This window comes from Maniola jurtina, chromosome 11 (genome assembly GCF_905333055.1).
Source record: "Maniola jurtina chromosome 11, ilManJurt1.1, whole genome shotgun sequence".
Taxonomy (NCBI): domain Eukaryota; kingdom Metazoa; phylum Arthropoda; class Insecta; order Lepidoptera; family Nymphalidae; genus Maniola; species Maniola jurtina.
The window spans coordinates 5213755-5285843 of NC_060039.1; the positions used below are offsets into that span (position 1 = coordinate 5213755).

The following is a 72089-nucleotide window of genomic DNA, read 5'->3' on the forward strand; positions in this document are numbered from 1 at the left end:
CATGGATTTACCTTTTACTGAGAAGACTTTTACTGAGTAATAATAATTATTAGATATCTGAATGACACATGAAATAATCCTCAGAATTAATTTATGTCCCTTTATTATATGACGGAAAAAAAGAAGCTTTATAGAAGCGTTTCTAATATTTCAAGCATATAAATCTTATCGTATGGTTTCAGAATAAGGGTAGCACACTCCAAGATTCGCCTTCGTCCAAGCGTTCGATTGAATACGTGCTTTCCTTACATTATTACGATTTTCTTGAAATCGCCGTGCTGTTTATCCAAGCATTTACTACTTTGAATTCATATTTTATAATTTCGATGGCGGATCAAAAGATAATTATTTTTATCTTTATATGAATACTAGTATTTGCTCGGTTCGCGAGCTGCTAAAGCAGCTCGCGTGACGTGGTTAGGTTTTACTTTATTATATTAAACCGAATTTATTTATGAAGATACGCAATTCACCCCGAAAACCCCATGAAACGGCACCCATATCAATTTTTTTCTTAAAAAATGCATGTCCGCCATCTTGGATTTCAAATTAAATGTCGTTATCACAATCAGCACCCTGGGAAAACCCTGAAAACGATATCCATATCGATTTTTGGTGAAAAGTGTAAGTCCGCCATCTTGGATTTTAAAATGAATGTCAGTATTAAAATCAGCACCCTGGAAACCCCTGCAAACAACATCCATATCAATTTTTGTAAAAATGGGGTAGTTGAGGATAATAATTTAGTAGGGTGCGTGGGTGCGCGGACCACTAAAGTGGTCCGCGAGCAAGCAGAGTGTTTATTTTTAGTAAAAAGTATAAGTCCGCCATTTGGGATTTGAAAATGAATGTCATCATCATAATCAGCGCTCTGGAAAACCCTGAAATCGACACCCATATCAATTTTTTTCTTAAAAAGTGCATGTCCGCCATCTTGGATTTCAAAATAAATGTCGTTATCAAAATCAGCGCCCTGGAAAACTCTGAAAACGACATCCATATCATTTTTTGTAAAAACGGGGTAGTTGAGGTTAATAAAGTAGGGTGCGTGGGTGCGCGGACCACTAAAGTGGTCCGCGAGCATGCAGAGTTTGTTCCACCGAGTAGACCTTCGGACCCTGATTATCTTTTGCCCAGAAACCACTCTTCTATCTTTTATAGCCTCCGAGATAGACAACGACGAAATTTGTACGGCGGCCATCTTGTTTTTCCAAAATTTTCCACTTTTTTTATTAATCGTTTACTACTTTCTTCAAAGGTTGCGAGTTTCAACGAAATCGGTTGGAAAACAAAAGAGTTGCAAAAATCACGTCGGTCGCCATCTTGTTTTTCTGAAATGTCATAATTTTTCCCTACTCGCCTCCCCCACCCGAACACATCTCCCCTACATTATCGTATCGTTTTCCGTCTCTTTCTAGGAGAATGAGACATTCAATATTCGCCATACAAAATGTATGGGAAAATAAATTCCGCCATTTTGAATTTTTTTTCTATTCATCGAGTAGACCTTCGGATCCTGATCCTCTTTTGCCAAGAAACCGCACCTCCATCTTTTATACCCTCCGAGCTGGACGCCGGCGAAATTTGTATGGCAGCCATCTTTTCTTCGCCATTTTGAATTTTTTTTCAGCTTTTTGGCAATTGGATGATGTCATGAATGACATTTGGTCGAGCACCCCCCACCTATCTTCAATACCTTGAGCGGACCCTTCACCCGTCTCCGACATCCTCGATCATCAGCTATTTCCAAATTTTTCCTCGATTTTTTTTTTGTTTTCTATACGAAACCATCAGTGAAAAAAAATAATTTCATACAAAATTTTACAGGAGGAGTTTTTGGGGAAAATCTCGAAAATCTCCCCAAATGTGGCAACACTGTTTACATATTTCGATACTGCCGGTTGAGTCACACAATCGATTCATACATGTCGACTTTCCAAAATGTTGCCAACTGCCTCAAAAACGTGATCAAAATTTCGGAAAATTTGAAGAAAATACAAAATGGCCACCAACTCGTTTCACAGAAAGATTTTACACTGTTTCATAATTTTCCTATTAACTACAGGATATACCGCTCCCGATGACGTTTCAATCTCTCATCTCGCTCGCACCCACGCGAAAGGGGATACCGTGAAAAAGACCGTGTCGAAAATCACTTTTTCTTTGATAAATTCCAGTGTTGCCAGTCTCCGGCGACAAAAATACCGAAATGTCATTTGTATGATCAAAACACATAATCGCTCATACTCGGATTTTGCGAAAAGTCCGTATTTCGATTTTTTTCAATTTCCCGAAAATCTTGAAATTTCCCCAAAAAATGGGGTAATTTTTTTCCTCCAATCTATACCTCGAGCCTATACGTACAATCGCTTCATAGAAGCCGAATCGCTCCGATGTTGTCAACCTTGGGATATTTAACTTTAAAAATTGCGTTTTTTCGTACCTCTAACATAATGGCCGCCACGACAGCCGCCATCTTGAATTTTTAAAAACTACCCCCATTCCGTCAAAATTAAGGATAATCGTGGGCGAAACCAGAAAAAAATTATAAGTTTCAATTTCCCGTTTCGGATCTGTGGCGCCGCGGTTAGGGATCGAAAAATGAAAATTTTGAAAACGCTCCAGCTCGGCCGCCATTTTGTTTTTCCAATTTTTTCTACCTTTTCTATTAACCGTTTACTACTTTCCTAAATAGTTGCGAGTTTAAACAAAATCGGTTGGAAAACAACGGAGCTGCAAAAATCACGTCGGCCGCCATCTTGTTTTTCTGAAATGTCATAATTTTTCCCCAGAGGGTTCCCGAAACCAAACACAACTCCCCCACATCATTATATCATTTTCCGTCTCCTTCTAGGAGAACAATTATGTCAATGAGTCAGTCAGTCAGTGAGTGGTAATCGAGCTATATATAGTATAACTAGTTTTTGCTCAGTGCGCGAGCTGCTAAAGCAGCTCACGTGACGTGGTAAGGTTAACTTTATTATATAAAACCAAATTGATTTATTAAGATACATAATTCACCCCGAAAAACCCCATAAAGTGACAGGCATTTCTATTTTTTGTAGAAAATGTAAGTCCGCCATCTTGGATTTGAAAATAAATGTCATTATCAAAATCAGCACCCTGGAAAACCCTGAAAACGATATCCATATTATTTTTTTGTAAATTAGGATAATAATTTAGTAGGGTGCGTGGGTGCGCGGACCACTAAAGTGGTCCGCGAGCATGCAGAGTTTGTTTCACCGAGTAGACCTTCGGACCCTGATCATCTTTTGCCAAGAAACCACTCTTCCATCTTTTATAGCCTCCGAGATAGACATCGACGAAATTTATACGGCGGCCATCTTGTTTTTCCAAAATTTTCCACTTTTCCTATTAATCGTTTACTACATTCTTCAAAGATTGCGAGTTTCAACGAAATCGGTTGGAAAACAAAAGAGTTGCAAAAATCACGTCGGCCGCCATCTTGTTTTTCTGAAATATCATAATTTTTCCCTACTCATATCGTGCACCCGAACATATCTCCCGAACATCATCGTATCGTTTATTGTTTCTTTCTAGGAGAATAAAACATAAAATATTCGCCATACAAAATGTATGGAAAAATAAATTCCGCCATTTTGAATTTTTTTTCTATTCATCGAGTAGACCTTTGGATTCTGATCCTCTTTTGTCAAGAAACCACACTTCCATCTTTTATACCCTCCGAGCTGGACGCCGGCAAAATTTGTATGGCGGCCATCTTTTTTTCGCCATTTTGAATTTTTTTTCAGCTTTTTGGCAATTGGATGACGTCATGAATGACATTTGGTCGAGCACCCCCCACCTATCTTCAATACCTTGAGCGGACCCTTCACCCGTCTCCGACATCCTCAATCATCAGCTATTTCCAAATTTTTCCTCGATTTTTTTTTTGTTTTCTATACGAAACCATCAGTGGAAAAAAAAAATTTCATACAAAATTTTACAGGAGGAGTTTTTGGGGAGAATCTCGAAAATCTCCCCAAATGTGGAAACACTGTTTACATATTTTGATACTGCTGGTTGAGTCACACAATCGATTGATATATGTCGACTTTCCAAAATGTTGCCAACTGCCTCAAAAACGTGGTCAAAATTTCGAAAAATAAAAAAAAATACAAAATGGCCGCCAACTCGTTTCACAGAAAGATTTTACACGGTTTCATAATTTTCCTATTAACTACAGGATATACCGCTCCCGATGACGTTTCAATCTTTCCTCTCGCTCGCACCCACGCGAAAGGGGATACCGTGAAAAAGACCATGCCAAAAATCACTTTTTCTTTGATAAATTCCAGTGTTGCCAGTCTTCGGTGACAAAAATACCCAAATGTCATTTGTACGAGCAAAACACATAATCGCTCATACTCGGATTTTGCTAAAAGTGCGTATTTCGATTTTTTACAGTTTCCCGAAAATCTTGAAATTTCCCGAAAAATGGGGTAATTTTTTTCCTCCAATCTATACCTCGAGCCTATACGTACAATCGCTACATAGAAGCCGAATCGCTCCGATGTTGCCAACTTTCAGATATTTAACTTTTAAAATTGCGTTTTTTCGTACCTCTAACAAAACGGCCGCCACGACAGCCGCCATCTTGAATTTTTAAAAATCACTCCCGTTCTGTCAAAATACAGGATAATCGTGGGCGAAATCAAAAAAAATAATTATCCTCGATTACCCCGTCTCGGATCTGCGGCGCCGCGGTTCGGGGTCGAAAAATGAAAATTTTGAAAATGCTCCAGCTCGGCCGCCATTTTGTTTTTCCAATTTTTTCCACTTTTTTTATTTATCGTTTACTACTTTCTTCAAAGATTGCAAAACTCAACGAAATCGGTTGGAAAACAACGGAGCTGCAAAAATCATCTCGGCCGCCATCTTGTTTTTCTGAAATGTCATAATTTTTCCCCAGAGGGTTCCCGAAACCGAACACAATTCCCCTACATCATTATATCATTTTCCGTCTCTTTCTAGGAGAACAATTATGTCAATGAGTCAGTCAGTGAGTCAGTGGTAATCGAGCTATATATAGTATAACTAGTTTTTGCTCGGTGCGCGAGCTGCTAAAGCAGCTCACGTGACGTGGTAAGGTTAACTTTATTATATAAAACCAAATTGATTTATTAAGATACATAATTCACCCCGAAAACCCCCATAAAATGACAGGCATTTCTATCTTTTGTAGAAAATGTAAGTCCGCCATCTTGGATTTGAAAATAAATGTCATTATCAAAATCAGCACCCTGGAAAACCCTGAAAACGATATCCATATTATTTTTTTGTAAATTAGGATAATAATTTAGTAGGGTGCGTGGGTGCGCGGACCACTAAAGTGGTCCGCGAGCATGCAGAGTTTGTTCCACCGAGTAGACCTTCGGATCCTAATCATCTTTGGCCAAGAAACCACTCTTCCATCTTTTATATTCTCCGAGATAGACACCGACGAAATTTGTACGGCGGCCATCTTGTTTTTCCAAAATTTTCCACTTTTTCTATTAATCGTTTACTACATTCTTCAAAGATTGCGAGTTTCAACGAAATCGGTTGGAAAACAAAAGAGTTGCAAAAATCATATAGGCCGCCATCTTGTTTTTCTGAAATGTCATAATTTTTCCCTACTCATATTGCGCACCAAAACATATCTCCCCTACATTATCGTATCGTTATCCGTCTCTTTCTAGGAGAATGAGGCATTCAATATTCGCCATACAAAATGTATGGAAAAATAAATTCCGCCATTTTGATTTTTTTTTCTATTCATCGAGTAAACCTTTGGATCCTGATCCTCTTTTGCCAAGAAACCGCACCTCCATCTTTTATACCCTCCGAGCTGGACGCCGGCGAAATTTGTATGGCGGCCATCTTTTCTTCGCCATTTTGAATTTTTTTTCAGCTTTTTGGCAATTGGATGATGTCATGAATGACATTTGGTCGAGCACCCCCCACCTATCTTCAATACCTTGAGCGGACCCTTCACCCGTCTCCGACATCCTCGATCATCAGCTATTTCCAAATTTTTCCTCGATTTTTTTTTTGTTTTCTATACGAAACCATCAGTGGAAAAAAAAATTTCATACAAAATTTTACAGGAGGAGTTTTTGGGGAGAATCTCGAAAATCTCCCCAAATGTGGCAACACTGTTTACATATTTCGATACTGCTGGTTGAGTCACACAATCGATTCATACATACTGACTTTCCAAAATGTTGCCAACTGCCTCAAAAACGTGGTCAAAATTTCGAAAAATAAAAAAAAATACAAAATGGCCGCCAACTCGTTTCACAGAAAGATTTTACACGGTTTCATAATTTTCCTATTAACTACAGGATATACCGCGCCCGATGACGTTTCAATCTTTCCTCTCGCTCGCACCCACGCGAAAGGGGATACCGTGAAAAAGACCGTGTCGAAAATCACTTTTACTTTGATAAATTCCAGTGTTGCCAGTCTCCGGCAACAAAAATACCCAAATGTCATTTGTACGAGCAAAACACGTAATCGCTCATACTCGGATTTTTCAAAAAGCCCGTATTTCGATTTTTTACAATTTCCCGAAAATCTTGAAATTTCCCTGAAAAATGGGGTAATTTTTTTCCTCCAATCTATACCTCGAGCCTATACGTACAATCGCTTCATAGAAGCCGAATCGCTCCGATGTTGCCAACTTTGAGATATTCAACTTTTAAAATTGCGTTTTTTCATACCTCTAACATAACGGCCGCCATGACAGCCGCCATCTTGAATTTTTAAAAATCACTCCCATTCTGTCAAAATACAGGATAATTGTGGGCGAAACACGAAAAAATAATTATCCTCGACTACCCCGTCTCGGATCTGTGGCGCCGCGGTTCGGGGTCGAAAAATCAAAATTTTCAAAACGCTGCGGCTCGGCCGCCATCTTGTTTTTCCAATTTTTTCTACATTTTCTATTAACCGTTTACTACTTTCTTCAAAGTTTGCAAAATTCAACGAAATCGGTTGGAAAACAACGGAGGTGCAAAAATCACATCGGCCGCCATCTTGTTTTTCTGAAATGTCATAATTTTTCCCCAGAGGGTTCCCGAATCCAAACACAACTCCCCTACATCATTATATCATTTTCCGTCTCTTTCTAGGAGAACAATTATGTCAATGAGTCAGTCAGTGAGTGGTAATCGAGCTATATATAGTATAACTAGTGTTTTGCTCGGTGCGCGAGCTGCTAAAGCAGCTCACGTGACGTGGTAAGGTTAACTTTTATTATATAAAACCAAATTGATTTATTAAGATAATTCACCCCGAAAAACCCCATAAAATGACAGGCATTTCTATTTTTTGTAGAAAATGTAAGTCCGCCATCTTGGATTTGAAAATAAATGTCATTATCAAAATCAGCACCCTGGAAACCCTGAAAACGATGTCCATATTATTTTTTGTAAATTAGGATAATAATTTAGTAGGGTGCGTGGGTGCGCGGACCACTAAAGTGGTCCGCGAGCATGCAGCGTTTGTTCCACCGAGTAGACCTTCGGACTCTGATCATCTTTTGCCAAGAAACCACTCTTCCATCTTTTATAGCCTCCGAGATAGACACCGACGAAATTTGTACGGCGGCCATTTTGTTTTTCCAAAATTTTCCACTTTTTCTATTAATCGTTTAGTACATTCTTCAAAGATTGCGAGTTTCAACGAAATCGGTTGGAAAACAAAAGAGTTGCAAAAATCACGTCGGTCGCCATCTTGTTTTTCTGAAATTTCATAATTTTCCCCTACTCATATCGCGCATCCGAACATATCTCCCAAACATCAATGTATCGTTTTCCGTCTCTTTCTAGGAGAATGAGACATTCATAATCGCCATAAAAAATGTATGGAAAAATAAATTCCGCCATTTTGAATTTTTTTTCTATTCATCGAGTAGACCTTCGGATCTTGATTCTCTTTTGCCACGAAACCACACTTCCATCTTTTATACCCTCCGAGCTGGACACCGGTGAAATTTGTATGGCGGCCATCTTTTCTTCGCCATTTTGAATTTTTTTCCAGCTTTTTGGCAATTGGATGACCACACAACGACACCCATATCAATTTTTTTCTTAAAAAGTGCATGTCCGCCATCTTGGATTTCAAAATAAATGTCGTTATCAAAATCAGCACGCCGGAAAACTCTGAAAACGACATCCATATCATTTTTTGTAAAAACGGGGTAGTTGAGGTTAATAAAGTAGGGTGCTTGGGTGCGCGGACCACTAAAGTGGTCCGCGAGCATGCAGAGTTTGTTCCACCGAGTAGACTTTCGGATCCTGATCATCTTTTGCCGAGAAACCAGTCTTCCATCTTTTATACCTTCCGAGATAGACACCGACGAAGTTTGTGTGGCGGCCATCTTGTTTTTCCAAATTTTTCCACTATTTCCATTAATCGTTTACTACTTTCTTCCAAGATTGCGAGTTTCAACGAAATCGGTCGAAAAACAATAGAGTTGCAAAAATCATATAGGCCGCCATCTTGTTTTTCTGAAATATCATAATTTTCCCCTACTCATATCGCGCATCCGAACATATCTCCCATACATCAATGTATCGTTTTCTGTCTCTTTCTAGGAGAATGAGGCATTCAATATTCGCCATACAAAATGTATGGAAAAAAAAATTCCGCCATTTTGGATTTTTTTTCTATTCATCGAGTAGACCTTCGGATCCTGATCATCTCTTGCCAAGAAACCTCACTTCCATCTTTTATACCCTCCGAGCTGGACACCAGCGAAATTTGTATGGCGGCCATCTTTTCTTCGCCATTTTGAATTTTTTTTCAGCTTTTTGGCAATTGGATGACGTCATGAATGACATTTGCTCGAGCACCCCCCGCCTATCTTCAATACCTTAAGCGGGCCCTCCACCCGTCTCCGAAACCCTCAATCATCAGCTCTCTCCATAATTTTGGCTTACTAACTTTTTGTTTTCTATACGACACCATCAGTGAAAAAAAAAATTTTCACACAAAATTTTACAGGAGTTTCTTAGTTGAAAATCTCGAAAATCTCCCCAAAACTGGCAACACCGACTGCATATCTCTATACTTCCAGCCGAGATACACAATCGATTCATACATATTGACTTTCCAAAATGTTGCCAACTGCCTCAAAAACTTGATCAAAATTTCGAAAAGTTAAAAAAAATACAAAATGGCCGCCAGCTCGTTTCACAGAAAGATTTTACACGGTTTCATAATTTTCCTATTAACTACAGGATATGCCGCTCCCGATGACGTTTCAATCTTGCCTCTCGCTCGCACCCACGCGACAGGGGATACCGTGAAAAAGACCGTGTCGAAAATCACTTTTTCTTTGATAAATTCCAGTGTTGCCAGTCTCCGGCGACAAAAATACTCAAATGTCATTTGTATGATCAAAACACATAATCGCTCATACTCGGATTTTGCGAAAAGTCCGTATTTCGATTTTTTACAGTTTCCCGAAAATCTTGAAAATTCCCGAAAAATGGGGTAATTTTTTTCCTCCAATCTATACCTCGAGCCCATACGTACAATCGCTACATAGAAGCCGAATCACTCCGATGTTGCCAACTTTCAGATATTTAACTTTTAAAATTGCGTTTTTTCGTACCTCTAACATAATGGCCGCCACGACAGCCGCCATCTTGAATTTTTAAAAATCACTCCCGTTCTGTCAAAATAAAGGATAATCGTTGACGAAACCAGAAAAAAATAATTATTATCGATTTCCCGTTTCGGATCTGTGGCGCCGCGGTTCGGGGTCGAAAAATCAAAATTTTGAAAACGCTACGGTTCGGCCGCCATCTTGTTTTTTCAATTTTTTCGACATTTCCCATTAATCGTTTACTATTTTCTTCAAAGATTGCAAAATTCAACGAAATCGGTTGGAAAACAACGGAGCTGCAAAAATCACGTCGGCCGCCATCTTGTTTTTCCGAAAAGTCATAATTTTTCCCCAGAAGGTTCCCGAATCCGAACACATCTCCCCTACATCACTATATCATTTTCCTTCTCTTTCTAGGAGAACAATTATGTCAATGAGTCAGTGGTAATTGAGCTATATATAGTATAACTAGTGTTTTGCTCGGTGCGCGAGCTGCTAAAGCAGCTCGCGTGACGTGGTTGGGTTAACTTTATTATACTAAACAAAATTTATTTATTAAGATACACGATTCACCCCAAAAAACCCACAAAACGACACCCATATCGATTTTTTTCTTAAAAAATGCATGTCCGCCATCTTGGATTAAAAAATAAATGTCGTTATCAAAATCAGCACCCTGGAAAACTCTGAAAACGACATCCATATCATTTTTTGTAAAAACGGGATAGTTGAGGTTAATAAAGTAGGGTGCGTGGGTGCGCGGACCACTAAAGTGGTCCGCGAGCATGCAGTGTTGGTTCCACCGAGTAGACCTTCGGACCCTGATCATCTTTTGCCAAGAAACCACTCTTCCATCTTTTATATCCTCCGAGATAGACACCGACGAAATTTTGTACGGCGGCCATCTTGTTTTTCCAAAATTTTCCACCTTTTCTATTAATCGTTTACTACATTCTTCAAAGATTGTGAGTTTCAACGAAATCGGTTGGAAAACAAAAGAGTTGCGAAAATCATATAGGCCGCCATCTTGTTTTTCTGAAATGTCATAATTTTTCCCTACTCGCCCCCCCCCACCCGAACACATCTCTCCTACATTATTGTATCGTTTTTCGTCTCTTTCTAGGAGAATGAGACATCCAATATTCGCCGTACAAAATGTATGGAAAAAAAAATTCCGCCATTTTGGATTTTTTTTCTATTCATCGAGTAGACCTTCGGATCCTGATCATCTCTTGCCAAGAAACCTCACTTCCATCTTTTATACCCTCCGAGCTGGACACCGGCGAAATTTGTATGGCGGCCATCTTTTTTTCGCCATTTTGAATTTTTTTCCAGCTTTTTGGCAATTGGATGACGTCATGAATGACATTTGCTCGAGCACCCCCCACCTATCTTCAATACCTTAAGCGGGCCCTCCACCCGTCTCCGAAACCCTCAATCATCAGCTCTCTCCATAATTTTGGCTTACTAACTTTTTGTTTTCTATTCGACACCATCAGTGAAAAAAAAATTTTTCATACAAAATTTTACAGGAGTTTCTTAGTTGAAAATCTCGAAAATCTCCCCAAAAGTGGCAACACCGGTTGCATATCTCCATACTACCAGCCGAGATACACAATCGATTCATACATGTTAACTTTCCAAAATGTTGCCAACTGCCTCAAAAACGTGATCAAAATTTCGAAAAATTAAAAAAAATACAAAATGGCCGCCAACTCATTTTGCAGAAATAAATTACATCGTTGTACAACTTTCCCATTAACTACAGGATATACCGCTCCCGATGACGTTTCAATCTCTCATCTCGCTCGCACCCACGCGAAATGATCGTCCCTAAAAAAAGACAATGTCGAAAATCACTTTTGCTTCGATAAATTCCAGTGTTGCCAGTCTCCGGTGACAAAAGTACCTAAATGTCATTTGTACGAGAAGAACACGTAATCGCTCATACTCGGATTTTGCGAAAAGTCCGTATTTCGATTTTTTACATTTTCCCGAAAATCTTGAAATTTCCCCGGAAAATGGGGTAATTTTTTTCCTCCAATCTATACCTCGAGCCTATACGTACAATCTCTTGATAGAAGCCGAATCGCTCCGATGTTGCCAACTTTGAGATATTTAACTTTTAAAATTGCGTTTTTTCGTACCTCGAACAAAACAGCCGCCATGACAGCCGCCATCTTGAATTTTTAAAAATCACTCCCGTTCTGTCAAAATACAGGATAATCGTGGGCGAAATCAGAAAAAATAATTATCCTCGATTACCCCGTTTCGGATCTGTGGCGCCGCGGTTCGGGGTCGAAAAATCAAAAATTTTAAAACGCTACTGCTCGGCCGCCATCTTGTTTTTCCAATTTTTTCTACATTTTTTGTTAACCGTTTAATACATTCTTTAATAGTTGCGAGTTTGAACGGAATCCCTTAAAAAACAAAGGAGCTGCAAAAATCTCCTCGGCCGCCATCTTGTTTTTCTGAAATGTCATAATTTTTCCCCAGAGGACTCCCGAATCCGAACACAACTCCCCTACATCACTATATCATTTTCCGTCTCCTTCTAGGAGAACAATTATGTCAATGAGTCAGTCAGTGAGTGAGTGGTAATCGAGCTATATATAGTATAATATAATAACTAGTGTTTTGCTCGGTGCGCGAGCTGCTAAAGCAGCTCGCGTGACGTGGTTGGGTTAACTTTATTAAACTGAACCAAATTTATTTATTAAGATATTCACCACGAAAACCCATAAAACGACACCCATATCAATTTTTTTCTTAAAAAGTGCATGTCCGCCATCTTGGATTTCAAAATAAATGTCGTTATCAAAATCAGCGCCCTGGAAAACTCTGAAAACGACATCCATATCATTTTTTGTAAAAATGGGGTGGTTGAGGTTAATAAAGTAGGGTGCGTGGGTGCGCGGACCACTAAAGTGGTCCGCGAGCATGCAGAGTTTGTTCCACCGAGTAGACCTTCGGACCCTGATCATCTTTTGCCAAGAAACCCCTCTTCCATCTTTTATAGCCTCCGAGATAGACACCGACGAATTTTGTACGGCGGCCATCTTGTTTTTCCAAAATTTTCCACTTTTTCTTTTAATCGTTTACTACATTCTTCAAAGATTGCGAGTTTCAACGAAATCGGTTGGAAAACAAAAGAGTTGCAAAAATCATATTGGCCGCCATCTTGTTTTTCTGAAATGTCATAATTTTTCCCTACTCATATCGCGCATCCAAACATATCTCCCATACATCAATGTATCGTTTTCTGTCTCTTTCTAGGAGAATGAGACATTCAATATTCGCCATACAAAATGTATGGAAAATTAAATTCCGCCATTTTGAATTTTTTTTCTGTTCATCGAGTAGACCTTCGGATCCTGATCCTCTTTTGCTAAGAAACCACACTTCCATCTTTGATACCCTCCGAGCTGGAGACCGGCAAAATTTGTATGGCGGCCATTTTTTCTTCGCCATTTTGAATTTTTTTTCAGCTTTTTGGCAATTGGATGACGTCATGAATGACATTTGGTCGAGCACCCCCCACCTATCTTCAATACCTTGAGCGGACCCTTCACCCGTCTCCGACATCCTCGATCATCAGCTATTTCCAAATTTTTCCTCGATTTTTTTTTTGTTTTCTATACGAAACCATCAGTGAAAAAAAATAATTTCATACAAAATTTTACAGGAGGAGTTTTTGGGGAAAATCTCGAAAATTTCCCCAAATGTGGCAACACTGTTTACATATTTCGATACTGCTGGTTGAGTCACACACTCGATTCACACATGTCGACTTTCCAAAATGTTGCCAATTGCCTCAAAAACGTGATCAAAATTTCGAAAAATGAAAAAAAATACAAAATGGCCGCCAACTCGTTTCACAGAAAGATTTTACACGGTTTCATAATTTTCCTATAAACTACAGGATATACCGCGCCCGATGACGTTTCAATCTTTCCTCTCGCTCGCACCCACACGAAAGGGGATACCGTGAAAAAGACCGTGTCGAAAATCACTTTTAATTTGATTTATTCCAGTGTTGCCAGTCTTCGGTGACAAAAATACCCAAATGTCATTTGTACGAGCAAAACACGTAATCACTCATACTCGGATTTTGCTAAAAGTGCGTATTTCGATTTTTTACAATTTCCCGAAAATCTTGAAATTTCCCTAAAAATGGGGTAATTTTTTCCCACCGATCTATACCTCGAGTCTATACGTACAACCGCTTCATAGAAGCCGAATCGCTCCGATGTTGCTAACTTTGAGATATTTAACTTTTAAAATTGCGTTTTTTCGTACCTCGAACAAAACGGCCGCCATGACAGCCGCCATCTTGAATTTTTAAAAACCACTCCCGTTTTGTCAAAATACAGGATAATCGTGGGCGAAACCAGAAAAAATAATTATCCTCGATTACCCCGTTTCGGATCTGTGGCGCCACGGTTCGGGGTCGAAAAATCAAAATTTTGAAAACGCTACGGTTCGGCCGCCATCTTGTTTTTTCAATTTTTTCGACATTTCCCATTAATCGTTTACTATTTTCTTCGAAGATTGCAAAATTCAACGAAATCGGTTGGAAAACAACGGAGCTGCAAAAATCACCTCGGCCGCCATCTTGTTTTTCCGAAATGTCATAATTTTTCCCCAGAGGGTTCCCGAAACCGAACACAACTCCCCTACATCATTATATCATTTTCCTTCTCTTTCTAGGAGAACAATTATGTCAATGAGTCAGTGAGTCAGTGAGTGGTAATTGAGCTATATATAGTATATATAATAACTAGTTTTTGCTCGGTGCGCGAGCTGCTAAAGCAGCTCGCGTGACGTGGTAATGTTTAGCTTTATTGTATTAAACCGAATCGAGTTATTAAGATTCACCGCGAAAACACCTTAAAACGACACCCTTATCGATTTTTTTCTTAAAAAATGCATGTCCGCCATCTTGGATTTCAAAATAAATGTCGTAATCAAAATGACCACCCTGGAAAACTCTGAAAACGACATCCATATCATTTTTTGTAAAAACGGGGTAGTAGAGGTCAATAAAGTAGGGTGCGTGGGTGCGCGGACCACTAAAGTGGTCCGCGAGCATGCAGAGTTTGTTCCACCGAGTAGACCTTCGGACCCTGATCATCTTTTGCCAAGAAACCACTCTTCCATCTTTTATATCCTCCGAGATAGACACCGACGAAATTTGTACGGCGGCCATCTTGTTTTTCCAAAATTTTCCACTTTTTCTATTAATCGTTCGGTACTTTCTTCAAAGATTGTGAGTTTCAACGAAATCGGTTGGAAAACAAAAGAGTTACAAAAATCATATAGTCCGCCATCTTGTTTTTTTGAAATGTCATAATTTTTCCCGACTCCCATCCCGCACCCGAACATAGCTTCCAAACATCATCGTATCGTTTCTTGTCTCTTTCTAGGAGAATGAGGCATTCAATATTCGCCATACAAAATGTATGGAAAATTAAATTCCGCCATTTTGAATTTTTTTTCTATTCATCGAGTAAACCTTTGGATCCTGATCCTCTTTTGCCAAGAAACTGCACCTCCATCTTTTATACCCTCCGAGCTGGACGCCGGCGAAATTTGTATGGCGGCCATCTTTTTTTCGCCATTTTGAATTTTTTTTCAGCTTTTTGGCAATTGGATGACGTCGTGAATGACATTTGCTCGAGCACCCCCCACCTATCTTCAATACCTTAAGCGGACCCTTCACCCGTCTCCGAAATCCTCAATCATCAGCTGTCTCCATAATTTTGGCTTACTAACTTTTTGTTTTCTATACGACACCATCAGTGAAAAAAAAATTTTTCATACAAAATTTTACAGGAGTTTCTTAGTTGAAAATCTCGAAAATCTCCCCAAAAGTGGCAACACCGGTTGCATATTTTTATACTGCCAGCCGAGATACACAATCGATTCATACATATTGACTTTCCAAAATGTTGCCAACTGCCTCAAAAACGTGATCAAAATTTCGAAAAATGAAAAAAAATACAAAATGGCCACCAACTCGTTTCACAGAAAGATTTTATACGGTTTCATAATTTTCCTATAAACTACAGGATATACCGCTCCCGATGACGTTTCAATCTTTCCTCTCGCTCGCACCCACGCGAAAGGGGATACCGTGAAAAAGACCGTGTCGAAAATCACTTTTACTTTGATAAATTCCAGTGTTGCCAGTCTCCGGTGACAAAAATACCCAAATGTCATTTGTACGAGCAAAACACGTAATCGCTCATACTCGGATTTTGCAAAAAGTCCGTATTTCGATTTTTTACAATTTCCCGAAAATCTTGAAATTTCCCTAAAAATAGGGTAATTTTTTTCCTCCAATCTATACCTCGAGCTTATACGTACAATCGCTTCATGGAAACCAAAACGGTCCGATGTTGCCAACTTTGAGATATTTAACTTTTAAAATTGCGTTTTTTCGTACCTCTAACATAATGGCCGCCACGACAGCCGCCATCTTGAATTTTTAAAAATCACTCTCATTTTGTCAAAATAGAGGATAATCGTGGGCGAAACCAAAAAAAAATATTATCCTCGATTACCCCGTCTCGGATCTGTGGCGCCGCGGTTCGGGGTCGAAAAATCAAAATTTTCAAAACGCTGCGGCTCGGCCGCCATCTTGTTGTTCCAATTTTTTCCACATTTTCTGTTAATCGTTTACTACTTTCTTCAAAGTTTGCAAAATTCAACGAAATCGGTTGGAAAACAACGGAGCTGCAAAAATCACGTCGGCCGCCATCTTGTTTTTCTGAAATGTCATAATTTTTCCCCAGAGGGTTCCCGAATCCGAACACATCTTCCCTACATCATTATATCATTTTCCGTCTCTTTCTAGGAGAACAATTATGTCAATGAGTGAGTGAGTCAGTGAGTGGTAATTGAGCTATATATAGTATAATACCTACTTCATGTAAAAAAAAAAACGTGAAGTAGAATCAGTAAATGAACTCCTTTACCATTTATCTTTCACGGACATTTATCTTTCACGGGCATGGATTTTTTTTTTGAGAAAAGGAAAGGACCATCCCTCCACGTCGGTTTAAGTTTATAAAAATCCTACGGAGTTCTTTGCAAGCAATCTATCCTGGAATACCTTTCGAGCCTTGAAAAGGTAACAGACAGATACCCTACACAGATACACTTTCGCATTTATAATGATTTGGTATGGATTTACTGTTTTTTTTTTTAAAGAATGTTGGTCATCCTATTCATGACTAATACTCCCCCTTTCCCCTCCAATTAAGCGTAAGGAGTGGGTACGACAATATTATAGTGCAACGGGTGGGGTTTGAACCGCCGACCTTTCGGAATTCAGTCCGCTCCTCAACCGTTGAGCTATCGAGGAATTAAGTACCTATATTACAATCTGAAACATGTAGTAGCTAAGGTTAGGTACTATTTATCGCTAATACCATTTCCTTCCATAACGAGTGCATAATCAAATGACGTCACAAAATTGGGGGCCGAACACAATTAGTAGACGAGACACGAAAGTGAATGAGGTTAATTCTTAAGCGAATTGCGAGGGAAATTGCGCCCTACTTCCTTGCGAATTGCTTGATTGGGCACTGGGACGATTAGCGAATTGACGACCTGCTGATTTACGTTTTTCTGATAAGATCGTTGCGTATCGATGATTTAAAGACTAATTGAAACACGGATATTGTTTTTTTTTTCAATTTTATGTAATGTAAAGGCTAGTACAGATTAGTTCAGAATATATGTTTAAAATAATAATTTATAGTGATGTTTTAAAGCCCCCATCCTTTTATCGAGGTGGTATAGAGTTAGTGAGTGAATAGGTTACTTAATCTATCTATTTTACTCAACTAAAAGAAGAGTCTGCTGCAGACAATAATGATAGGTAAAATAGTTGGAAAGGGGGGGGGGGGGGGGGGGGGGGGGAAGAAGTCAGTCATGGATGAGGAGAAGTTTGAACAATTGACTGCTGACCTTCAATAATGGAGACGCTTATAAAGAAGAATTAGAAACCTTGAAATAAAACACCCTACATATTATTTAACAATAAAAACGAAAGGGAAACAATTGTGCTAGGGCGGCCTTTTATCCAAGTTGCAGTTATCTGTCACTATCATACATATATCATACAGTTATCTATTTATCAGTACCTTGCTTCATTTATTCATTCATTAATTCAGTTCCATTCATGTATATCATGAGTAGTATTAATAAATACTAATAACATGAAGTTCCGTCAGGACATTGCAATGTACTCGTATTACATATTTTATATTTAGTCCTTTACAGATATTAGTTTACTCGTACGCGGAGCGATATGCTTCCTCGTTTCTAATACGCACTGCTAGAATGTGGAATGTCTTCCGGCATCCATTGTCCCCGTTAGCTATATTATTGCTACCATCAAGAGCAAAAAGGCAAAAAAAAGTAGCAATTATTTCTATGCTTAGTTTTCCTTACCAAACTACTTACCTACTCTTTTGATTTTGATGATTGTGGTGTTCTTAGCTTTATGACCTTATATCAAATCCATTATGGCGTATATGACAATCTTAACTTCGACAACAAAAACAAAATAAACTTTAAATGAGTGGATCGAATTTGGTACCTATTAAATGAAAGCTCTCTTTATGTAGATTATTGATTTATGAATCTACACAAGGAATATGTATTATATTGTTTTCAATGATTAATAACTTATCCGCCATCGAATTTGAATTAACAATTTATGTACACAGAAAAGTTACAATATTATGTTTATGTCCGCAATGATTTATTATATTATAATAAATTATTATTATTAATTATGATAATAATTATTATTATCTTTAAAATCACCAGGTCCACCCATTCAGGCTAGATTCCTACAATATCGATGGCTTGCGTTGTCTGTTAGTAAATCATTCAAAGTACGTCCTGTTTTATATGTATAGGTAATATTATTATAGGTATTTAATTGTATAACCTTATTTTAATAAAAAAATAACTAGTAAGTTGTCTAAAGTACAATAATAATATGTTTTAGGTTAATATTTTATTTGGTAGGTATAATATTTTCTGATATTATACTTAACTCCGGCGAGATGAAGGAAAATTCAAGTAATAATTAAGTACGGGCATAACAGAAACTGGTAAATCCACAGATGACGCATACGATCATCGGATCGACTATATAGTGTAGGGTTAGCAAATAAAGAAAAAAAATTAAACAACTAGTCAAATGCGAGTTAGAGCACTGATAATGTAGGATTTCGTAGACATGCTAATTAAATAATTTCGAATGAGCCAAATATCGATTTTATTAAACTACCTTCAGTAAATATAGGTACCTATTAATAATTGTATATTATTTCTGACAGTTAAGATCAATTTTTAAAAATTACCTTACAGTAAGTACTGAATTACGATAAGAATATACCTACTTATATTTTAAACTTAATGATATTGTACATTATCTATTACTTTATAATAACGATTATAAAGTCTTGATTACGTAAATCTATTGTTAACCTAAGTAAAAAACAAATTAATCACTGATTAAAAAATAGTTGAATGAAGAAGTTTTGTAATTTAATAAAAGCTTAATGTATTAATATGCAAACTGTACTGGCTAACATGCTATCTATATACATATAAATATACTTTAGTGACCTTTAAGATCCAGTATAGCAAAGCGGACGGACAAGTGAAGTGATCTCGTCATTCGGCAAATTACGTTTTTAGCATCTAGTCGTCACAAGTTTTTAGTGATGCTCAATTTTTTATAGTGCTTAATAGATTATTTTGTTATAGTTGAACCAAAAGTGACAAAGAAACTGTTGAAATGAAGGGATTAACTCTGTTTTTTAGTTTAGCAGTTCTGTGGAGGAGCGCATGTATGTAATTATGTTTATTTTTTAAACAAATATTTTTAAGTTTATCAAAGTTCAAGGTCGTAACTTAAGAGTAAAATCCGTCTCAAACGTATGTACCTACCTACAGAAAGTAAACAAGTGGCTTTGTATCTAAAATATACCTACCTGCCTAGTTTATTGGGTTGTTATTTGTTTATTACCTAGTAGGCAATTAAGTAGATATTTTTTGATTCGGAAGCGATATAGTGATGTTCACCTACCCACATTGATTGATGCTTTATGTCATAGACCTATAAATACTCGGCTTTATGTATAACAAATTTGATATTAGAGATCAATCAGTCATAACAATATAATTATGTTTTTTTTAATCCTTTATTTATAGGCTTTTACAATAATTTGGTTTATAAACAAAGTTTCATCAAATCGAAAGCGTGTTAGTTTGTTAGTTTGTCCTTATAAATTCATCAAAATCAAATTCTTTGCCCGGCATGTCATATTTTCGTTTAATGGTAATATATATATCTAAAAAAAATTCGCAAGTCCTAACTTGAACAAAAATTAGAATGAATAATGTACGATTGAATGTGTGAACAGACAGACGGACAATACTTTTACATAAGATTGGATAAGATTGATGAAATAAATCCAGGATGCCAGCTATTTCAGTACCTTTTTTTTGTTAAGCCAATTCAGCGGTGAACCGTGAAAGATAACAGACAAACAGACATACTTTCCCATTTAGAATAATACTAGATGATCTTCGCGTCTTCGCCCACGTGGGTTTGAAATCCTGGAAATTCTTGGATTTTCCGGGACAAAAAGTAACCTATACAAGTTCCCATGAATTCGTTTCCGTGGATTAAGGTTTTTTTAAAATCCTGTGGGAAATCTTTGATTTTCTGGGACAACAAGACGTAGCTTATGTCATTCTGCGGGATACAAGCTATTTCTGTATATATAGCATATTTTGGCATTCATGATATTAGTATGGGTAAAGAGTCAATCAAATATATGTATTACGGCTAGTGCAATGCAGTGCAAGCTGGTGAACAAAACGGTGTAATTGCACGTACAAAAATTTTACAGGGGCTGCTTTGCAGTTATACCATTTTGATCGAAATCACGAATTTTGGCCTTGGTTTTAGCCATTGTTTTGACGTTTTGTTAAGAAATGAGTTCATTCATATCTGTATTCAGTGATTGAAACCATGAACTCAAGACTTAATTATAATGCACTTTTAGGCCGTTTTGCTTTAAAATGAGTTCAGATTTCTCAGTGGGCGACATCCAGTTAAAAAAAAGATATTTTGATTAAAATATGTGTAATTACACCGTATTGTTGAACAGTTCTAGATAAATAATCATGATGGCTCGTTTAGTTTCAGAGTCGTGCATAACTCCACTGAAGAGACAAAGCGATTGCGTTTCGATCTACGACTGCCCCCAGCTTCTCACGCCTTTCGAGCAGAGGCCTCTACCGAATCACGTGATCAACTTCCTCAGACAGTCGCAGTGTGGCTTCGAAGGATACATACCAAGAGTGTGCTGTGGCCCCATACCGCCTGCACCGGGTGGACAAACACCAGTATGTGACTTTGTAATTTTTAGAGTTCAATACCTCAAAAAGGAAAACGGAACCCTTATAGGGTCACTTCGTTGTCTGTCTGTCGTGTCTGTCAAGAATACCTATAGGGTACTTCCCGTTGACATAGAATCATGAAAGACAGGTAGGTAGGTCTTATAGCACAAGTAAAGACTTCCACTTGGCCGGTTTTTTAAGGTTGCGTGGTAAACAAGGGACTCTTGTATTTTCACAATTCCCGTCTGTCTGTCCGTGCATCGGTCCACCTGCGGCTTATTTCAGTGTCTATTAATACTTACTAGAAAGCTGTTGGCTCGGGTATACAATATACATATTAATCATGCGGACAAAAGGGGTTTAGAATATCTTTTCTACACCTAAAAGGGGTAAATTTTTTAGGTTCAATATCGCAAGAGGAAAAAGGAACCTTTGTAAGATCACTTCCTTGTCTATTTATATGTCTGTCTGTCGTGTTTGTCAAGACGCGTCAAGGGTATCAAAATCTATATATATATAGATAGCTTGTACCCTAATTTAACACAGGCTACTTTTTATTCCCGAAAATCAAAGAGTTCCCACGGGTCTAAAATACCTATATCCACGTGGACGGAGTCGCGGGTATCATCTATAGTTAAATAATGGTTATTTTTTCTTAACCTGTACCGTTTTTTGTTGTAGACAAAACCTCCTGGAGGTACATCACTGCCCAGACCTATTGAAGGAGAAGATCCTGTATATGAAGAAGATTCTTACCCAGAATCTCGAGACAAGTGTGGCTTGGAAACCGGCGCCGACCGTATCTACGGCGGTCAGTTTACGGAGCTCGATGAGTTCCCATGGATGGCTCTATTGGGATACCGACCACGTAAGATGATTAATTATTATTATTTATTTATAGTGTGAAAAAGTAAGAGATACACACACATTATACAGATAGAGAGAATATAGGAAAATACAAATCGCATTTAAAAAATTAAATACATGAAAAAGCTGCTTACTTTTTAACAAGTGTAAATTAAAAATTTATAACACCCCTGACAAGTGAAGGTTACAGTAACTAGAAAAGCAATTTTCTTGGATTATAGCTAAGAACACTCTCGATCAAGCCACATTTCAAGCAAAAAAAGATAAATTAAGATCGGTTCATTAGCTTAGGAGCTACGATGCCACAGACAGATACACACGTCAAACATATAACACCCCTATTTTTGGGTCGGGGGTTAAAAACAAGCGTGATCGACTTTTTTAAAAACAACCTAACGTAGTGCATTGCATACAAATGTAGTTAATTCTCATTTAAATATCACCCAATCGAACTCAATGAAATTTTGTAGACACATTCGAGAATCAAATATCTAGTTCCGTAAAAATATTTAGTTTAAAAGCTACATGGGCTCATAGATTTACATAATCTTGTAACATTGAAACTATTTTTTTACGAAACTGTGGCAAACGTGTTTACAAAATTGTTATTGAATTTTATTGGATACTAGCCGATGCCCGCGACTTCGTTCGCGTGGATGTAGTTTTTTAAAAATCCCGTTGGAACTCTTTGATTTTCCGGGATAAAAAGTAGCCTATGTGCTAATCCAGAGAATAATCTATCTCCATTCTAAATTTCAGCCCAATCCGTCCAGTAGTTTTAGCGTGAAGGAGTAACAAACATACACACACACACACACACACACATACAAACTTTCGCCTTTATAATATTAAGTGTGATCAGTCAGATGACAATCGCACTACATTTGATGCAATGCGCTTGAGAGCGCTTGAGGTAGCAAAACGCTGGAAATGTCTTAGGTTTGGGGTGTTTTTTTTTTTGGTTTGTTTGTGCTCTCACATACTTGGGGTGTCATAGAACTATGTCACGAATTCAGATTCTAATAAGAGAAGATGCTTTAAAGCTTACAGTGTAAGCCAATGTGGCATTGACATAGGATAATAATTAATCTAAATAATATGGAATTACATTAGTTTACAGTACTCAGTATTGTATTGGGTCTAATATACACGTCTAACTCCCAGTTGCAAAACATTAAGGTACCTATACCCACCTCCATGGTTAAGCTTAAAAGCATAGCTTGTCCACCAGCTAATGGCGGTCTCAAAGGGTTTTTCGGTGCTGATGCTGAAAAGCCAGCACTTTAAAACTCAATGATCCTTCAAACTACGATGTGACAGGTTATTTTTTCTTCATTTTAATGTAATATTTGATTTAATTCAGGCAATAATGGACCATTGACGTACCAATGCGGTGGAGTGCTGATCAATCATCGTTACATCCTCTCGGCTGCCCACTGCGTTGTCGGAGAAATTGAAAAAGCTGTCGGAAAACTGTAAGTGAAACCTTTTACGTTATTAAACTGAAAATTTTCAAACTTTTGTAAAATATCAGACATGGTTTTTGTAGGTCCCCTCAAACTAAGCGTTAACTTTGTGGCTAGAAGGGGATATGAGAATAGTTTAGCAAAAAGCTGGTTATATAACATTTTGTTCGACAAGAGGTTGTTTTTGTGACCTTTGTTGCATAGGTACTCGTGAATAGATCAACTTTAAAGATGGCAACCAATATTTGTTAAGTTCTTTGAATATAGATACGTACTTTCATTTTATTGAATCAAAATTTATCTAATTAACTCAGATGGATTATTATTGTCAGCAAACAATAATTTAATTAACTTTTTGTTATGTAAATTGATCCTTTACGGATTAATTGATCTAAATATAGAATAAGAAGTCAAGTGCAGTGTGATTTTGAGCACTAATTTTTGGCCAAAAAAATTGTAGGGCAAAAATAAGAATAAAGTCCAATCAGTATTATTGTTACACTGCAGACTTGCATACAACTATACCTTTTATAGCTGTTAATGTTAAAATTTATGTTATTATATGCAGAACATCAGCTCGTTTGGGAGAATACGATACACAGACAGACATAGATTGCGCAGAGCCCAACGACTGCGCTGATCCCCCGCAAGAAATCTTGGTGCATTCCTCGTATCCCAACCCTGGATTCTCTGATAGAAACAAGAACAGACAGGACGATATTGCAGTGATAAGACTCGCTAGAAGGGCTGCTTACACAAGTGAGTAATAATATTAAAAGCCTAAAACACACACACAGAAAGCGCGCGTACGCGTGTGCGTTTTGTGATACAAGGAACTATTTGAAATAGGTATGTCAAAATGAAGCGCGTGACATTGAAGTCGCGCAATGGTAAGTGTGCGGCTATAACATTGTTTTGCATTGTAAGTGCTCATAATTCGAAAAATGCGCCCACCTTGCGAGCACTTACCTTGCTGAGCGACCTAATTGCTCAGCACCAAAGATTAGATATATTTAATAGAAAGAAAGAAAGAAAGAAAGAAAATGCATTTATTTGTTGTAATATACATAAGTATCTCTGAATTTAGCAAACTGTGTAAATATTGTAACCTCTGACTCAGTATACGATTTGGCGCTGCTGTTAGGATACTGAGGTATTATCATCGATGGGTATTATGTAATAAATCAATAAAAATCAATAATAGATACTTACCTATAAATCCACGTACGGTTCTGTCCCATTGGGGGGACATAGGATCTAAAAACATTAATGTCCATTATGCTTTTGAAATGCAAAAGTTTCGTCTCCATTGGTCATGCCCGTTTCGGTCATTAAAACGATTTTTAACGATAGATAGATTGTCCAAAATAATAATACACCAATCATCGTCAACCGATGATTATCGGTTGACGGATGGTGACTGTTTATCAACTACTGAAAATAGGTTCTTTGTAGAGATATTCGAAAATAGGTCTTGAGCCGCCTGAATCCAGCGGCTCTCTGCGACTCGTCTGATGTCGTCTGTCCACCCGTGTGGCTACCAATACTGGGTGTTCCAGTGTGAGGTTGCCTTTCCAGCACCTAGGGACCTCAACCTCTATCGGATTTTAGAACTATATACCCTGCCCTTTGCCACTTTAACATCGCAACGAGTTGAGCTCTGTCAGTTACTCTGGTTCTCCTACGGATCTCCTCATTTCGGATAGTAAAAACGTCTTTTACTTTTGTTGCAGCTTATGTTCAACCAATCTGCCTAATAGACAACAGGATCCGACTGAGTGCCGGCGATGACGTATTTGTAGCTGGCTGGGGAAAAACCCTGGAAGGTACGTTTCCTGGATATTGATTTTGCACCTCACTTAATATTATTCTACGAAGCTTGTGAAGGTATCTATTACCTACTTAATAATACAGAAAAACCAGGACAGCGAGGAAAATTATCTTACGTTGAAAAGTTCAGTTGACTTTGTGTTTCTAAGGATCCGGATGAATAGAAACAAAGGGAAAGATGGTGTTTCAATTTTTGATCTGACAGACAGACAGACAGACAGCTAGACATACTTTTGATGTATAATAATGTTATAAATCAATACAATGATTTACATAATATAATACCCATTATACAAACAAAACAAAAGGTTACGAGAACATAAAATTGAAATATAATACAAAAATGTTATGTTTTTTTTATAATGATGTTCGAGTTATCTGTAGTAGTTGTTGCAATATTTTATACGTAATTTCCGCGTACGACCTACCATGTTACCTTGACTTTGATTACGTGTATATGTTTGAATTTTTCCTTAGTAACCAACAAAATATAAAGCATGATTTGAGTTACTTATGTAAATGTATTTACCTAGTCCTGTTTTTTTATATTTTAATCGAAAACGATATATAATAATATTAAACATTATAAAGAGCGGTATAGCTATTGCGAAATTTGTTGATCCGCCCCTTAAATAACCTGGTATCTACTGCTGAAGGGAATTGTTCCATTTATTCTATGCTCGTGTTTTTGAAAATTTCCCATTCTGTTGCAGGAAAGAGCAGTCCAATCAAGCTCAAGCTCAATGTGCCAATCTTCACGAAATCTGAATGTGTGTCAAAGTACAGAACTCTCGGAGCAGATTTGACGGACAACCAGCTGTGCGCTGGTGGAGTGTTCGCCCAGGATGCTTGTAGAGGAGATTCAGGGGGTCCGCTGATGAGGAAGACTCCTTCAGGAACTTGGGAAACTGTGGCCGTTGTCTCCTTTGGATATGGCTGCGGAAGGGATGGCTGGCCAGGCGTTTACACGTCCGTATCTCATTATATTGATTGGATAAGAGACGTGATGGCATCATCTAATGTATAGACAAGGTTTAGGTTACAATTGTAATTCTAGGATTTTTACTATTGCCATAATTTACGTTGCCAGTTTGTCTTAAAAATTAATTACTTACAAACTTCCCTCATTCCGAAGTAGTTTTTTTTAAAAATCTAGTATCTAGTTCTAATATATGTATTAGTGCGATACCAGATACGCAAAAAACTTACTGAGAACGGAAGATATTATTATGAAATTCCCATCAGGGTTTTTACAACTATTTGGGAAGACCATCTTAACACAATTGTGAGAGATTAAATATATTTATGTGTGATAATAGTGAAAATGTAAATAATATTATGATTTAAGATACTCTCAGTGTTTGTTAAAAAAATAGACTGGAATAAAATATGCATTTTCTATGATTCTTTGTTTCATTTTAATTATGATACACTCAAACACTATCATAGGACAAGAATGTAAATGTAGGAATCTAGAGTCTGGCTAATGAAAGATGACACTCGGCGCTTTTCCAAACCTTTTAGTGGGCAACCCTAAAACGTCGATCGACGTCACCCATTTCTTATGTAGGACAATTTAATTAGCCAGACGAGAGAGAAAAAAAAAAAAGACAATTTAATTTTGATACTTGGTTTAAATTCGTAAAAGATATTAATACTAATTATGTTTTCTAAAACCATGTCTCTTATTAGCACATAGCTTTTATTATATTACGATTGTAAGCGATACGATATCACATCATTGGTTATGATTTGTGATTTTAACACAAAAATGTTTTCTTTAACAAGAAAACTGGAAGATGTATCAGGGACGTCAAAGTGTCTGGGAATCGAACCCCCAACCCCTGGATGAGTTTTTAAAAACTTAGAGGTTTGTAAAACCGGATATGTGTGAAAACATTTCTATACTGTAAATTAACATTAAAAAAATTAAATAATTGCAAGTATCAAATTGAGCTACTCAAATTTTTTCACTATAATTTTGGGGATGCCCTCCGATTTTTTTTAAAATTTGCCGGGCGATTTCAATCTCATCTTTCATTAGCCAGACTCTAGCGACTGTATGCATAATATGAATGTAAGATAGGTATATTTTTCTTTCACTGTTTCTTTCAATAAAGTTACATCCTTATAAAATTAACTTACCTATTAATTAACTTACATATTAATTAACATCCTTATAAAACGGACTTAACTAAATGGTAGGTGATATAAATTCAAGCGATACCACATGGGACTTGGAATCCATCTGAAGTCCCCATACCCCATACAGAGATATTCAATTAGTCGAAGCGTATCATTTGCATAGGTGTCACTGGCAATCAAATTAAGTGGATCACCGACAATTCTATGCGCATAATTAAATCATTTACCCTTTCGAACGTATATGGGTGTCTAAATTTTATTTGTTTTCGAGACCCTTTTTGATGGTATCGGTTCTTTGGAAAATTACTCTTTTGTTTTGGTAGGGCTTGCTAGTACTTGCTTAGAGGTACGAGATACGAGAAAAGACGACCAAGTGGACCAACCCACAAATCATAAAAACTATAGAATTAGCTTCAAAGGTACACTTTTTCAGAGTGATATCGGCATTTTGTATGTTTTAATATTGCTAATTTAATACAAGTCTCTACTCATTTGTTCATGTACCTATCAATCACATAAAAGGACATACTCAAAAGAGAACTTATCTTTACTGTATATAGATTTCTTCCAGTACATTTTGGTGTCGTGAGTATAAATGAATAAATTTTCATTAAATAAGAAACTGTCGCAGTCGATATAGCTCAGTTAAAAAAATTCCGTAACAAAGTTGGGAAAAAACATGTAGTAAATCACAACTGCGAATACATTCATTCATTTCACCCGGGAGATAACAAATACGAAAAGGGGAGTTTCAATCGGAATCTAAAAATTACGGCAGTTTAAAAGTAGGCGGCATTTACATAAAACTACTATATCCGATATGATATACACTCCACGCGGCCCATTTGTTTGTTTTATGCGAAAAATATCGCTCGCATATTTATATAGGTATACGCATAGGTTGGACTAATTTGGAAGTCGATTTTATTGTTATTCAATTTTTATCGCACTATTCAATTAAGGGCAGATTTTTCAATTTTCAAATAATGAACAGAGCAATAGTTATTGTTTTGACAGTTTTTGCATTGGAAATCGTGAAACTTTTAGGTATTATGTGATTGAAAAACCAGGCCAGATGTGATATTTGAATTGACAAAAGGTAATTGAATCATCACATTTACATAAATATTTCTACTTTTTGGACCCTGTTCGAAATGTGGACTCCAAGAATCCCAATGCCATTCAAAGGGCTCGCCCCTTCCAATGGCATTGGGATTCGGGAAAGCTCTGAAAGAGAAAAGGTATAGTACAGGAAGTTGTCTTGGCGGTAAATGCACAAACTTGTGTTTTGGACGGGTTTAATTGCACTCGGTTTTGTGAACCCTATTTCGACTATTTTACCTAGGCAAGTTTCTATAATTTAGACACAAGTTTGCCTCTACAATCTTCCAGCACTGCGTGAGAAAGCTGTGCATAACCTTTGTAGAGGGCGTTACCCATACTGTCATCGGTATAGCAATGGATGTTGCTGTCATGCAATATGTCATTGATATGCAGGATGAACATTGTGGGTGATAACACTGAGCCCTGTGGGACGCCAGCAATAGTGGGCTTCAGAGCAAAAACCATCGATAGCGACTTTGATGCCGCATCCATAAAGAAAACTGGCTACCCAATTACACAGTTTCTCGGTAGTCCGTAGGATACAGATGATAGCTTCGTCGTGGTTTAGGTGCAGGTAAAGTATTTTATTTTGGTATTTATTGGAAGATATTTGTGTAAATATTATTGTGTAGCACTTGTACTAACCATTTTATAAATCTAGTACCATGGGACCTATTCCACGTATTTATGCACCTTACTCACAACCTGCACGGGGAAGCTGGAAGAAATCTCTTTTTAGAGATAAGCATTTCCTTTGTACATAGCTTAATTTATCATAACTTTGTAACTACAATTTTGGTACATGAAAAATAAATAAATAAAATCTTAAAGGAATAAAAAGTAACTGATTGGCATCCATCAAACAACCCATCTCTGTGAACAGCAAGTTTTTAGCTGTCCTGTAAAGTTGCTATTTAGAACTTTAGGTAGGTAGTGTTGGACCTTAAGGGGCAAGCGACGGGTCTGCCCGCGAAATTCAAATTTTATTTGATTTCTCGCAATTTGTAAACTAATACGACAAAGTAGGCTTATGGCATTCTAGTTGCGACAATGGCAGTATCATTTCCACGTGTTTATATAAAAATCTTTACTTGATAAGGTCCAGTTTAAGAAATTAGCTCTAGTATCGACTAATTTGTGAGTTACAGTCGATACTAGAGCTAATTTCTTAAACTGGACCCTTTCAAGTAAAGATTTTTATATAAATAGGTGGGGATGATACTGTTACTGTCGCAAATATAATGCCATAAGCGTACTTCGTCGTATTAGTTAACAAAATTTTGAAAAACCAAATAAAATTTTAATTTCGCGGGCAGACCCGTCGCATCCACCTTAAATTCAAATTCAAATTCAATGATTTATTCAATAAAATGTAGGTATAATATGTTGAAATAATGTCTGATGAGCCTTATACATTTTACCACTATAACTGGTGTTTGAATATTTCCTTAAATTAAATTAAATTAAATACAAATAAAAGTCAAGACTAAAATATTAAGTAAAGAAAGACATACATAGACTTTACACAAGCAAAGTATAAAATAATAGTTAAATAAAGATAAAAAATGTCAACATTATAAAAACCATATAAAAACAAATCAATTATTATTAACAACTCAAAATATTCTTGTCTGTTAGGTAGTGCTTAATGTCAAAATATATTTTGTTTTTTACACATATTTTAAACATATTTTAAATTATATTTAAAATATGTTTAAAAGCGTATAAGCATATTTTAAGCGTCAAAATCTTAAAATGTAGACCTTAGAATAACAAACCTGAATATTTAGGTTTGAAAAAAAAACTGAATCTTCTCAAACAGATCGGTCATTGTGGGAAATTGATTACGTCTTATGATTGTTGATAAGTCTATGTGGAAAATTATTGTTATCTATAGGGCATAGTTGAGGTCAAATGATACCTACTATATTTATCATAATATCCGGAATTGTGTTCTTGCTAAACAAGTTTTCGTCATTATTTTTAATTATAAATTGCACTCAAATGTTGGTAACACACTAAAAGTGGTGATAGTCTCTTTAAATAAAGACAAAAAAGTGGTGATCAGGCTTCAATCCAGGATTCGGGATTCAATCCCGGGCATGCAACTCTAACCTTTCAAGGGATTAACTATCACGTGCTTTAACGGTGAAGGAAACATCGTGATGGAACCTGTATGTCCGAGAGTTCTCCATTATGTTCTCAAAAATGTGTGCGAAATCTATCTATCCGCGATTGGCCAGCGTGGTAGACTATGGCCAAATCTTCTCAATTTGAGAGGAGACTCGTGCTCCGTTGTAAGATGGCGATAGGTTGGTGAAGACGATGATACCACAGTAAAATGAAATGAAATGATTAAATATTGTAAAAACGAAGTATTTTATTGTCATTTATAAAAAAGTAATGGCTATGTCGGCTACTCTAGTAGATTCATGATGTCTTCTTCAAAATCGCTCATAGCCTAAATACCAAAGTCTTCAAACAAAGCCAAGCGGTTTAAACCCCATCCGTAGCACTATTGTCATACCCACTCCTGGCACAATCTTTACGCTTAATTGGAGGGCATTAAAAAAAAAGCGGCACTAAGTCATTATCCTTCAGTCATTATAAAGGTCAATAGGAACAACATATAAAATTTATTTATAACTAGTTTATTTATAAAGTGGCATGTCAAATGCTTGTTAAGTTTCAATATAGATAATTTACACGCGACGTTGTCTGTCAATCGTGCAAACACCGCTATTGTATCGTAAGAATCGCGATATTTATCATGCAACATATAAAATCCTCTCAATAAACAACAGGCGCCATTTGAATTTAAGTTTTACATTTGAAAATAATGGAATGTGTTATGTTTTTCGTGTTTTTAGTAGTCGTATTGTGTTCAAATGTTTCCTATGCCCAACTCGAAGATGTAAGTAGTATTGGTTTGGTAGGTATATCGTTGCATGTATACTTAACTACACTAATAATTTTATTATTATAAGGAGGCAAAGTTTGTCAGCTTGGGTGTAGGAGGTAATCTCACAAACTACTCTTTCCATTTCAAAAATTCTTTCACTGATAGATAGCTACATTATTCCCAAATGCCCTCACTAGTCACTACCCATATTATAAATGCGGAAGTGTGTTTGTTTGTCCTTCAATCGAGCCACAAGGAGCAACGGATCGGTTTAATTTTTCCATGGATATAGTTAAAGACCTGGAGAGTGACAAAGGCTAGGTACTTTTTATTCCAGAAAATCAAAGAGTTCCCACGGAGTTTGATGACCTCCCTGGCGCAGTGGTAAGCCGTGTGGTCTTATTAGTGGGAGGTCCCGGGTTCGATTCCTGGCAGGGATTTGGAAATTTATCATATCTAAATTTCTGGTCTAGTCTGGTGGGAGGCTTCGGCCGTGGCTAGTTAGCACCCTACCGCAAAGCCGTGTCGTCAAACGATTTAGCGTTCCGGTACGATGCCGTGTAGAACCGAACCGAAGTGGGTTTGGATTTAGTAAAAACTGCCTTACCCCTTCCAGGTTGTCCCGCTTTTATCTTAGACTGCATCATCACTTACCATCAGGTGAGATTGCAGTCAAGGGCTAACTTGTAACTGAGCAAAAAATAAAAAATCTCCGTATTTTCTTTACAGGAATGCTACTTTGCTATGTTTAACAAAGGAACCGAACCATGCAGTGATTTTGAAAATGAGAGGTTAATCTGTAGTTTAGATATCGAAATTGTTCCTAAAAGCGATGACGAGGATGGCGGTATTATGCTCACTGGTGAGATGGACATAAAGGAAGACCTCGGCGAGGAATATGAGGTTAATTAACAACTTCAATTATATTAAAGTTACCAATTAGGCGTCCACTTAACATGCCTCCTATGAAATTTAAAAATGTTAATGGTTATAACGTAGGCACTCAAGAATTTGGAATTTGCACCTTATCTACCTCTTGTGTTTAGATTTATAAGTATATGGGTAATGGGTATTCCATATGAATTGATATAGTTGAGCTTTCAAATAAAAATCCAAATACCTACCCTAATAACAATATTCATGGATACTGCTATCGTACAACTGTTATTCGTAGATATTACGCGTGACGGATTTTCATGCAATATTTTTCATCCCTATTTAACTTCCGGTCTTTTAGTTTCAGTCCAAGAAGACTTCTCCTCAGGCCTCTCTGACATTTTCGTAGAGAGAAGCTAGGTATACCTAGTTTTAACTTATTGTTCACAGATAGAGTTGAACGTGTGGAAGGAGGTAGGGAGCACAAAAGAGTACATGTATAGTATAGAAGGTAATCTTTGTGACAGTCTAAAAATGAACAATACTCCTTGGAAACCCTTTGTGGAGGCTCTTCAAACGACTGATTGTCCTGTTCTAAAGGTAATCACATCACACTAATATTATAAAGGTGAAAGTTTGTGTGTCTGTGTGTGTGTATGTTTGTTACTTCTTCACGCAAAAACTACTAAACGGATTTGGCTGAAATTTGGAGTGGAGATAGATAATATCCTGGATTAGCACATAGGCTACTTTTTATTCCGGAAAATCAAAGAGTTCCCACGGGACTTCGAAAAACCTAAATCCACGCGAGCGAAGTCGCGGACATTGGCTAGTTTCAAATAAAATTTAAAAAGGGTTTTGAAATAGTCTACCACGCTGGCCAAATGCAGATTGGCAGACTTCACACACCTTTGAGAACATGGAGAACTCTCAGGCATGCAAGTTTTCTCACGATGTTTTCCTTCACTGTTAAAATAAGTGATATTTAATTACTTAAAACACACCTTACTCAAAACAATTTATTGAGTACCACACATAAATATTATTTTATGCTAGAAAAAGCTACAAGAAAGCGATATCGCTTTGAATGCGCTAATTTTTATAATTCACAGGGAGTTTACAAGGTGGATAAATTGAGGATGTCTCTTGACTTTGCCAAACCTTTTATGAAATCGGAATTTTGCGGCAATTACGTGGTAGACATGTCTATGAGGCAGATAAGTGACAAGATGTCGTGTTATGAGATCGGCCTTGAAATCGAAGAGGGATCTTGCTAGTAATATAATCGGAGTTGTGTTACAAATAAAAACTATGTTGCGAGTTTTGCTGATTTTATTTTATTTCCCATAGCCTAATATCTATACAAATACTAATAAATGAAATTGAAGTGACTGTCTGTTTGAACGGGCTAATATTGGGAATGGCTGAATCTATTTTGATGGGACTTTCACAGACAAGTAGAGAAATTAACCAAGGAGTAACATAAGCTACTTTTTTAACCGACTTTCAAAAAGGCTATGCACTGATATCTCCGAGATTTCTGAACCGATTTGCGTAATTTTTTTTAGTCGATAGAGAAACTCTGCGACATTGTTCCATAAAAAATATGGATTCCAACTCCTCAATCCTGATGCTGCAGGGGATCTGACCAATCCACACGGATGAAGCTGAGGGCATCATGTAGTTTGACATAATCGTCGATTCAGGGTCAAACCGAGAGTTCCCTCACTCTGGTTCACTCTGACCCAGGGTCCTCTGAATAGGAGGCTGAGGTCTTCACTATACTAGGCTACCTATCGCCAAACAAGTAGGTAAGAGGAAAGTAGATAGGTAGGTACACTATTTCCCAAATTGAGAAACCATGTCACGGACAGCTCTCGAAATGTCGAAAGAAACATCAGAGCGGGCACTCGGAAAGGTTTGTCCTTTGACAAATTGGGAATTGGTGTTTACAAAGATTTGAGTAGGGGCCATAGACATACTGGACTTTATAGACACGCTTAAGTAAAATAAATAAAAATAAAAAAAGCTTTTTATTTCTTCTCTAATACAATATTATGAACTTAAAATGCTAGACGTTAAAATAAATATTTGTATTATTAAAATTAATTACGATACTTATTTATTTTATGAAGAACCCTTTTCAGGTCAGGGCCTCCTTCAGCGAAACCCACTTCGCCGTCTTTGGCTTTGAGCATCCAGTTTGGTCCCGCCACTGTTTTTAATCATCGTCACAACGATAATGCGGCCTCCCTCTACCACGTGTGCCTTTTACACGACACTTTACTTTTTTATAGATACGCTAAATCCGAAAATATTTACAGGAAGGCAGGCTCATTTAAAATTTACATTGGTTGATAGCAAAATCATTCGACAGTTGCCATGCTATAAGCGTCATGCATTAGGCTGCGATTACACCAGTAAGTGTTACTCACGTAAGTAGCTTACATAATTAATTGACAACCAGTTTACTACTTACAATAGTGTTGACATTAATAAATTTGTCGTAATCATGTAAGCTACTTACTTTCGTAAAAATTAGGTGTATATTTAGAGAGCATTCATTCATACATCGTCTGTAGGGCTCTCCGTATACAGCGTATCGATGAGGTATCGACGGAATTGTGGCCCCATTGTGCCTAAAGATCTTTGTATCGTTCCGCTCTCGCTGCCGCTCCCGCCTACCGCTCTCATTGAGGCCGCGGTCTAGATTACCGTCGAAGCTAACCATCATTTGCTCATTTACTAAAGCGACATTGTGACATGCCATAATAATGTAAAAAAGAGCAAAAATCGTCGAGTATTCGAAACGTTATATTCCACTTCTACAGCACAATGTTGTTTAGGCATAAAATAGACTGCTTTATGCTTCTTAAGGCCACAAAATTAATTAGTATTAGTAGCATGCTGCATTGTCGCATATTGTTGCTTCAGCGCAAAACAGCCTTAGTTTCAAAAATCATGTTCTTATAAATAATGTTAAAGTGTTATATTTTATGGCAACAAAGAAAGAATAAGTAAGCCGAATTTAAAAGTGAGAATGTCTCCAAAAAGTAAGAGCTTTGATTTTATCTAAGATCTTTTTAGCTTTGAACTGTCAGCAAATCTTTTACTTATAATACTCACATACCAAGCGAAAAAGACATCTAGGTATGAAGTACACACGTTCAAAAAGACGCATCAAAAGTGGACAGAAAAAGCCGCACGCATCAAAAAATGTGATAACTAGCGTAAGGGAGGTGCGAAGAGCCCTCGAGTTCTCCAATAATGCCACCAGTTCGCAATAAAATTGTCAAGATCTGCTAACGATGCACTTTGAAATCCGAGGTTTGAGTTTGGGAGCTAAATGCGGCGGATTAAAATTGATAAAGAGTGTGTTGGATTGTGCAGATACGTTGGAAACCACTTCTGTTTCAAGTGTCTGGTGCAATTTTAGATCTTACAGATGTCGTTACTTTGAGGGATTTTATCATTTTTTTTAAGAATATTATAGCTATGCTTATCATGACTAATCCCCCTCCAATTAAGCGTAAAGCTTGTGCTAGGAGTAACGGGTTTGAACCGCCGACCTTTCGGAAGTCCGCTCCTCAACCGTTGAGCTATCGAGGCTCATTAGATGTATAGTTGAGGCTCAGGCGTTTTAAAAGTTCTAGAACAGCCTTCACAGATACTAGAGATTTTTCATGCATGAGATGTCTCATAGCTAAGTGTCTTAGCGATAAAACATGCAAAAGTCACTGTCTTTGACAATTGTAAAAAGATATGCACGCATGTTTTATCGCCAATAAATTCTGCTAGTTTTAGTGCTAGTGCACACTCAGCCTATCGACTGTTCCAGCATAAAACTGTGGTTCCAGTTAAAATATAAGATTAACAATAATAATTTATTTTAAGTAACATTTTTTAAATATAATTTTCTGCAACATAGGTACCGAAACCTATGCATAAATAATATGAGCAATTAACATTACTTTTAATTTATTTTCAGCATAAGTTTATATTTGTGCTTTTTCTAAATTACTCCCGTATAAACATGTCGTATATGAAAAGATAACTTTAAATGTAACTGCCAACAGTGACAAATAAAAGTTGACTCTATGTTGTAAAGAATAGAGTACATAGTTCCACTTTGTGTATAGATTTGGGTAGTAATAATATCTCCTCATTCGAATAAATGAGAAAAAAGCGGGGTCCGGCGGACGAACTTTTTAATTTGTAATTACAGGACAGAGTCCAAGCTTTAGGCATCATTAACTTTCCTCCCAAATGTCTACGTTATAAGGGTTCCGTGCATACTTTTACGAGAGAATTTATCGCCCGTAACCGAATTACGGATTGGAGTAGGTAAATATAGAGCGATGCTATTTTGCATGATTAGCTTATTTTTAATAACGATACCTAAAGGTGATTCTTCAAAGGAAATATCAAAAAATATTTTTGTATTTTCTTATCTGTTTGAGTGATTTTGTCAAAAGTTACAAAAATAGCCTGGGTCTCGGGGATGGACACCTTCTGTCCCGGAAAATTAAAGATTTTTTTAAAGATTTCTCGCGGGACTTTTAAAAAACCATTCCCCTGCATTCACGTGGATGGCATCTGGTGGGCATCACCTAGTTTTCATATAATTTACTTTCATTAGGCGAAACTACATAGTTACAGTTGCACCTACTCGGATTATCTATTTGTACCCTACAAAAATATAATAATTTTCTTTCATCAAATAATATAACGTCCTAAAAATGCATGGTTCTATATTTTTTAATCTTCATATCGTAACTAGGATTTTTCACCCTTTCTAAATATCAGACTCCCTAGCGAAACGTCGGGCATAGTCTGTGCGACGGTATTATAAAATAAATGACGCTGCAAACGTATTGTACTCGTAAATTACTAGTTACGTCTCATAAACTATCTCAATCTAATGGCTTTGCTACATGGTGCGAGCTGGCGTGCGAATTATTACCTACTTTTTAACCCCCGACCCAAAAAGAGGGGTGTTATAAGTTTGACGTGTGTATCTGTGTATCGGTGTATCTGTGTATCTCTCTGTGGCATCGTAGCTCCTAAACTAATGAAACGATTTTAATTTAGTTTTTTTTTGTTTGAAAGGTGGCTTGGCTTGATCGAGAGTGTTCTTAGCTATAATTCAAGAAAATCGGTTCAGCCGTTTGAAAGTTATCAGCTCTTTTCTAGTTACTGTAACCTTCACTTGTCGGGGGTGTTATAAATTTTTAATTTACACTTGTTATTTATAGTGCAAGTTAGCGCGCGAGTAACCTTGGTTACTTACTGTAGCAGCTATTCATTCTGTGATCACTTTATGCAAGTTGATATAGGCTGGGCTGGTTAGCTCGTATTCAAGTTACTTTAACATTTTTTGTTTTTACTTGGATTTCCCTACCGTTTCAACGGGCTTAAGATTTTATTCAATAGTTATGTTCATGATTAGGTACCTACCTACTTACTTTGCTGGGTCAGTAATTTAAAAAAAATCTTGGCCTGCTATACTAGAAGCAGCCAATGCTAACGTCAATCAGGACTTCCAATGGCATGCAGGTTTTTCCATGCTTCATCTATCCATGTTCATATCAGTTATTACCTATTGACCTACTGACATACAAGGCAACGATTGCATTATTATAGGTGACTACTAACTACGGTCAGGCCAGCATCACCGCACAACATTACGAACATGTTCAACTCTAAAGACTTCTTAATTAACGCTTAGCTTCGTTTGTATGGCATCTGGTGACTATCTTATCTAATTTGACGATCCGAATGTGAGACCATATCGACTACTTATTAGCAACTCTTCCAATAAAATTATAATCTATTGCTGCTGGTTAATCATTTCAACTCATCGTTCTTAGCAACATACATTATCTTTTGTCAACTTTTATTCACAGTCGGTAGCGATCGCTAGTGACTTTTATAGTGAGGATTGTGAGCCACCTCTTTTCATATTGTACAAGTAACAGTCTACTGTCAAGTCAGCTCCCCCTATGTAAACAGTCCATAATTCAGCAACAACGCAAAATAGTCAACATTGAATTTCAGAAACATCGGCGGATTAGTCTGAATCCGAACATAATAATTTTACTGCGTCTCCTTTTCATTTGACAATAAAATAACCGCGTGTGGTATAAAATGTTGAATTACAATGCGTAATAAAATGTTTATACTGTGTGAATACGCTGCATCGAGATTAGAGGGGCTCAGATGATTGTTACAATATTATTTTCTTGTTTTTATGACGGGAAAATAATAAGCGTCGTGGCGTTTATGGTCTGAGCCGTCTGAACCATTAAGTTATAGACCACAGAGAAACAGAATTTAGTCAAAAAACTCCCCCTACGTTTTCATGCAAAATCGTGATAAAATAATAAATAGGTATTTTAAGAATCTATAAATTTAAAAGGATAAATTGTCTGATATATCAACATATGACTTAAAAGGCTGGTTTTAGGATGTTGAGGTTTCGGTAGGCTTACTTGACAACATAGAATTCTGCTGAGAAGTTAATTCAGAAATTCTATCCAAGCAAAGCTGGGGAGGGATAGCGTCATATAGTACATATTATAATACAATATAATAGTTGATTTAAGAAGATATAGTGGCTAAACCATTTTTAAACTAAACTGACAGGTTCCGATGTATCTCCTTTCTAAATGCTTTCAGCAGACATACCAGAGATATACGCATGTCAATTAAGTTTTTAGAGATTGTGTTAGCCACATTACTGACAAAATAGAGAAAAACAGGTATAGCATCAATTTACTGAATGACAAAAAGCGCGACTGGTCCTCTTATTCAACAGCAGGTTGAAAGCGTTTTGTGGGACATCACTGGCTCTAGTAAATGACATCTCTCTGCCCTTAACAATAAAAACGGTATTAAGAAAGCACTGATTGTATTCATTACAATAGAAGAAAAGCAATTAGTGTTACTGTGGAATGTAATTTGATACGAAGTAGCTAGAGAGGAGGAGATGGTCATTGTTTAGGTTGTGAATGGATTTTTATGAATGGGGGAGACCGTAATATGAAAGAGACTAGTCATAAAAAGATATGAAATACTACTTTATCTATAAAAATAATATTAAAGGTGATCTTATAGTGACAATAAAGAAGTCATATACTGATAGTCCAGTACGGTACGCAAGCTTACAATGAAAAAGTTAGAACTCGTTCACACGGTATTATCACCGCACGTTTTTTCACAGGATAAGTCTTAGCTATTTGATAAGATTTGTATGAAAATGGTTTCTCTTCTTATCTTTCGATAAAATACACCATGCTTGTAACAAGACAGGAAGTCGTATACAAAATTTAAGCGGATAACGTAGCTTCGACATTTACAGAAGAAACATAAAAGTATAAATTGCCATCAAAAAGTCCGTTGCCCATTATTGGCTTTGACGCATACAAAGTGTGATGGTAGCAACAGGTATTAGATATAACCGCACGGCAGGGCGCCATACTGAACACGCGGTATTCTTGTGGGACAGGTAATAGAACGAATATAACTAGGTATGTACATTACCACGCCACTCCAAAGCGCAGCGAAAATGGCGTGCGAGTGCGGCGTAGCGACTCCTCCGCGCACTCAACAGTGTGTATGAAGACAATTGCTTTCAGACAGTTCCTTGTCCAGGAGTCGCTCGGTCACATTTCCGTCGCACGTCATGTGTTGTTTGTGACTGAACCTTAACATTTTCTTCATGCTCTTCTCATTTTGCAAATAACAAAGGCAAACCAACAAATACAAAAGGAAGTGTAATTGCCAACTGAATCGTGACGTAATCAAACCGTGTTAGCTATAAGCATGTTTGAACCATCCAGGCAATATAGGGCCGCCCTAGGCATTGCGATATCGCTGGATTTACGGTGCAGTAAGCTGTAAATACGCGCCGACGGCCACCCATTGATCTTCCCAATTCCCCTTTGTTTTCCCGGAATTACGATTGAAGTGGAATGATGATAAAGAGTTTTTGAAATGCATGCACATTTTCAGCATCGTTTTTGTATATCCATTATTGTACTCCGGGTTTATTGTTCCAGTAAGCTCGATTGGTACACCCTGTTCCTGCCCCGACTAGCTACTCGGTGATATATAAGCTTACAGATAAAAGTATAGTTTTGTCTGGATTTTGCCGTAGGTATATCTACACTTATTGAGATTTACTAAAAGGAAATTGGCTACTTTTTGTTCCGGAAAGATAAAGAGTTTCCTTGGTAGGTATATTTAAAGGGCCAAAATCCCGAAGTTGCTGGCATCATCTTGACCTTACTTGATAGGCCAATCAATATATTGCGTAAAGAGAACTCAATCGCCATATTATGTGCTCATGTCATAATGTGTATGTGGTTACCGTAGGACTAAAGTCATACTTTTGCCCGATACAAATAAAGCAAATATGGTGAGTGAATTTTCAAAATGTACGCGGTATAGGTAGGTACTTTCTTTTATTTTTTAACGCGTCAGTGACGCTAGCTCAGAAAAATGATTTACGCTTTGTTCAGTTGTTATTTTGTGTTAAAAATAGCTGTCATCTATTAATCTAAAAGAATCCTTTGTTTTCAAACAATAAAAGGAGTAAAGTAGGTATCGGTATAAATATTTAATTTAGCGAAAATATAATAAAAGAAATCGCGGTGTTCACGAAACGTTTGCTACAATGTTGCAGTTATGTCTTACTAATTGTAGAGACAGGGTCTTTTCATACCAAATCTTACCTTTTTTTCTTCTATCTTAAAGAAATAATTTATCTAAACATTTTCTTACTACAAAGTTTACTTTGGTACATGTTAAGGATTAAGATATTATTTAAATATGGGACGGCAAAACTGAAAGGCTATGTTATGGTTAGTAAAATAGTTAATAAGACGAGCTGTTTACAGTAAAAAGCCTTGGAAAAGTTTGTCAGATCGAATTTTTAATCAATCAGTATGCTGATCTATAATACTCTACAGCATACCGATTGATTAATGTAAAAATTCAAATAACACATAACAATATTTGAGTAGTTATGAAGTAGGATTCGTAATATTCATTACTAGCTGTGCCCGCGACTTCGTTCGCGTGGAATAGTGACTTTTCGCGCTTTATATAGCCACGGACGCTCAGGCGCGAGGCGCCGTGATTCTTTAAATTGACATAACTTTTTTATTTATGAACCGATTGACATGAAATAAACACTAAATCCTAAGTGACGCTTACTACAATATATTAGTGAAAACCGTATCTAAATCGAATAAGCCGTTTCTGAGATTAGCGTGCACAAACACACAGACAAACAGACAAACAGACAAAAAAAAATTAATTACAATTTCGGGTTCGGCATCGATATAATAACAACCCCTGCTACTTTTTTTTATATATTTCCACTGTACAGACCTTTTCTACAAATTTATTATATGTATATAGATTATTGTGCTCATCTTCTTTCGTTTTACAAATTTTACATTAATTAAAAGTATTTCACATAGCTCAGTCAATGTGAGAGCTTACTAAGTAGACCATAAAGCGCTTCTTTGTTAACTAAATTAAATTAATTGCAAGGAAATATTTAAATAGAGAAGAAATTGTGGGAGATTCTCGGGTGTGCAATTGGCAGCGAACCTTCTTCGCTTTGTCTAGACTTAACTACGAGACGTTCATATAAAGCCACTTGCCGACTACGTTTATGATTTATGATGTGCTTTATAAACACAATTGTTTTTAATTCGTTTACAAGTTAGGCCTTGACTGTGATCTCACGTGGTGGTAAGTAAGATGATACAGTCTAAGACAGAAGAAGACTTACTTGGAAGCCGTATAGCAATATTTAGAAATTATACCTTATTTGGAAATTATAGATGACGTATATCGATCGACGACAGTCATCGATATTATTATCACCCATTTTTACTAAAATGAAACGATTCCAGACAATAATATGTATTAACTTTCACTTTAGTATTAAAAAACTTTAACTACTAACTACGTATATTAAACTGTAAAACTGTAAGTAACTATGAATGAAGTGTGCATGTACCCTTAACTTTTTCCAGTACAGCATAATCATATTTCTATATCAAGGAATCAATATTCATGCGATGCTTATTGTACATCTGCGGTACATAAAAGCTGAGACTGTTCCCATTGTATTCCATGTATGTAAATAAAATCAAAGATTTTGTGTTATATTTAGAAGAACACAGCCAGCATTAGGTACTTTAGATACATTATTTCTTTTTTTACCCGACTGCGGCAAAGCCAAAAGGAAGGTTTGTGATTTTAGCAGTCTATGTATGTATGTATGTGGCTACGTACTATGTGTATGTGTGTAATGTGTATGTATGTTTGTATCCAGATTCTGTGTGTTCCACCGTAGCGCCTAAACTACTGGGCCGATTTTGATGAATGAGGTGTCAATCGATTCGTCGCGTAGGCTACACTTTATACGAAAAAAATTGACCTAACTGATGTTAGATGAAAAAAGTGGGGGTCTCCAAAAAGCTATTGTATCGAGTGGGATGTCAAATGAAAGAGGAAAAAACTCTGAGTTCATAAATGTAAATATACCTACTACAGCATTAAAATATACCAAGCGACCGAAAAACAATTTTACTATAATATTTCAGCGTTTATTAAGACGATCGCAGTCGGGCTTTAGTTTTCAACTTTATCTTGTTAATAATAATATTATATATCTCAGGTAAGTGAAGGTATATTGTAGTTAATATTAAAACAACAAACAGACAGACAGCTAATGGTAGAAATTAATTTCAAAAGGTTAGATTATGTCAAAATATTTATGCGTTCAAATACTTTCACGGGAAACTTTCAAAGCAAGAATAGCCCGAACAAAGATAAGAATGTAATATTAAAAGACTTCGCAGATAAATCTAACTTTATTAGAGGTCGTACAAATGACTGCGATATTAATAAAGAACGATAAACAACAAACAAGAAATTAAATTAATCTTTTTTAGATGCTAAGGCATAGATCCCAATAACAACGTTGCGTTCCAGAGTTCTGAGGTTCTGTACCTTTTCAAGTAAATGTTGCCACTGTGTAAATTAGAGAAAACGCCGTGAACATTACTTCAATTTCAATCGTCATTCACGTCGTCAATTTTGGCAGATTTACGCAAGTTAACGAAAACCTTTCACAGGGAGCTGGGGTTTGATTCCGGTCACACGCTTCTAACTTTTCGGATTTGTATGCATTTTAAGCAATTTAATTTAAAAATCTATGCGATACCTTGGATAGTTCCGAGTATACTCAATGATGTTCACTGCTGCTATGAAATGAAATGAAAATGTATTAATCAAAAAACTTTTACATGCGAGTTTCATGAAGTCCTGACCCTTAAACTATGACAGCTAGTATCATAAGGTCCAGTGCCCTCCCACACAAATGTTTATAACTACGAGTAAGATTGATTATATCAACGCCAAAATGGCGAAAATCAAGTTTAATACTTCAAAAACAGGGCAGCAACCCCATGTAAATTGTACCTACTTGTATTAGTAGAGGTCAATGACATGGTTTGGTCAAATAGGCAATTATTTTATTTATCTTTAATTCGTCAGTAGAGAAAGCGGAATGAAGAACTCTTATTTCAGTCCGTTGGTTGTGAGACACGACGCCTAACAACACGAGAAAAATCTGATACACCAAGTGAATGTGAAAAGAAAATGCTCGAAAGAGTTTCGGCGTGCAATAAATCCTAAAGATAGAACAGTTTAAAACTAGAAACTAGTCTAGAGAAAGTTTCAATTTGCGAGGCAGTTTCTTTATCGTGGAGAAGTATGACGGCACCGCGCGGTTGCCAAGATGTCTTGTTTTTCATTATTTTCGCTGTTGTGATTTTTCTTATATGTCCTGTCATGTCTGATGCTGTTCTAAGTTTTATAACATAACTAGCTGAATCATCCTGGCTTCACTTGGGAGGTATTGGGAGGTATGTAAAAGAACCTTGTAAACCTATGAAAACCAAACATTCAAAATGTTAGGCTAATAGAGCCAAGAGTTGGGGCGATTCGAATTGACACAAAAAATATTCATTCAGTCATTTTGTATGGGTAAGTCTTCTAGCGTAGAAGCTTGTTTCGTGTCCATTTCAGTGCTTTTATCATTGAAAATAATATTTAGCAAAATAAAATTTTTATTATACACTTTTATATCTTTTATTCAGTCCCATAATGCCTTTTGTGATGATAAAAGGAAACTTTGTTATTTACTTTTAAATCGTAAAAGGGATGATCTCAAACAAAGTCCATCTGATTAGCCATTGCTTACTCAGCTGATTGTAGCTAGGTATACCTGGACAAACGCAGACGTGTCTAGCGAATCTTTACAGCTACTACCCGAGTAGAATACAAATTGTTTTACTCGAATCATAAAATACAAACATGCTGTACACGTTTTTTAGGGTCCCGCAATAATCACACTAATATTATAAAGACGAAAGTTTGTGTGTGTGTGTGTGTGTGTGTGTGTGTAGGAGAAACAAACATACACACGTATGTTTTTACTCCTTCACGCAAAACTACTGGACGGATTTGGAATGGAGATAGATAATATCCAGGATTAGCACATAAGCTACGTTTTGTTCCAAAAAATCAAAGAGTTCCCACGGGATTTCGAAAAACCTAAAACCACGCGGACGAAGTCGCGGGCATCATCTAGTAACCCTTATAGTTTCATCCAGTCAATCTTCCGACTGCCTGCGTGGCACAACCATTTTAACCCCCGACCCAAAAAGATGGTTGTTATAAGTTTGACGTGTGTATCTGTGTATCTCTCTGTGGCATCGTAGCTCCTAAACTAATGAACCGATTTTAATTTAGTTTGTTTTTATTTGAAAGGTGGCTTGATCGAAAGTGTTCTTAGCTATAATCCAAGAAAATCGGTTCAGCCGTTTGAAAGTTATCAGCTCTTTTCTAATTATTGTAACCATCACTTGTCGGGGGTGTTATAAATTTTTAATTTACACTTGTAAATCTTTTGAAGTATAAAATGTTATAGAAACTTATTACACAGAGGCAACATAGAGGCAAGACGTGCTACCTGCCTCCGAACATATTACAACTTGGGTCGAAAAAAAATTCATTTACCTTTTCGAATGATATCTTGTTAAATAGGTACCTTTTTAATTAAAATTCGTCGAGGCTACGATGAGGTTTCCTGATAGTTTTAGGATAAAAACTACTATACCTACTAACTTACAAGAAGTAATAACCGTCAAAGTTCTTAGCTACTAGCATAGCTACGGAACCCTACCGCATGTTCTGACACGAACTTGACCAGTCTTTTTTCGAATCGTAAATACTGATTGTTATTTGTCTAAATGTGCAAATGTTTATGACATTGTTTTATTGTATTTCTTTAGATTCCTTAGATTGAACAAATCAGCAAGAATTATATTGTTCAACTCTGTAGTCCTTCGTAAATAAGTTATCGTAAGGTCTTAGCCTACTGGTAGCGCGGCACGGAAAGGGATTTTTAAAAATAAAGCTTAATAAAATAACAATAAAATAGAAATATTGATCATCGCAGGTACAAAACTGCGGTATGCTTAGGCATGCCATGTCGGCAGCCTTCAGAATGCCTCAGCATCCTTTGGAATGCTTCGGCAGCTTTCAAAATACCGAGGGAAGGTCAGGCGTAAGGCTGCGCTCGAGTCCCGTGTCGTCATTAGCTTAATCACCACCGCGGCCTAAGGACATTGCGGCATGCCTAAGGATACCACGGCATAGTTGTTCTCTATATGCACTTACATATAGTGATGTCAAAGGATACTCTGTAGTGCCAGTGGGTGCAAACTCTAATACTACGAGACATAACTTTATTAAGCTTAACATCAGTACATTGTTGAAGGGGATTTAAACTAAAGGGATTCACACTACAATAGGGCTTAATACGCATCCTATTTCAATCTAATCTTCACATGAAAATGGACCTTTAATATACTCTAAAGTTGCTGAAAGGCTTCTGATTGGTAAACGCTCCGTGTGTGAACATAATCCGCTAGCGAGTGAATTGGACAAAAAATATCCCAGTACTATCACTCTTTTGAAAGCGTTCCTGTGTATTTTTGTTGAGCTAAAAACTTTTGCAATACCAGCTCCGGGCTCAAGTTTAAACTCCGAGGAAAGAGGGATTCAGCGATCATCTGGCTCCGTCTAATAAAAGGGCCGATGTTTGTGAAATATGTTGTCACTGCATAAGACTTTATGACTTTAGTTTCGCTCAGAGTTGTCTAGAAATGTGAGAAGTTCTTTGAACACGATGAAACCTTTTGAGTACCTTATTATCATATGCCAGTGGCAATCTCGTGAAAATAATAAATAACAGTTTTTTGATAATAAAACCGTAATTTAAAGCAAGGTACAAGAACAAAGCGAAAATTTAGGGGTGTCGCATTAAAGAAACAATTACGTAAAATATATGTCCAATTGGGGGATGCTACGTTTTATCGATACCAATTTCGATAGTGCTTTTAAGCGAGATAAAATTGATGCTGTAATTTTTCGATTCTAGAATCGATTTCCATAACTCGGTCCCCATTTACTATGTCGTTTGTCAATAGATTGAAATTGATTGTTTTTTGCTTAAGAATATTAATATTTCCTGTTAGTGAAATGTGAGGTAAAATATTTGAGGTTTGATAGGTGATATTATTTAACGTATTAAAAAGCAAATTTATCGTTTGAGAAGAAGTTTATAAAATTGTTTCGGAAGGCCATTTTAGGGTTCAGTACTTACCATAATTACATCATAGCTCAAAAACTAAGGGACTTAAAAATAAATAAAAACGTATTTGAGAATTTGTATGCAAATGGATCCATTTTAATTACCTAATGACATCCAATTTTATCTGGTAACTCCATTTTAAAATTCAGTCCTTCAGCAGTTGTAATTATACCTAATATTTTATGAGTTCTTTAATTTGCCATACCATTATTATGACCTTACTGAAATAAGCAGCTGTGACGGACGTACAGACAGACGATTTTATGGGCTTTGTCGCACCATTTTGGTACGGAACCCTAAAAATATCCAAAATAACAAAATAAATACGGATAAAAATTATTTAACTTTACGGCCGTAAGTATAATATAATACTTAGTATTCAATTCACAATTTTCGCAAAATAAATGATTCCACCCCGTAATTCCCAATTTCGCATCAATAGCTGTGATTAAAGTATTTCCCGTATCATTTGTTTCCTCCCAATTCCAATATAGCATTTTTTATTTTGTTAAATTGCTTTCCTTTGTACGTTATCCCCCTTCATAAAAACATGCGTGCCGTTTTTTTGAACACTGATTTGTTTTTAAGGATTGACATTTATTTGTTCTTAGCTCACGGCGAAATTGCTTGTCTTAGAGCGTTTCTCGTCTTCATTATGTTTTATGTTTCAATTTTATTTACGTGGATTGCTCCGTGATAAGACCGTAAGACATGAAGGGTATTTACGAATACCTACGTACTTACTTAAAAGTTTATTTGTTTCAATAACAAACTTTTTTCTATTTAAATAGTAATAAACAAGTGTAAATTAAAAATTTATAATACCCCCGACAAGTGAAGGTTACGTAACTAGAAAAGAGCTGATAACTTTCAAACGGCTGAATCGATTTTCTTGGATTATAGCTCAGAACACTCTCGATCGAGCCACCTTTCAAACAAAAAAAAAACTAAATTAAAATCGGTTCATTAGTTTAGGAACTACGATGCCACAGACAGACTACACAGATACACACGTCAAACTTATAACACCCCTCTTTTTGGGTCGGGGGTTAATAAACACATTTTTATCACCTAAATACCTATTAAATCCTCCTAATTAAATATTTTTTTAGAAACTTGTATGCACTTATTTTATAAATTCCTCACTAAATATTTTTTAAACATTATAAATAGTATATTATATTGATTGATATCTAGTATGCCATCTGATTTACATGGCGGACTGTGGCCTAAGCCCTTTTTATTCTGGGATAGGCCGGCGATGGGTTGATCATGGTGATAGCATTTTACATGCACGGTTATCGAAACCAGCAACATTTCCATATTGAAAAACAAGCGGTTACATATTTTCAATATTGTTAAAATATTTGAGCTACGATGTATAAAAGCGTATTTCAATTCCAATTTAATTTCAACTTGTATCTTGCGTACTTTTCATTCATATCCGGGGTGGATTTTTAACAAGCATAAAACCAGAGAGGTGCCGCCCATAGAGGTGCAGATGTCAGATGAATTTTCTCCTCTGTCAAAATTAAAGAGGAGAAAATTCTGAGTTCATGAATGTAAATAAATGTACAACAACATTAAAACATACCAAGCGACAGAAAAACAATTTCACTCTAATATTTCAGCGTTTGTTAAGACGACCGCAGTCGGGTTTTAGTTTTCAAATTTTTGCTTTTCAATTTTGCACTGTACCAGCTATTACTCTGTCAGTCGATATAATATCGCTTTCGTTATTATAATATGATGCAAACTCTTCGGATATTATCATCATCATCATCTCATCATCACCGGGAGCATGGGTCTCCTCTAGAATGAGAAGAGTTTCGGACGTAGTGAGATGGCCTTGCCATCCGTCATACGGTTTTATGACTGTCGGAAATTTGAAGCCTTGCTCTTAAAAACAAAAATCTCGCACGAAAAGAAATAAATTAGTTAAGATTCTGAGTAATTGTAGGAAAGGAAGTATAAAAAACAAAAGGGCAAAATAAATTGCTCTAAAGCTAAATTGCGTTAGGGTCGGTCATAAATTAGATAAAAGTCGTAAATTTTAACTTAGAAATCTCTACAAGTGTACAAAATTGCAATCACGTGTTATGCGAGTGGTCTAGGCAAGGCAAGGGCGTGAGAAAGTAAAAGGTACGGCCCATTAAGGGAAGGTTGAAATACATTTTATTTTCAGCCAATTAGCCATCAGCCAGAGAAATTCTGTGCGCAAGAGTGAACCAATCAGAAACCGAAATTTCGCTGGTTTTTTTTTTGCATTTCAGATCATGGGCGTGGACAAAGATATCCGTGTGGACGTTTTAAGTCTACACTGGGGGACCGAGGGGGACATTCGATTGAGGTCTGGCTCAACGTGCAGTAGAGCCTAACAGTGAATATTAATTAAGTGTAGAAATATATTGCAATTGTATAGTTAATAATAGAAAAATTATAAATAGAATAAAATAGTGTGTATCCGGGCCAGCAGAAGCTGATATATGGTGATGTACTAATTTACATTTAATTTTAAACTAGATTATTTGAAAATCAGTTCCAAAAATCTTGAGTAAAGAATTATTTTACAAACTAAATTAGAGATGATATTATTATTTGGATATTAGGAGGTGTTACAATATTGTGTATAACTATTAGATTTGCATCCAAAATTATAGAAATGGGACATTTCTCTTTGTGGAACTAGGATTCAAATATATCTAGAATAAATAATGAATATATTATAATTTACGCATAATGTGTGTCCTTAAAATTTACTTTATTATAGAAGTAAGAATTATAGATAATATCTCTATTGATTATGTGGGCATGTGTGTATTTTAGATAAAATGGTGTACATAATATTATATAAAGCCGAAAGGGTTTTTTTGTTTGAATATTTGCTTTTCCCTTTCAATAATTAGTATGGCTTAGGAAGCAAATGTTCGGCCGGGAATTAATTAATGTAATAAAGTTACTTAATTCCCAGTCTAAATAATAAATTCAGTTTCTCTTCTTTTTTTCTAAATACTCAACTGTATGAGTAAATAAACAATTATTTACCAGAAATAAATGCACTTGGGTATAACTATCATCTTTTATTTGCTATATTTAGATACATTTTCCTAGACATTTAATAATGGAGATTCAATTTGTTTGGAGGCTAGACTATCGTATTGTAATATTAACAAAGCCAAAGATACGAAGAAACCATGTATCGAACTAACTTGAGCTCCAATATTAAGATTTTCTCATATGACCTATTTACCAATCACAATTCCTATTATTAAGTAAAAATTAGGTTAGGTTTTTTTTTCAGCAGTGCACCTATTTATAATACTAGCTCTTATTCAGCATTAAATAGGGAATAAAATTGAATTAGCAGTCTAATGCAGTCTGATGGAATGACACTTGTCGTTACAATTATAGATTTGGTAGAAAAATTACTCAATAGCTAAAATAAGGTGGTGTGCTATAAACTACTAGCTACCGCGGTATAAACATCGTCTTCATCAACATGAACAGCTTTCACCGGCTCACTACTGAGCGCGGACTTCATAGAGAACTCTCGATCAAGTTTACCTTCATCATATGGTATTTTATACCATTATGTGAAATTCTCACGATGGTTTTTCCTTATACTTTTATTATCACAAAACGATTAGTACTAATATACCAAGAATGCTCTCCACTACTAAAGATAATAGGGTTGGCTGGGTTCGAATCCCAGGCTAAAGACACCTTAAAGGGACCTTGTCGAGGATACTTTCGAGTAACAGCTAAATTTCATCTACCTACTAAAATACCCTGAACGAGACAATGGAATACACGCTGCCTCCGGAGGACAGATGGCGAGGCAGGTAGGTACCTTTTTTTTTATGGTGTACCGATCTTTCCCAAACAGCATTTTAGGTAACATTATCTGTTAAAACCGACGCCAGCTGAATTTGTGAATCACCGAGTTTTTGAATAGATAAAAATACTAGTTTTGCTGTACTTTGTAATTCCTTTGCTTGATATTATATGGTACATGGTTGATTGGTGACGTACCAGCAGCGAGATTCCGGCACAAAGCAAACACGTCATGTCTTTATACAGCTGGACTCTCCGAACTAATAAATTGGCCAATTTATTGACAATCAATCAAACAAATATATATATATATACAAAAATACCATGGTTTTGGGGCGAGCCCAGAGCTCATTGAAAAGAACCTAGGTTTCCGTACCTAGGCAAATTGAAACCGCTTCGCAGCGAAATAGGAGAGTCCAAGTGCTGTGCCCCGATAACAATGCTAAAAGACTGAGATTTCAGTGTAGGGCTCCCCCCGTGCTTGAGGAATGCCGGTTGGTCTCAAACCGATGGCCTAAATAAGGCAAATACACGTATCAACTGATTTTCCACACTAACAGGACGTTCTAAATTAGCAAATCTCTCCACTCATTATATCTATTTTGAGGAGTTGAAATTTTACATTAATTTTTTATAATTCAATCCGTGTAAACCTGTTAGCTGGTCGAGAAGTCTACGTGTTCACCCAACGTACTGTACCAATTAATTACTTGTAAATAACTCATGACTTAAATACCTAGGTGTTTCTATAATTCAGCTGAGTTTATTTCTTATTTTATCTCTTCATAATGCCTAATCTTAACCACTAGTATAGACGATCACACCGTACCATCACAGAAATTTGATGCCGAGTGACCAGGGATCTATGTACGTATTCGAAATAACGATATGACTAGATTTACATTAACATAAAAATAACACAACGTAGAAATTGTGATTGGGTATTTGAGAGAGAAAAATTTATAAACTTACATTACTATTTATAAATTATAAGTTTTAAGGACACACTGCATGTTGTTTTATATATATATGTTGTACATTTACATTTATTTATGTATAGGGGGAGCAGGAGCAGAAATAAGCTATGTGTCTTATAAATGTACAATTTACAGGTTTTCAGAGAGGATATTACAAAGACCGAGTTATTTATCCCGTGCTTATTTCTTAGACTTAACAAATTTTGCTTAAAGTCTGGGAATTCATATAATCAAAGCACTTCGCGCATGTGGTTGCAAATTATAGCAGTATTGCACTATTATTCTAATTACAACTTTGCATATTACTAAATTTTACACGGAAAGTAAAAAATTAAAAATATTTAAGATAGTACCAAAGTAGGTAAAAGGAATAGGGTAAAATTGAAAAAAAAAAAAAGGGATGTCTTCAGGTAGGAAAGGACGTAGAACAAAGCAAGTAGGTGCGGGGCAAAGCGATGTTAGTACCGTAGAATCGAGCGAGCAAACAACGACCTTAGGGAATGCTACATTAGAGTTGATTTTGAAAAAAATCACCGAGTTCGAAGCAAAATTACATCAGTTAAATTCAAATACCGGTTCAAATGAAATCGCGAGCGTCTCTTCACACGAGTCGAACGGGATTAATGAAAATGAAAAATCTGATAGGCAGGGGTCGAATCTTGAAACCGCGAGCACAAGTACATTATCTGAGACCCGGAATTTATATGTTGTACAGCCGTCAGTAACTAAACCAAATTTCGACGGAAAACCATTCACTAACCCCATCGTTTTTCTAAAACGATTAAAGAAATATATAAGGGCGGTAAATGGATTAGATCGCGAAATAGATATAGCGTTAGGTTGCATCTCGGGGCATGCTCGGAAGGTTATGGACTTGTATTCGAAGGGCTGGACTACGTTCGCTGACTTCGAGATTGATTTTAGACGAAATTATTGGACCGAACAAATTCAGGAATCTATAAGATATAAATTGATTAATGCGGTATATTCAAGCGATTCGGGAATGTCGATGTCCGAACATTTTGCTGAGCAAGCAGAATCAATGCAGTCATTAACTATTGCGTTTAGTGAGAGAGATTTGGTCAATTCTATTATGCGACATTATGCTATAGATATACAGCGATTATGGTTTACTAGAACAGAGGAAGTTAACATCATGAACGGAGCGAAATTTCTTCGAAACATAGAGCAAAATATTGTTGAAAAACCTAGGCAATTTACGAGAGGTACTGTTAGTAATAATTACAGAGGTAGACGATACAATGAGTCATCATCGAGACGACCTATTGTAGCAACAATGTCAACAAGAAGTTGGAGAGCTAGGGGAAATTCGACGAGGGGACGCGGCTATCGTGGTCGGTTAGGTTCTAGGGTTAACTTTAACAGGCCTACGGTATCCGAATCTAAACAAATTAGGCCGGCTATCACGTTCGTAAAAGAGGGCGAGGATCTTACTGTGTCTAAGAATGTGGGGGAGGGATCATCAAAAAACTAGAATGCCCAACACAAACGAGGTCAAATCAGTTAGTCTTGTGTGGCACGGGCGTCAGAAAGACCTCAGATCACGAAAGGACAGGTGTAGTCTATAGGATCTTAATTAATAGTGGATGGAAGCCAGGACAGAGTTTGGGGACCGGAGATAAGGGACTTAAGCGGTTATTAAGAGGCGGCGTTGATTATAACGAGTATAGTAGTCAATTTGAAATTAGGAGTATAGGAATCTTATTGGAAAACCAGTTTGAAAATGTAACAGAGTGTAATGAGTTAGGCGTGACTTGTGAAACTTGTATGAGGAGAGGTTTGAATGTGTACACAATGTATCATGAATTAGATGAACAAACCGATGTGAGTGTTGATTATTCTTTACCTAGGTTACCTGAAGTATGTGTTAGACTGTATGGAAGAAGTATGAGTGCACTCATAGATACGGGAAGTCAGATTAGTGGAATAACTAGGGAATTGTACGACTCTATTCTAAGAGAACATGGGACATTGCCAGAGATCGCTATTCCAGCAATTCAAATACAAGGCGCGTTTGGGTCGCGAAGTGAAAGCACGAATCGGTTAGTGCTAATAGAGTTTCAGTTAGGTAGTACTTTAGTTGAAGCACCTGTACTAGTTATGCGACGTCTTCCTAGGTCATTGATACTAGGATACGATTGGTTAGAGCGGGTAAAAGGAATAGTGAACTGTAATGGTGAACACACTTTGACTATTGAACATATGGGCGTTAGGTCTTGTGTTAGGCTGAATTCGGACTGCAAAATCGAAAGGTTAGGGGGAGAGACGAACGCAGCCACGATTAATTTAATATTAAATCAAAACTCTAGGCCAGTGGAACAAAGTGTATCAGACATGAATTTAGATAATGAGAAATTTAAGGGATTAAAATTAGATGACGCGAACTTAAGTAATGAACAAAAGGAATTATTACTACCTGTGTTAAACAAACACTGTAAGGTATTTACGGAAGGTTTAGGTTTGACAAACAAGTACGAACACGTTATTGAGCTATTAGACGAAACACCTTTTGTAAAACACAGTTATCCGGTACCTTTGGCGTATAGGGAACAGGTAAAAGCCGAATTAGAAGAGTTAGAAAAACTAGGCGTGATCAGACAGGAAGCGACTCCTTACTGTAGTCCTCTCACTTTCACTAAGAAGCGAGATGGGTCAATAAGACTCTTATTGGACGCACGAGAGTTGAATAAGAAAATGGTAGGTGACGCGGGCGCGCCTCCACTCACATCTGAGATTTTACAATCCTTTCATGGAGTAAATTATATCAGTTTAATTGATTTGAATAATGCCTATTTTCAAATACCTTTGCATAAAGATTCTAGGAAGTATACTGGGTTCTCGTTCATGGGGAAGACGTATACTTATAATGTTTTACCTCAAGGTTTAAAAACTTCTGTAGCAGGGTTCTCGAGAGCAATGGATTATATCCTAGTAGGAGTACGAGAGTTTTGCGTAAACTATTTAGACGACATAGTCATATTCACTACGGGGGACATAAAGTTACACTTAGAACATTTAGATCGAGTGTTAGATAAATTAGAAACCGCAGGCTTAACTGGAAGATTAGAGAAGTGTCGGTTCTTATGTGTAGAGGTAAAGTTGTTAGGACACATAGTAAATACTAACGGGGTACGTATGGATCCTGAACGGGTTAAAGCTATATTAGACTTCCCTATACCTCGGACTATAAAACAATTACGAGGATTTCTGGGATTAATAAATTATTTCAGAAGATTTATCTCAAAATACAGCGAAGAGGTTAAACCACTGTGCGACCTATTAAAACAAAATACGAAATGGTCATGGACAGAGGAAATTAATGATTGTTTTGAAAGGGTCAAGAAATTGTTTATAGATACGATACTTCTTGTACACCCAGATCCTAAGGGAACTTATTATTTACAAACCGATAGCAGTAATTTGGGGGTTTCGGGTTATGTCTATCAATTGAATGAAGCAGGTGAAGAACAAATATTAGGGTTCTGTAGTAAAGCATTGACAGAGACAGAACGCAAATGGACAGTTACTGAACAAGAACTATGGGCCATCATTTTCAGTTTGTCAAAGTTTGAAACATATTTGAGAGGAGCGAATTTAGTCATTAGGACTGATCATAAAAGCCTGATATTCTTGCAGACGTGCAAATTATTGAGCGCTAGGATGATACGTTGGGTACATTATATAGGGCGATTTAATTACACAGTCGAACATGTGAAAGGTAAACTAAACATTGTAGCAGACGTATTGTCTCGACATTTAAAGGGGACCACCGATGTATTAACTAACAAGGTCACGGGGCCTGAAATGAATCTATTTAAAACATCATTAGGACGATTAGTGCGGGAGCGATGGAGAGAGATAGGTAGTTATCAAAGTCGCGACAAGACTGTTAGTGAGATAATTAGACGCGTGCAAACAGCAGACACTTCTGAATCAAAGTACTACGTGCTTAAAGAAGGGATTCTTTATAGAAGAGACATAAAAGTGGATATCTTAAGGTTATATGTTCCCGAGAACATACTAAGGGATTTGATAGTTAGCATACATGAAGAAGTAGGTCATTTCGGGCGATACAAGGTTTATGCTCTGATGAAACGTCAATATTATTTCCCAAATATGTCTCGTATAATAGGTCGTGTTGTAAGAGCTTGCGAGGCATGTCAAAAGTCAAAGCATGCTTTGGAAACGCACACGGGGCCGATAAAAACTGTAATAGCGAAGGAAATAGGGGAGAGAGTTTTTTGCGATATTTTTGGACCTTTACCGGCAGGACGATTTGGTTTTAAATACATATTCGTAATGCAAGATGCTTATAGTAAGTTAATCAGACTATACCCACTACGCCAGGCTAGTGGGAAGGCTACTTTAACTTGTGTAAAAAAGTTTCATAAGCAGGTCACAATTAAGACATTATGTTCAGACAGAGGCGCGAACTTTACTTCAAAAGTTTTCGAGTTAGGTATTCGCCAACTAGGTATCGAATTAACGCACACATCTGTTAGAAATCCGCGGCCAAATTCGACAGAGAGGGTTAATAAAGAGTTAGGTAGATTATTCAGGACGTATTGCGACAAATCGCATCGTTCATGGGTAGATCTATTATCGGATATAGAAGATTGTTATAATCAGGTAATACATACTACAACGGGATATTCGCCAAACGAGATTATATATGGAAAACGTACTCTGCTATCGACTGATTTCAACACTGACTCATCGGTGAGGACAGACTTACAGGGTGAACCGTTAGAACAGATTCGACAGCAGGCACGACAAAACATAGATAAGGCGGCCGAAAGTAGACAATTACATTATAACAAAAATCATAAGTTAATACAATTCGAAATCGGAGATTTAGTGAAACTTAAGACTTTTACGAAGTCAGATGCGGATAAAAAGTTGACAAAAAAATTCATGCGCTTATATGAAGGACCGTACATAATAGGGGCAGTTCCATATAATAATGTATATACATTAATAGACGTTCATACTGGTAAAGTTAAGGGTAACTACAATGCCATTCATTTGTTTAGGTACTATGTAGATAAATAGAAAGATAGGTAAAACTAGAGTATTAAAAGGGACAGAAAACAGGTAGTTTGGGGTACACTAAACAAAGAGATACCTGAGTTAAATAGCTATGGTCATGCCCGAGGGTATAATAGATAGGCGTAGGAGGTCTGATACTAGCGTTCTAATACAGATAAGGGGAAAAATAGATTTTGAAACGACTAGTACAGCTGCAGGGACAAAAGGAGCTACGTGTATTAAAAATCTATTTTGGGGGAGCGTGAGATGGCCTTGCCATCCGTCATACGGTTTTATGACTGTCGGAAATTTGAAGCCTTGCTCTTAAAAACAAAAATCTCGCACGAAAAGAAATAAATTAGTTAAGATTCTGAGTAATTGTAGGAAAGGAAGTATAAAAAACAAAAGGGCAAAATAAATTGCTCTAAAGCTAAATTGCGTTAGGGTCGGTCATAAATTAGATAAAAGTCGTAAATTTTAACTTAGAAATCTCTACAAGTGTACAAAATTGCAATCACGTGTTATGCGAGTGGTCTAGGCAAGGCAAGGGCGTGAGAAAGTAAAAGGTACGGCCCATTAAGGGAAGGTTGAAATACATTTTATTTTCAGCCAATTAGCCATCAGCCAGAGAAATTCTGTGCGCAAGAGTGAACCAATCAGAAACCGAAATTTCGCTGGTTTTTTTTTTGCATTTCAGATCATGGGCGTGGACAAAGATATCCGTGTGGACGTTTTAAGTCTACACTGGGGGACCGAGGGGGACATTCGATTGAGGTCTGGCTCAACGTGCAGTAGAGCCTAACAGTGAATATTAATTAAGTGTAGAAATATATTGCAATTGTATAGTTAATAATAGAAAAATTATAAATAGAATAAAATAGTGTGTATCCGGGCCAGCAGAAGCTGATATATGGTGATGTACTAATTTACATTTAATTTTAAACTAGATTATTTGAAAATCAGTTCCAAAAATCTTGAGTAAAGAATTATTTTACAAACTAAATTAGAGATGATATTATTATTTGGATATTAGGAGGTGTTACAATATTGTGTATAACTATTAGATTTGCATCCAAAATTATAGAAATGGGACATTTCTCTTTGTGGAACTAGGATTCAAATATATCTAGAATAAATAATGAATATATTATAATTTACGCATAATGTGTGTCCTTAAAATTTACTTTATTATAGAAGTAAGAATTATAGATAATATCTCTATTGATTATGTGGGCATGTGTGTATTTTAGATAAAATGGTGTACATAATATTATATAAAGCCGAAAGGGTTTTTTTGTTTGAATATTTGCTTTTCCCTTTCAATAATTAGTATGGCTTAGGAAGCAAATGTTCGGCCGGGAATTAATTAATGTAATAAAGTTACTTAATTCCCAGTCTAAATAATAAATTCAGTTTCTCTTCTTTTTTTCTAAATACTCAACTGTATGAGTAAATAAACAATTATTTACCAGAAATAAATGCACTTGGGTATAACTATCATCTTTTATTTGCTATATTTAGATACATTTTCCTAGACATTTAATAATGGAGATTCAATTTGTTTGGAGGCTAGACTATCGTATTGTAATATTAACAAAGCCAAAGATACGAAGAAACCATGTATCGAACTAACTTGAGCTCCAATATTAAGATTTTCTCATATGACCTATTTACCAATCACAATTCCTATTATTAAGTAAAAATTAGGTTAGGTTTTTTTTTCAGCAGTGCACCTATTTATAATACTAGCTCTTATTCAGCATTAAATAGGGAATAAAATTGAATTAGCAGTCTAATGCAGTCTGATGGAATGACACTTGTCGTTACAATTATAGATTTGGTAGAAAAATTACTCAATAGCTAAAATAAGGTGGTGTGCTATAAACTACTAGCTACCGCGGTATAAACATCGTCTTCATCAACATGAACAGCTTTCACCGGCTCACTACTGAGCGCGGACTTCATAGAGAACTCTCGATCAAGTTTACCTTCATCATATGGTATTTTATACCATTATGTGAAATTCTCACGATGGTTTTTCCTTATACTTTTATTATCACAAAACGATTAGTACTAATATACCAAGAATGCTCTCCACTACTAAAGATAATAGGGTTGGCTGGGTTCGAATCCCAGGCTAAAGACACCTTAAAGGGACCTTGTCGAGGATACTTTCGAGTAACAGCTAAATTTCATCTACCTACTAAAATACCCTGAACGAGACAATGGAATACACGCTGCCTCCGGAGGACAGATGGCGAGGCAGGTAGGTACCTTTTTTTTTATGGTGTACCGATCTTTCCCAAACAGCATTTTAGGTAACATTATCTGTTAAAACCGACGCCAGCTGAATTTGTGAATCACCGAGTTTTTGAATAGATAAAAATACTAGTTTTGCTGTACTTTGTAATTCCTTTGCTTGATATTATATGGTACATGGTTGATTGGTGACGTACCAGCAGCGAGATTCCGGCACAAAGCAAACACGTCATGTCTTTATACAGCTGGACTCTCCGAACTAATAAATTGGCCAATTTATTGACAATCAATCAAACAAATATATATATATATACAAAAATACCATGGTTTTGGGGCGAGCCCAGAGCTCATTGAAAAGAACCTAGGTTTCCGTACCTAGGCAAATTGAAACCGCTTCGCAGCGAAATAGGAGAGTCCAAGTGCTGTGCCCCGATAACAATGCTAAAAGACTGAGATTTCAGTGTAGGGCTCCCCCCGTGCTTGAGGAATGCCGGTTGGTCTCAAACCGATGGCCTAAATAAGGCAAATACACGTATCAACTGATTTTCCACACTAACAGGACGTTCTAAATTAGCAAATCTCTCCACTCATTATATCTATTTTGAGGAGTTGAAATTTTACATTAATTTTTTATAATTCAATCCGTGTAAACCTGTTAGCTGGTCGAGAAGTCTACGTGTTCACCCAACGTACTGTACCAATTAATTACTTGTAAATAACTCATGACTTAAATACCTAGGTGTTTCTATAATTCAGCTGAGTTTATTTCTTATTTTATCTCTTCATAATGCCTAATCTTAACCACTAGTATAGACGATCACACCGTACCATCACAGTAGTACGCCACCGCTGGCCAATCTGGATTGGCAGACTTCACACACTTTTGAGAAAATTATGGAGAAATCTCAGCCATGCACGTTTCATCATGATGTTTTGCTTCACCGTTAAATATCTATTTATTACCTAATTATAATATCATAAAAATATCACTTGTGATATTATAATTAGGTAATAAATAGATATTTAAGAAAAACATATTTAAGTGAAAGATTTATTAACAAGGTCTAAAGCACCTTATTTTATGATGCCTGATCTAGGGTTTTCATCTCTATTATGAAAACTCAATGGTAGAAACACTTGAAACATCAACAACGCAAAGCGATTTTTGTATACGCTTGCTGACAATAAATAGATTAAACGTCATGAAAAGTAAAATCTATGTATCGTAGACATAAGATTCTAGCTTGTTCCGACAAAAATGGCCCTTAACAGGGCTCTCTCCGTCACTCGCTTCATACAATCGTAGTTCCAATTTCATTTGAATATTAGGCAACCAAAGTCCATGAAATTTTGCAGACATATTCTAGAAACTAATATCTGTGTCTGTGGTGTTTTAGATTTTTCTAAAAATATGTAGTTTTAAAATTACAGGGGCTCAAATATTTGTATATAAATTTTTAAGACCGCGTAACTTTGAAATTCAATATTTTAACAGAAATCTGTTTGTATGAAGCGAGTGACGGGGAGACCCCTCTTAAATATTTTGAAGAATTATTGTTTGAGCTATGGACGTCAATGATATCAAATTTTAAAGTTAAAATTATCGATGCAGTAAAAAGTAATATTTCTTATAATAGGGCTAAAATGAATGATAATATTGCGTTATAAGAATTGTGTTAAATCTCATTTCATTTAAATAATTCCCCTTTAAAAAATGAGTATTTCTGAGAAAAATTAGCCGTTATCATCAGTTAGAAAAAATAAGACTAAATTGTCTAGGGACTGTGTGAATCTTAAATATAGAGTATACGTCATGTTCCAAAAATTGCACAGTACGCGTTTCCTTCTGCCCTCGTTCCTAATACAATAATCAAAGGAATATGAGGGGTTCCGCAGAATCAAACATATGCGTATGGCGATAAAAGAAAGCAAGCTCTCGAGAAATCGGGGTCATATAAGGGTGTGATATAAAGGCTAACGGCAATTACTTCGACAATAAAGACGTAAACCGATCTCACAAATTCTTTTATATTTTTTTATTAAAACTTAGAAATAGATCGCATTATTTAGGTTTATATTCGTACTAGCTGATGCCCGCGACTTCGTTCGCGTGGATGTAGGTTTTTAAAATTCCCGTGGGAACTCTTTGATTTTCCGGGATAAAAAGTAGCCTATGTGCTAATCCAGGGTATAATCTATCTCCATTCTAAATTTCAGCCGAATCCGTCCAGTAGTTTTTGCGTGAAGGAGTAACAAACATACACACACACACACACACACACATACAAACTTTCTCCTTTATAATATTATAGTGTGAAGTGTGATACTAGTCATATTACCAACACCTGACGACACGTAGCGTTAAAGTTGTTTTTTTTTAGAAAATACCTACGTACCTACCTATTACGATTTGATTTAACTCAGCAGGCGTGTCGCCACTTCACTAGTGGAGTTTATGAGATTTTTTAACCCGCGACCCAAAAAAAGGCGTGTTATAAGTTTGACGTGTGTATCTGTGTATCTATCTGTGGCATCGTAGCTCCTAAACGAACGGACCGATTTTAATTTAGTTTTTTTTGTTTGAAAGGTGGCTTGATCGAGAGTGTTCTTAGCTATAATCGAAGAATATCAGTTTAGCCGTTTGAAAAGTCATCGACTCTTTTTTAGTTTTCTTATAGAGGTTTTTGTGTCGGGGGTTTTTATTTATGTTTTAAGTTATTTGACATAATATTTTGTTTTTGCACTTGATTATTACAGAAAACTTATAGGCTATCTATACAGACAGGAAAAAATAAAAAATACCAATAGGAAAAATAGAAATATTTTTTAAGTGGGAAGAAGGTGGTGACGTCTGATACAAAATAGGTAAGTATAGGTACTTTCTAAGGAGATTTGATGAAAAAATAACAAAGATGTCATGTATCCCGATCTAAGTACCAGGACGACAGAGCTCAGAGCAACTGTCACGCATGAGATAATCTTTCAAAAGCGGGAAGCGTGCCCTCAAAACGACTCACCAATCCCTCGGCTCCACCTACCAAGCTCACATGATAATGCGGAAAGTAATTTTTTTATATTAAATCTTTCAAACATAAAAGAGAGATTTTCCGGGCGCGTCTTACTTTCGCTCGGTGAATGCGCCGCATAAATTAGTTTTTCCGGAGATTGTTTGTCTAGTGGATGCCTTTTTATTTATTTTTCGTTAACATTTATGAGTTTTTCGACGTTCGCTGTTGGTCTAGTGGAAAACGTTTGTTTGGTTATTCAACAGCCACGATATGAGAATTTAATGCATTTTCGACGAACCTTTCACAAAAGTCTGTTCAAAAGGCAACTCAATTTTATACCAAAAGTTAGTGTGGAATGTGGAAATTAATATTGGAATTTTTATTTTTTGGTACTTCATACAAAATATATTATACAAGTGTAAATTAAAAATCTATAACACCCCCGACAAGTGAAGGTTACAGTAACTAGAAAAGAGCTGATAACTTTCAAACGGCTGAACCGATTTTCTTGGATTATAGCTAAGAACACTCTCGATCAAGCCCCACCTTTCGAACAAAAAAAAAACTAAATTAAAATCGGTTCATTAGTTTAGGAGCTACGATGCCACAGACAGATACACAGATACACACTTCAAACTTATAACACCTTTTTTGGGTCGGGGGTTAAAAACTCAGATAGACAAAGTTCATACAAATTGAAAACAAATTCATAAACTTAAGTGCGAGACATACGCGTACCGACACAGATTAGTATACAGAGATATTGGCGAGAGGTTTACGTAAGCATCTTTTGACACCTTCGAGCGTGCTTAAAAAAATGGCGGCCCGTTACCAGGCTTGCTTCATACTATGTAAATAAGGTAAGATTATGAGAATTCATACTCGTACGTTTTCGTAGCTTCCACAGCCGGTCAGTAATTAATTAAAAGCTTAGGTCGTGCCATTATGGGTTTTATGGTAATAGGTAGCGGCTAATATGAAAGCCTTCAAAGGGTTGTGAGGGGGCGAAACATTACATTTCACCGGAGCGTGTGCTACAAAGCAGTACAGCGTGAGTATATTCGTATAGGCCGTGCAATATGAATAGATTAGATTCGAGTACAGTGAACTGCTTTCGAATTTAGCTAACCGGGCTTGTATTTACAACATTGGTTTCACACGTCATTGTAGTAGGTTCTCAAAGATATCATTGTCTCTGACTTTTGTTGCATTAATGAGTTTCTGGATGCATAAAAGGCGTCAGAGCCGCAAGAGTGGCACATATTGTAATTTTCAAACTCTAAAGGCCGGTGCACATATAGCGGAGCGCAGCGCAGAGCATGCCCGAGAAGTTTTCTAATTGCGTGACACATTATGCGAATTTTTACCAGAGATTATCCGCACGGATACACAATTGATTTTAGATATTATTTCAATGAGGACAATGTCTATAATATTTTGACTGTGAAAAATGCTCTGCGCTGCGCTCTGTCATAATATGTGCCCCGGCCCTTAAGGATGACAGAAGGAATGGTCTTGTAATGTTAAGTTTAGTTATTGCAATACTAACTCATAGGTACCCGCAACTACGTCAATTAGGTTTTTAAAGTCCTTTGGGAATATGGTGTTGGACAACTAGTCAAATCAGTATCTTTTCATCAAACGTCAAAACACGCGTTTAGTATGCGAGTTTCTATGAAATACTGGCATGTGACCTCACAATGATTTGACATGCTGTTTTTAGTTTAATCGGAAATTAAAATGGTCACTACCCTTAAAAATTAACAAAGGACGTAGATATTACGTATTTTATAAGACCCTCTATTTAATAATCACTGGGAAATAATAATTATTTTTGGACAAATACCGTATTATTTGAGTTTCCGAGATAAAATGCCACTCTCCAGGTCTTTAACTATATCCATACAAAAATTCACGCCAATCAGTTGCTCCTTTGCGGCGTGATTGAAAGACAAACTAACAGTCCAATAAACCAAACAAAAACACCTTTTTGCATTAGGGTATCATGTTATAATAGTAGTGATGATTAACTTTATTATTCGAACTCAATGAAAAAATAACACATTGCAGCATCAAATATCTGTGCTTCGTGGTTTATCATATTTCTGTAAAAATATTAGCTACTTTATCAGGCTCAAAGATTTGCATGTAAATCTTTGTTCGTAAAGAATCATACTTCATTTGTATGAAGAGTGCTCCAAAGATAATCCTCTTTATAGCCGAGTAAACTACATTGTGGTGAAGATGCTATATCTTTCCGTTCATTTGTTAGGTATAATATTAAAATGAAATTAGTTCTGGCTATTGAAATACCGACGTATTCAAATTAAAGCGGGGGTATCTTTAGTGGTTATTGAGTGCATAGTCAAACCCCACTAAGGGCATTTGCATACTAACGATTACTAAAGTTTGACATCTTCTAGTTTAGACTGCATACTTACCCACCGTTCAGTGAGATTATTAACTGTTAGCATTGTTAGGTTAGGTAAGTATATGTATACGGACGTCACAAACCATGATAGGCTATTTAAGCACAGTTTGATAACTTTGATAAACGTAGGTCGAAACTCTAACGTCGTCATATAATAATATATTTAACGTCAGAAAAAAGGGACCTAGCCTATTTAATCCATACTTACTTCCATAATAATCCATACTAATATTATAAAGCGAAAGTACGTCTGTCTGTCTGTCTGCTACATTTTCACCGCCCAACCGCTGAACCGATTTTAATGAAAGGTATAGACATAGGATACATCCCGGGGAAGGACATAGGCTACTATTTATCCCGGAACCTCTCTTTAATTTTTCCACGGGATTTTAAAAAATACTTTTCACCTTTTCTTTATTTTACTTTTATTGTTACAACTTTCTGGTACAAATAAAAAAAATCTAGATCCACGCGAATGAAGTCGCGGGCACCATTTAGATTCTAGTGTATAATAATATTGTTATGGATTTTAATAACTAATGCAGCGATGTCTGCAGCCGCCCTAGCATTGCACCGGGCGGGCGGGAGGACGGGTACGCGTGCGAGTTAAATTGAGCGCCGCCCAGATCCCAGACTCTCATTTCCTCCATCCACCATTGTACGCTACTCACAATACAAAACATTTTTTTACGAATTTCGACAAAAAGTGCTTTGAATTTTTTCCAATCTTCGCCTCTATTCAGCTTGTAAAAACTTAATGTCTCGCCCGCTACGGGGCGTGGTCTTTGGAATTACGCTTTCTGTTATATGGACGGCTAATTACCAGAGGGCAAGCCGACTTTATTCAAAATATTCCAATACTACTTTGCACGCGAAAATGATTTTCTTTAAAATATGGATTAAGACTTTTTCGTTATGGACAAAAATGTCAACGGAGCGCATAGCGTCGCGCTGCAAAAACTCTCGCTCAACATAATTATGAAGAACTTCTTCATCATCATGATCATTATAAACCAATCGGCGTCCACTGGTAGATATCGATTAGTCTTGTCCATCTGTCTATGGTCTAGTGCCGCCTGAATCCTGGGGCTCCCTGTGCCTCGTTTGATGTCATCTATCCACATAGTGAGGAGTTTTCTAACACTGCCCTTTCCGGTGTGAGGTTGCCATTGTAGCACCTGAGGTCCTCAACTTTATTCGAACTATGCACCCTGCCCATTGCCACTTCAGCTTTGTAACCCTTTGAGCTATGTTTGTTGGCACCACGACCCATGGAAAAAGAGCTCCGAACGGGTAGGAAATTAGTCGGGCATACTCCGACCTAATAATAAAAATAGTAATACTACTTCGTGAGTTCAGCCGTCAGACATTTATATTAATAATGGATATTATCTTTCACGATAGTTTAAACGTTAAAAAAAATGGATATTATCTTTCACGATAGTTTAAACGTTAAAAACTAGTTATTTCTTTATTAAGCTTTTAACACACCTCAAAGACACATAGTAAAGTGGGTTTTAGTATATTTAAGAAAGTTCGAAACTGCGCTACTTAAAAATATAATCACCCAACTTTGAAATTCTTAAGCACTGTTAAGAGGCTGCTTTAATTTTATCACCGCGTTAATAAGAAGGTAACTCTTTAAGAACAAACATTAGTCATTTTAAGTTAGAGATTTGCGTTAGGAATTGCCGTATTATACTAATTAATTGTCTTAAGTACCACCTTAATGGTCGATGTGTATTTGTAGATTAGAATTTAGAAATACTTGTTTTGCCCTTTTTGACTCTATTGCGCGCGTGAAAGATTTTAATCTTTCGCGCGCGCAGTAGTGAGCATAGATTCAAATTTTGTGGGCTTATCAATATAACTCCAATAACTTAGTCCAATGTTCTCGGCCAACCAACATAGCTCAAGGGATCGCAAAGATAAGTGGCGATGGGCAGGTTACATAGTTTGAAGAACCGCTAGACATTGGAATCCCAAGGGCCTGGTATGGCGACCTTGCGTCGGAAAGCGCAAGCGTTGGTAGACACAGCGTTAGCAGCCTCCTCACTAGGTGAACAGACGACATTAAATTACACTATCACACTAATATTATAAAGGCGAAAGTTTGTGTGTATGTGTGTGTGTGTGTGCGTGTGTGTGTGTGTATGTGTGTATGTTTGTTACTCCTTCACGCAAAAACTACTGGACGGATTGGGCTGAAATTTAGAATGGAGATAGATTATACCCTAGATTAGCACATAGATTACTTTTTATCCCGGAAAATCAAAGAGTTCCCTCGGGATTTTTAAAAACCTACATCCACGTGAACGAAGTCACGGGCATCAGCTAGTAAGTCATAGGGAGCTGCTGGATTTAGGCTGTGCAAGACCTGGCATGTAGAAGTTCCTAGAAAAGACCTATCTCTAGCAATGGGTATCCATCGGTTGACGACGAGATCTTGGCGCATTCTGAAACAGCGTTTACGTACAACAAGTTTCTTTCAGTATGTCTTATTAGTTTGTAAAATATGAGTAGAAGTGTCCACAGCATACGTGGGAAAGAACTTTTCCATTTCAGTAAGAGAAAATCATCAAAATATTTTAATTTATCGCTTACTGTTTCACAAAACATACCTATCCTTGGAGGGTGAAAATAGTAGTATCCATTAAATTGTTTCAAACTAACGAGGCATTATTACAGTGCATTTTACATGAATCTAGACAGGCAATTGAGCCGTTAAACATAATTTATTCCCGCCATAGTCGATAGTAAAGTTTGACAGGGTTCGATAATTACTTCTGGGAGTCTCGAAGTAGGGTTCCGCACTGGCTGCAAGAATTTATAGCTCTTGCGCTTTATAATATCACGCGACGGCGAGCTTTTGAAACTATCTTCATGGTAAAAGAGTTTTGTCGTATTTTACTATTTTTATTAACTCTTTCAGGACGTAGAGACATGAAAATATGAATGAAATTTTATTTTAATGATTTTTGGTGTGCAAAATATCATGTTCCTTATATTATGTTTATGGTTTATGTATGCTTCTATAAACTTGACCAGTATACTGATAAAAATTCAACATCGTTGATGGTGTTGAAGTCATAGATCTAAGTTGGTGCTAATTCTCGACTTTACACGTTCTGCGAACGCACACTAACACAATGTGCATGATAGCCAGGAACACGCAAAATGCATAATCACGTGTAAAGCTCACGAGCGTTTGTAAATCGCAAGAAAAGCAGTTTATAATATAGGTACCTAGTGGGTACTTTTCACGTGAAGCAAGTTGTAATATGCTGCGTAGTTGATAATAAAGTTTGGGCAAAGTTGGATAATTAATCCTGGAAGTCCCAAAGTTAGGTTCGGTGCTAGTTAGGTACACATTATTTGTTACAGCTAAATTGGGAGTCTATATAAATGACTGTTTCTAACATTATAGTACTAGATGGTGCCCGTGATTTCATCCACGTAAGGTAAGGTTTATCAAAAATCCCGCGGGAGCTCTTTGATTTTCGGGGACAAAAAGTAGCCCTGGGGCAAAAATCGGCTAAATGGATGGGCCGTGAAAAGCTAGCTAACAGACAGACATATTTTCGCATTAATAATATTAGTGCTTCTTCCTTTAATTTTTATTCATATTATCTGTATTAATAACATTGTGAGTGCATAATATGTCTCGTCTCTTACATGGTTTTTTCGGCATGGATATGGATTGCATCCTTTGTATCCCCAATTTTTTTTGAATTAATATAATATAGGTCAACAGTATGCGAAATTTCCTTGATGCTTATAATATACCTATAATATTAACTAAGAAAATTCATAAGTAACGTTGCTAGATACTAGGTAGATTAGCTACAAATACATGTGTATGATTTTAGATCTTTGCAAAAATTTAAGTATTTAATAACGAGCACTCACTTAGGTATCTAACGAGATAAAATGTATCAGTTTCCCTCAATATCTTTTATACTAAGTTATCGCGTTTCGGCTTAGAGCACGGACGCTTTTGATATATTCGAGTGCAGTCTGTACCCCAACGAGATTAATTGGTATCTCGATGGATTCCAGACAATAAATAAATCTCGTCTTTGTGCACTTCATGTATTATACCGAGTAATATACTTAGTTCGATCCATTGCATTGGTATCTTAACATCATGGTATCTATGTATATATGTATATACTTCATTGCATCCTAAAACACAAAATGACAGGTTACAAAAAAAAAATGGAATTTAGGTACAATAAGGCGGTCTTATCCAGTAAGTGGTATTCGTTTCTTTCGTGATAAAAGGTAGAGTTTCAAGACTGTTATCATATTTCTATGTCTCCATGTGATAGGTGCGCGCTAGAAGCGGTGATAGCGTAGTGCTTAAGACGTCGGCCTCCTATTCGGAGGGTCAGCGGCGGTTCAACGTAGCCACCATCAATGTACAACGGCATTCACAATGCCGTTTGGCGTTAGACAATTTTAAAGCCGATTCACACCAAGCACGTACGCGTGACACGAATCAGTAGACATAACTGCACGCATTACGTCTGCGCGAACAGACGTGCGTCTCATACAGTTCCATACATTACAACGCAATGGTACGCGCTACGTCTACGCTTACGCGACGCATACGCGGCCTGTGTGGCCGGCGCTGTAACCCCAATTCAATCAGCATTAGACGTAAACCGTTCAAGTGTGGCCACTCAGTTTGACGCGTTGATAACGCGATAATTAAGGCGTTGTTGGGCATTGACGTCAACCTTAACGTGGCATGAGTCATTTTTCACCGCGTAAGTTCAGGTAGGTACTCATAGAGATAGGAACTTTGAATCTCAAAGTAATATAACTTCGCATATCCTGTACGTGTAACTTTGATAGAAATCGCGCTCGCAGACAGTCGGTGAGCTGAATGGCAATGCAGGTACGGCGTGATCTAATAAATCAAACTTGATCAGGTTATCGACTTGCAAACATGTGCAGCCATTGTGCGGATTCGTTTTATACACTCTGTAGAATGGAATTCCTGGAAAATAATTTCTTATGTGCAGTATAAAATATTATGAGAAATCAACAGTGAAACGTTCTTCACCTGTACTGCTATGTATTCTAAGACTAATTGCAAATGTTATTTATCGTCACCAACGTTCAGGTCAAGTCCGTACCGAATGACTTCTCACGCGCCATTTTAACTCTATGGGTCAACTGTCATGCCAAAAGAACGGTTCACCTTTAAAATAAGCAGTATTAATTGACACATAATGTTAGAATGGCGCGTGAGAAGACATTTTTTAATTTTTAGAGTTCCGTACCTACATCAAAAGGAAAAACGGAACCCTATCGGATCACTTTGTTGCCTGTCTGTCTGTCTGTCCGTCCGTCCGTCCGTCCATCCGTCGTGTCTGTCAAGAAAACCTATAGGGCACTTCCCGTTGACCTAGAATCATGAAATTTGGCAGGTACGAGTAGGTAGGTCTTGTAAAAGTTGCTCAAGAGGTAGATATCTATCAACTTCTTGTACATGGTTGATATTGTGAACTAATTTTAACTTCCTATGTCAATAAAATAAATCTACAATTTCAGCCTGGTATCAAAAGAAACTTGTAAAAATTAAAATGTAGAGAAGAATTCATGCACAAAATGTACTCAAACAAAATACCTACGACCTACGACTTTAGCAAAGACTTTTAAAATTAAAAAATAAATAAAACGAAAGAACTTTTTATGGATAAAAAGGCGAAGCTATTAAAACGTACAAAATATAAAAGAATTTTACGTTTAGTATTTTAATAAATCCCGATTTACGTTTTGGTCACGTCGTCTGACTGGCATTTAAGAGTCGCACCTATTGGTAATATTTTATTTGTAAAAGTCGAATGCTTTACGAGCCCTCAGACGAAAACTCATATTTTATAGGTAATTCCGTGGAATTGGAGTATCAAATCTAGAGAACTTTTTACGATTTACGTGAGTACGGTATACCAGTTCTCGGGAAAATGGACTTTTGAATGTTGTACTTACTTAGTTTGTCCGAATCGACTGGGTTGGCCGTCTTTAAAGGGAAAAAATTAAATATATGTAATTTTAGCTTTTCTGCACTTTATTGACTTGAAGGTCGAGACTTATCTCCCAGTCAACCTTACAGCTCGTTCACACAGGCTGCGTAAGCGTGGCGTAAGCGTAGACGTAGCGCGTGCAGTGATGTCTACGGATTCACGCGCGTCACTACGCACTTGTCACGTGTACGTGCTGCATACGCAATTGGTGTGAATTGGCCTTTAGAAAGGTGTAAAGGCGCGTAATGGGTGTGCTCAAAAGCAATATCTGGTAGATAAATTTGTATATTATGTAAACCATACACATAATATGTATATCTTACCATTCCTCACATTAGCGTGAATAAAAAGCAGAAATTTCGTCAACAGTCACTGCATACATGCGTAAAGGCACTGCCTACCCTAAAAAAAATTCTAAGTAGAGTTGTCAAACTGTTTGCCATATTGTATGATCTGGTAAAAAAATAAATGTGCAATGTGTGTTATTGCTTGAAGTAGGTAGGTTAAATTTTTATGAAATCTTTACCTTAATAATTTAAATGAATTATTACAATGCTCATAAAAAAGTACCAAAATTAACACCCAATGAATTGAGATAAAAATAAACTTAAACTTTCATTAAACCTTATCTAAAATATGGAGGTAATTTTGTTAATTACAAAGTCGATAGCTATTCCAACTCTTTACGACTGCTCTGTCCGAGATAACGTTTCTAATTGTCGAATAAAAAAGGATTAGGACTAATCCTTGTTTAATAAAAATGTTAATCATGAGATTTCCCATCGCAGTATGCTAATGTTATAGCAGCCCGTTCGTTACTGTGGACGGTTTAAATGGATGCATTTTTACATTTTGTCACAGCTCAATTTAAAAAAAAAAATATTTTTACATACTAACTCTTCTTTGTTCCGTTAAAAAAAAAAACTATTATAATATTGTAAAGACGACGGGACTGAATGAACAGAAATTTTCACACTTCAAAGCATCGAAAAAGAAGTATAGCAGTAAGTAGAAATATAAGTTGGTTAGTGCGAGAATCACATCAGAGTTTTTATTTGAGACTATCTTATTTCCGCGACTTGATGGATTTACTTAAAGATTCCGTTCCTCAAAATTCTGCCAGTTACCCTCGAGAGGCACTACGGCACACGTAAACACGGCATCAAGGAATATTTTCTTCTTTCAAATCTATAGGACTCTTTTCTTGTACTTTTTGGGTTCAAATAATTTATCAGGATTGAAATGAAACACGTCGTCGTCCATTAGGTTGCCATAGAGAAGAGATTTTATTTTGTTTTACCATAGACTAATAACACACAGAGACTAATACGACCCATAGTGTAACACACCAGTTCAGGCTTTGCGTGTTCTGTCAGTCATATATTATAAAACAGTACCTACTTTTTTATATATTTATTCTTAACGTTGAGGCTAAATTGCGGAATGACTTTTCGTAATCATCATCATCACTTTCCGCTCGTTCCCACTAGTTCAACTAATCA

General features: G+C 36.6%; 2 protein-coding genes across 3 annotated transcripts; both read left to right on the plus strand.

Moving 5' to 3' along the window:
• Positions 1–19270: 19270 nt before the first annotated feature.
• Positions 19271–26625, plus strand: LOC123869509 (phenoloxidase-activating enzyme 1-like). The gene is made up of 7 exons (XM_045912486.1): positions 19271–19497; positions 20859–21064; positions 21740–21926; positions 23289–23400; positions 23960–24150; positions 25125–25217; positions 25935–26625. Exons 1-7 carry the CDS (start codon positions 19446–19448, stop codon positions 26246–26248), a joined length of 1155 nt encoding a protein of 384 aa, XP_045768442.1. The 5' UTR covers positions 19271–19445; the 3' UTR covers positions 26249–26625.
• A 4580-nt stretch (positions 26626–31205) lies between these two features.
• Positions 31206–33568, plus strand: LOC123869515. 2 transcript variants are annotated; one of them, XM_045912494.1, is made up of 4 exons: positions 31206–31402; positions 32102–32275; positions 32699–32848; positions 33361–33568. In XM_045912494.1, exons 1-4 carry the CDS (start codon positions 31310–31312, stop codon positions 33523–33525), a joined length of 582 nt encoding a protein of 193 aa, XP_045768450.1. In that variant the 5' UTR covers positions 31206–31309; the 3' UTR covers positions 33526–33568. The 2 variants fall into 2 exon arrangements, with proteins under 2 accessions (XP_045768450.1, XP_045768451.1); XM_045912495.1 differs by having other exon boundaries at positions 31206–31384.
• Positions 33569–72089: the final 38521 nt, after the last annotated feature.

Excerpts from the sequence above, each read along its gene's own strand:
- LOC123869509 (XM_045912486.1), top strand. The coding sequence starts at position 19,446 with ATGAAGGGATTAACTCTGTTTTTTAGTTTAGCAGTTCTGTGGAGGAGC. Across the intron at positions 19,498-20,858 it reads AGTTCTGTGGAGGAGCGCAT|TTTCAGAGTCGTGCATAACT; the intron begins GTATGTAATTAT and ends TGGCTCGTTTAG. Across the intron at positions 25,218-25,934 it reads CTGGGGAAAAACCCTGGAAG|GAAAGAGCAGTCCAATCAAG; the intron begins GTACGTTTCCTG and ends ATTCTGTTGCAG.
- LOC123869515 (XM_045912494.1), top strand. The coding sequence starts at position 31,310 with ATGGAATGTGTTATGTTTTTCGTGTTTTTAGTAGTCGTATTGTGTTCA. Across the intron at positions 31,403-32,101 it reads ATGTAAGTAGTATTGGTTTG|GAATGCTACTTTGCTATGTT; the intron begins GTAGGTATATCG and ends TTTTCTTTACAG. Across the intron at positions 32,849-33,360 it reads CTGATTGTCCTGTTCTAAAG|GGAGTTTACAAGGTGGATAA; the intron begins GTAATCACATCA and ends TATAATTCACAG.